The 72,089-nt window shown below is 36.3% G+C and overlaps 1 protein-coding gene and 1 pseudogene across 3 annotated transcripts; both read right to left on the bottom strand.

The window, feature by feature from the left end:
* Window positions 1-36,855: 36,855 nt before the first annotated feature.
* Window positions 36,856-38,676, bottom strand: LOC120085239 (ribosomal RNA small subunit methyltransferase-like; annotated as a pseudogene).
* Window positions 38,677-58,211: 19,535 nt separating this feature from the next.
* On the bottom strand, window positions 58,212-64,590 carry LOC120086719 (uncharacterized). 3 transcript variants are annotated; one of them, XM_039043494.2, is made up of 7 exons: window positions 64,207-64,590; window positions 63,571-63,941; window positions 63,151-63,395; window positions 62,222-62,982; window positions 62,059-62,148; window positions 59,522-60,292; window positions 58,212-58,750 (listed from the first exon to the last, which is right to left on the bottom strand). In XM_039043494.2, exons 3-7 carry the CDS (start codon window positions 63,257-63,259, stop codon window positions 58,682-58,684), a joined length of 1,800 nt encoding a protein of 599 aa, XP_038899422.1. In that variant the 5' UTR covers window positions 63,260-63,395; window positions 63,571-63,941; window positions 64,207-64,590; the 3' UTR covers window positions 58,212-58,681. The 3 variants fall into 3 exon arrangements, with proteins under 3 accessions (XP_038899422.1, XP_038899426.1, XP_038899423.1); XM_039043498.2 differs by having other exon boundaries at window positions 63,571-64,018; window positions 64,207-64,541; XM_039043495.2 differs by lacking the exon at window positions 63,571-63,941.
* Window positions 64,591-72,089: the final 7,499 nt, after the last annotated feature.

The raw sequence follows: 72,089 nt of genomic DNA, 5'->3' as shown, positions 1-72,089 counted from the left end.
TGATATCAAACTATAAGATAAAAATATAATATGATTATATTTATTAATTAATTAGTTGATTAATTATATGATAATTAATCCAAAATTCACGTTCGGACGTGGGTTAGTGGGGCAATGTCGGTTATTGTAACTGATGAGTTAAAATGAAAATTGTTTTCATTTTTGAATCATCATTCAATCACCCAAAAAGATTTTCTGAAGTGCACGTTGGTAGATTTGTAAACGATTGCTTACGTAAAACGAGAGACTATACGATAGCTCCTCTCCGCCTAGACGATCGTCTACCTCGCACCTAAACGATCGCACACTATTTCCTACACGATCGGATAGCTTCTCTAAACGATTGTATAGTGTGCCGATTTTACTAAACGATCGTATACCTTTTCCTAAACGATTGTTCAGTAAATTCTATATGATCGTGTAGCTCCTTCTAAACGATAAGTAGTCTACTATGCGATAGCATTTTTTCCCTCCCACTTGCTTATCGCCTTCACGATTCGTAATTCCTCCTTCCTCTACAAAATTCACAAAAGACCACCCATTGGGTATTCACTCCGAGAATACCCAAGGCTCTTTAGTGGTGGTGTCGTCCCTACGGTGTTCGTGAGTTCGTGAATTGTTCGTGCTGCTGTTGGGCATTGGTAGATCGCATGGAGGGTTTCGCTGCGTTGAGTTCCGAAGTGTAAAGAATGTCTTCAACTGGTATGGAACTCTTTCCCTTGTTGTTTTCTTGTTCATAGCATGCCATTAATTAAGATTTGTTTGCATAACTGTATGTTTGAATGTATATCGGTCACGGTGAGATCGGAGCGATCCGAACGCACTCATGGAACTCTTAGATATGAGATCCTTCAATTGGTATCAGAGTCAAGTTATTATACTCTGATTTCATCTGTTGCAACGAAATGAGTTTTACATTCATGGTGGGTGCATTTCTACACTAATTTAATGGTTAAATTTGTTGTGGATGTGCGGGATTAATGGATGTTTTCGAGATGATAAGCCTCAATTTGTGGTAGATAGAAAATACTTTTTCATGAATTTCTCCACTATCTGCTCCCAAGAAGTAATCTCTCCTGGTTCAAGCGAATAAGCCCATTTCCTAGCCTGATCACAGAGAGAAAATGGGAACAACATTAATCGAACTTCTTCAGCAGAGATGTTCGGGAACACAAAAGTATTGCAGATTTCAATAAAACTTCGGAGGTGGGCATGCGGATCCTCGCCACGCCTTCCTCCGAATTGACCTGCAGTCTGGATCTTCTGCAGCATCACCGGTTTCATCTCAAATCTGCTTCTGTTGAGGGCAGGCCTCATGATTCCCGGAGAGTAATCATAGAGGTTTGGCGATGCATAGTCCCTAATGAGACTATTGCGATCGTTTTCTAATAGAATCGGATTCGCCATGACATTATTATCATTTGGTGCTCCAACTCCAGGTTGCTTCGCCATCTCTTCTTTATCGGATTGGGGTTGTTGTTGGCAGTCTTGTAGTCTCCTTCGAAATGTTCTCTCAATCTCCGGATCATAGTTCGCCAGAGATTGAGAGTTCTGCAAAGAAATCACAAAATTTACCGTTAACAGCTATTTTGCCAAAGTACCCGGCAACGACGCCAAAAACTTGATGCGTTGATTTTATTAAGTGAAAATATGGATGATATGAATTGATGGATTGCGTTGTGCAATCAAGTTTCCCCACCTGAATTCAAGTGTAAATTCCTGTGAGTTTTCTGGTAAGTCTAGGGTCGAACACAGGGACTTGTGAAAATAGTTGCGTTGGTAATGTTTATGAAAAATTTGTGGTAACCGAGTAAATAAATAAAGTGTGGGTGTGTTGTTGCGTTGATGAAAAAGAAGTAAATAAAGGCAGCAGATTTGAGAAAGATAGTTGCGTTGATAGATGCAATGAGTATGCGATGAACGGGTTGAGAAGATCTTTAGCTAGCATTACTCGGGAATGCGTCAAACCTTGCGATCATGTTACAACCATGCACAGCAAGTCATTTCCCAATGTAAATGTGATGCTCCTAGGTCTAGGACGCATGTATTAAATGTAAAACGTCCATAGAGCTTATCTCTAAGTCTCTACTCTTGTCCTATATGTTGATGCAAACTGCATGAAAGCAAGGTGTCTGCATACAATCATATCTTACTGCTAAGATGCATGCGATGCGTTAATAACAAATAGTGCTCATTCCTAAGCGCCTATCTTCCGTTTAGGCGTTCTAATCTGGTTCTTCCAAACCTAGTTTCTGAACTGACCTTCCCAAGTCTAGATCCTGTCTTTAGACTACCCTCCCGAGTATCTCTAATAGACGAATGAAGCATACACAAACGAGATAACCGCAAAGATGAAGATTCCCTCGTTATGCTAGCTAACTACTTCTCAACCCATTCAACTAATTTAGCTACTCATGCATAAATAACAGAGAGTGAATAGATATAGAGAAAAACATTCCATTCTTATAACTGAGTTGAGTGCAAAATGACAATGGAAAGTAAAGGTAGAGAGCCTGGTAGCAATTCCTTGCTGACCGAGGCTTTCTACACTAAATCTCTATTCTGATCTACAAATGTTCCTACTTCTGCAGGCGTCGACCCTGGCACACCTTCTTCCTCGCGTCCGCCTTAAAATGAAAGAAAACTATGGACAGAGGCGTGAGCTTGTAAGTGATGAATTAGTCGACTGCTTAACCCCTTCTCTAAAGAATGCACTTGGTATTTATAGAGTTTCCATGATGAAAAGCGGTTTCTCTCTCCCGGTTGTACAGATGGGACAACTTTCATTCCTGACTAATGCGTCGGATAATTGTCACCAATAAAGCTAAATGTACTTTGTGACCGTTATCGGCTGTCAACTTAATTTGGATCTGACTGCCGTCAGCTTTCTGTCCCATCGATCTTAATTATCCTTTCACCCAGATGCGCCCACCATGTTGCGTCGAGCAAGTTGCGGTGATTCTTCTTGGGCGAATGTTTACGAGCACGATCAACACAAAGTCTTGGGTGAAGTTGCGCTCGACCAATGTATTCCTATGATCGCAATCTCTACATTGCGTTAACGCATATTCTACACAAAAATATAAAGATCAACTGCTCTAATGTGTTGGATGCATGAAACCGCAATATTATAGAATTTATGCTTAATGGACGTAATTTAACATATTTCATCAACGCAATCCAACATTGTTTAAGAACTTAGTACTATGATAACGTGCATTTCTGCCCGTTATCACACCCTCAAATTTAAACAATGCTTGTCCTCAAGCATAAGCTAAAGATTCCTTTAGCAAGTTAACCGCAAAGTTCTTTCCCTAGATTTCTCAAGGATACTTCGTTCAAATCCTATATGCCAGAATTTCCTTAAGTCTTATTCAAGTCTCTTCCTAAAATATTTCTAAGACTTAGAGATTGAAAGCTTAACTTTAAATTCCGAAACATCGCATGATTTATTTCAAAAAGAAAATTTTTCACCGGGCTGTCAAATGATTTATCCTTGCACAAAAATTTTCTTCATTACTATTTTTTTCTGACCTTACGCTAATCCGAGTGCCTTGCCTTCGTTTTGGCTTGCCTCCACGTGTGTCATGCGGACATCCAACTACGAGCAATGCACTCTTTCTCAGACTAAACTCATACCGATTTGGTAGTAGAGTTGCGGTCATTGACTTATGCGTTGATCCTGGTGACTTACTTTCGTTTTGGCTTGGCCCCACGTGTGTCATGCAGACATCCAATTACGGGTTTAAAATAACTCTTATCAACATGGGTTTCCCATTGCATTGACAGTGGAGTTGTTATTCTAAAAAATATATATATATATAGCAAGGTCGAAAATAAATACCTTACCCCCAAATTTAAAATACAGCAATCTTCTCATTGCCAAAAGAAATTAAAATAAGTCATATGATGGTCATAGAATGTGTTGTAAAGGAAGTTTGAAAGAAAGCTAGCAAACCCCTAACTTCTAGAAATATTTCATGAGCTGACTATCTTAAGATTTAAGTTGACTCTAGTATATACGAAAGAGATAGAAGCATATTTTTCATCATTGAAATCATACTTGGCAAAGAAACAACGTGCGGTAAACTACTAAAGTTATCTACTTGTGATATGATTGCGGTAATCAAGGAGGATGCAGTGATAAAACTTTGAAAAGTAATATGCAATGTGATAGCGCAAAATGTGAAATAAAGATAAGGAAGAGTACACCCCCAAATTTAGTGTTGTCACCTGCATTATGCATTAATGTATCCATCCTTGCGGTGATCTTTGCTCCTGTGGATTGCGGTGATGGAATGAGATCATTTGCTTCTTCGCAAATCTGTGCCTTAATCCTTGTAAACAGACAAATGATTTTAAAACAAAAAAATTTATTATTTATTTTTTTTTTAGAGAAATAAGTGAAATACTGATAATAGTAAAATGAGGAAGAGTTAAATGTTCAAGAGTTGAGTAAGGGATAGTCCGGGTTTTCCAACTTTGCGAAGACTGTTTCTGGTTGGAAATCTCCTCCGCAATATGCCTTATTCGTTGTCCATTAACTTTAAATGTTCGACTGCCATCCTCAGTGATCAGTTCCACTGCACCATGTGGAAATATTGCTTTGATGATGAAGGGACCGGACCAGCGCGATTTTAGTTTTCTTGGGAAGAGCCGCAATCTCGAATTGAAGAGTAAGACCTTTTGCCCGATTTTGAGGTTTCTAGCACATATGTGTTTATCATGCCAGTGCTTGGTGCGCTCTTTGTAAATCTTCACATTCTCATATGCGTTGACCCACCATTCTTCTAGCTCGACCAGCTGCAGTTTTCGCGTTTCCCCTGCTTTCTTCAAATCAAAATTCAGTTTCTTTACCGCCCACAATACTTTATACTCCAGCTCCAAAGGCAAATGACACGCCTTGCTGAATACCAACGCATAGGGGGACATACCTATAGGTGTTTTAAATGTGGTCTAGTATGCCCACAACGCATCATCAAGCTTCATTGCCCAATCCTTCTGCGAAGGTTTTACTACCTTCTCAAGTATCAATTTAATTTCACGATTGGACACTTCCGCCTGGCCATTTGTTTGCGATGGCCACCTTGTGGAGGATATTGTACTTGCGCAACAGCTTCTTTATATTGTGGTTGACAAAGTGTGATCCTTCATCACTTATGATGGCACGGGGAGTGCCAAAACGAGTGAAAATATTTTTCTTGAGGAACTGGGAGACTACCGCCGCATCACTTACAGTGCATGTAATTGCCTATACCCACTTGGAAACGTAATCAACGGCCAATAAGATATAATGCTTACCATGCGAAGGAGGGAATGGTCCCATGAAATCAATCCCCCAAACGTCAAATAATTTCAGCTTCAAGATAGTATTCATTGGCATTGTGTTCTTCCATGAAATGTTACCGGTGCGTTGACACCAATCACATTTCATTGCGTAGTCAACAACATCCTTAAATAATGAAGGCCAAAAGAATCCACTTTGCAAAACTTTGGCTGCAGTACGTTGTCCTCCAAAGTGCCCTCTATATCGTGGCACTGTGACAATATGCATTGTTGAGTAACATTTGGTATGCATAATCGAATGATTTGGTCTGCACCTCTTTTATACAAATTCGGCTCATCCCAATAATAATGCTTGCATTCATGCTTGAGCTTCTTCTGTTGATGGTATGTGTAATCTTCAGGAAATTATTCATAAACCAAATAATTAACGATGTCCGCATACCAGGGCAATTCTTCTATGTGGTACAGTTGCTCGTCCAGGAACACGACACTCACTTTAGATTCATTGGAATCAACCTCGGGATTTTCCAGTCTGGACAAGTGATCTGCAACTTGATTCTCTATCCCCTTCCAATCAATTATCTCGATATCAAATTCTTGAAGGAGGAGAACCCATTTAATCAACCTCGGTTTTGTGTCCTTCTTTGTCATCAAATATTTGATTGTCGAGTGATCAGTGTGAATGAGTACCTTGGTTCCCAATAGATATGCCCGGAATTTTTTCAACGCAAAAATCACAGCCAGGAGTTCTTTTTCAGTGGTGATATAATTGATTTGAGCAGGGTTCACTCGCATATGCGATGGGGTGAAAAATAGTTTTCTTCTTTTGCGCTAATGCGGCTACCATTACATACCTGCTTGCGTCGCACATGATTTCGAACGGCAGTGTCCAATCTGGCATAATCAAGACGAGCGTGGTAATCGGCACATCTTTTAAAACTCAGAATGCGTTGAGGCAATTGTTGTCAAATTCAAACTTTATGTCCGCCTCTAACAACGTACTTAGTGGTCGTGCAATCTTAGAAAAGTCTTTAACAAATCGTCTATAGAATCCAGCATGCCCCAAGAAGCTTTGCACAACCTTTACGCTGGTTGGAGGTGGAAGCTTTTCAATTGCGTCGATCTTTGCTTTGTCCACCTCCAACCTTTCTCAGGAGACCTTGTGTCCTAACACTATAACCTCTTTCAACATGAAGTGACATTTTTCCCAGTTGAGCACCAGGTTTGTCTCTTCACATCTTTTCAGAATTATCTCCAAATTGGCCAGGCAAACTTCATAAGTGTTCCCATAAATGGAGAAGTCATCCATAAATATTTCCACTGAGTCTTCGAGAAAATCTGAAAAGATCGCCATCATGCACCTCTAGCACGTGCTCGACGGATTGTGGCCTTGTCTTGGTCTTCAGGAGCTATCATGATTTGATTGTACCTGACATATCCATCCAAGAAGCAGTAAAAATCATTCCCTGCTAGCCTGTCTAACATTTGATCAATGAATGGCAGAGGGAAGTGATCTTTCTTTGTGGCCGCATTCAATTTGCGGTAGTCCATACATATACGCCATCCAGTGATGGTTCTTTGCGGCATTAATTCATTGTTCTCATTGGGGACTACCATCATTCCGCCCTTGTTCGGCACACATTGCACAAGGCTGACCCACATGCTATCTGAAATGGGATAGATAATGCCCGCATCCAGCCAATTGATAATCTCCTTTCTGACAACATTCTTCATCGCAGGGTTAAGTCTGCGTTGATTTTCAATAGTTGCATTGTGGTCGTCCTCAAGACGAATGTGGTGCATGCAGTACGCGGGGCTAATTCCTCTTATGTCAGCGAGCGTCCAACCAATTGCCCGCTCATGTTTCTTGAGAATGCTCATCAACGCATTCTCTTGATCTGCGTTGAGCACAGAGGAAATTATCATTGGCAGCTTCTCATTCTGCCCCAGAAATGCGTACTTCAAATGTGTTAGTAAGGTTTTTAGTTCAAGTATTGGTGGTTCTACGAGGGAAGGTTGCGTTGTTTTTTTTCTTCTTTTGGTTCTTCTTCTTGCGTTGCGATCATTCCTCCTTCTTTGTTTATTTTTGCTACGATCGCATTGCAGGCAGCTACGGATGCATTGGTATCTTCTTTTTCACACTCTTCATTAGAATTTTCTTCTTCAATCAAATTCAGGTCATCGTCAGAATCTTGTAGATCTTCCTCATCCGGGAATTTCATGGCATCAATTGTGCACATCAATTTGAGCACGATCCGTTGATAGGAAAGGTCGCCCCAAAATGATGAGCACATCTTTGTCGGCCTCATCATCTAGGATGATAAAGTCAGTTGGCAAAATAAATTTATCAATCGTGATCAGCACATCCTTCACCTTACCTTCTGGATGCACCAGAGATCTGTCAGCCAATTGGAGAGTCACGAAGGTGGACACAAGTTGCCCCACATTTAATTGTCGAAAGATTGACAGCAGCATCAAATTTATGTTGGCCCCCAAGTCACACAGGGCTTGCCCAATATAGAGTCCTCCTATGGAGCAAGGAATCGTGAAGCTCTCAGGATCACTCATCTTCGGTGGGATTATGGATTTGGAACCTTACCTTAATGCCACCGTGGAAAATTTTCCAGTACCTCTTTCTTAGTTACCATGTCCTTTAGAAACTTGGCATAGGCAAGCATTTCGTCAATCGCTTCACTAAAAGGAATGTTAACATGTAATCGCTTTAACATAGATAAGAAGCATTGGTACTGTACCTCTTTGTTTTTCTTCTTTCTTAGCCTCTGAGGGAAAGGTGGTAACTGAACTTTCACGGTTCCCGTTTCATTTGACTTTGAGGTCGATGCAACCGCAGGTTCCATTGCTTCATTCTCTTTTTCTTCTTCTTGCGTTACCGCAATCTCGGGCTCAGTTGCGATGGAAGTTGTTCTACTCTGATCCTTCTTTTCTCCCTCCATAGTCTTTCCACTGCGCAATGTCACAACCTGACATTGCTTCTTACCTGATCCCCCTGGGTTGCATGGAATCTCGGTATAACTTGGCAACGCCCCTTGTGGTCAACTCTTCAACTCCTTCGCAATCTGGCCCATTTGCAATTCAAGGTTGCGGATGGACGTAGCCTGCCTTTGAAGCACTGTCTCGTTTTTCTCTATATATTGCTTCAATAGGCTCTCTAGAGAAGAAGTTTGTGTTGGTTTTTGTGAGCTACTTGTTTGGTTGCTCTGTTGACTTTTGTTGTGTTGGAGGAATCCTGGTGGCCCTTCTTTTTGCGTCACAGATTGAAAATTTTGTTGTTGATTCTTCTAAGTAAAATTGGGGTGGTTTCTCCACCCCGGGTTGTAAGTGTTCTAAAAGGGATTATTCTTTACAAAATATACAGACTATGGATTTTGCGGGCAATCTTCCATCGCATGCCCATCACCACAAGTCGCACATCTTGCGGTGTTTTGACTTATTGCGTTAATTTGCCCACCTTACAGTGTTGGGCTGTTGATCGCCATTCTTTGAATCAAATTCATCATTGCGGTCATTTGGTTTTGTAACGAAACAATGGCACCGTTATTTGTGTCGAAATCTTTGAGTCTCAATCTCTGGTCACTTTCCCTTCAGTCTTCATGGTTCTTGGAGATGCGGTCCAGAATATTCTTTGCCTCCTCGTAAGTTTTTTCAAGCAGACCACCGATGGCTACTGCATTAGCAGCAGTCTGCGAAGCAGGATTCAAACCGTGATAGAAAATTTTCATTTGAAGGCAGTCTGGTAGCCCATATGTGGACAATCTTGGACTAACCTTTTAAACCTCGCCCAAGCATCGCTGAGCGATTCGTCCATATCTTGTTCAAAATTAGTAATAAGCTTTCTTTGTCTTGTGTTCTCGGTAGGTGGAAAATACTTTTTCATGAATTTATCCACTACCTACTCCCAAGAAGTAATCTCTCCTGGTTCGAGCAAATAAGCTCATTTCCTAGCCTGATCACAGAGAGAAAATGGGAACAACATTAGTCGAACTTCTTCAGTAGAGATGTTCAGGAACACAAAAGTATTGCAGATATCAATAAAACTTCGGAGGTGGGCGTGTGGATCCTCGCCACGCCTTCCTCTGAATTGACCTGCAGTCTGGATCATCTGCAGCATCACCGGTTTCATCTCAAATCTGCTTCTGTTGAAGGCAGGCCTCATGATTCCCGGAGAGAAATCATAGAGGTTTGGCGATGCATAGTCCCTAATGAGACTATTGCGATCGTTTTCTAATAGAATCGGATTCGCCATGACATTATTATCATTTGGTGCTCCAACTCCAGGTTGCTTCGCCATCTCTTCTTTATCGGATTGGGGTTGTTGTTGGCAGTCTTGTAGTCTCCTTCGAAATGTTCTCTCAATCTCCGGATCATAGTTCGCCAGAGATTGAGAGTTCTGCAAAGAAATCACAAAGTTTACCGTTAACAGCTATTTTGCCAAAGTACCCGGCAACGACGCCAAAAACTTGATGCGTTGATTTTATTAAGTGAAAATATGGATGATATGAATTGATGGATTGCGTTGTGCAATCAAGTTTCCCCACCTGAATTCAAGTGTAAATTCCTGTGAGTTTTCTGGTAAGTCCAGGGTCGAACACAGGGACTTGTGAAAATAGTTGCGTTGGTAATGTTTATGAAAACTTTGTGGTAACCGAGTAAATAAATAAAGTGTAGGTGTGTTGTTGTGTTGATGAAAAAAAAGTAAATAAAGGCGGCGGATTTGAGAAAGATAGTTGCGTTGATAGATGCAATGAGTATGTGATGAACGGGTTGAGAAGATCTTTAGCTAACGTTACTCGAGAATGCGTCAAACCTTGCGATCATGTTATAACCATGCACAACAAGTCATTTCCCAATGTAAATGTGATGCTCTTAGGTCTAGGACGTATGTATTAAATGTAAAACGTCCATAGAGCTTATCCCTAAGTCTCTACTCTTGTCCTATATGTTGATGCAAACTGCATGAAAGCAAGGTGTCTGCATACAATCATATCTTACTGCTAAGATGCATGCGATGCGTTAATAACAAATAGTGCTCATTCCTAAGTGCCTATCTTCCGTTTATGCGTTCTAATCTGGTTCTTCCAAACCTAGTTTCTGAACTGACCTTCCCAAGTCTAGATCCTGTCTTTAGACTACCCTCTCGAGTATCTCTAATAGACGAATGAAGCATACACAAACGAGATAACCGCAAAGATGAAGATTCCCTCTTTATGCTAGCTAACTACTTCTCAACCCATTCAACTAATTTAGCTACTCATGCATAAATAATAGAGTGAACAGATATAGAGAAAAACATTCCATTCTTTATAACTTAGTTGAGTACAAAATGACAATGGAAAGTAAAGGTAGAGAGCCTGGTAGTAATTCCTTGCTGACCGAGGCTTTTTACACTGAATCTCTATTCTGATCTACAAATGTTCCTGCTTTCGCAGGCGTCGGCTATCTCTCTGTCTTGGAGCTTCTGATGATTTCCCAAGCTTACCGGAATGATCCACTAGCACCCCTTCTTCCTCGCGTCCGCCTTAAAATAAAAGAAAACTATGGACAGAGGCTTGAGCTTGTAAGTGATGAATTAGTCGACTGCTTAACCCCTTCTCTGAAGAATGCACTTGGTATTTATAGAGTTTCCATGGTGAAAGGCGGCTTCTCTCTCCCGGTTGTATAGATGGGACAGCTTTCATTCCTGACTGATGCGTCGGATAATTGTCACCGATAAAGCTGAATGTACTTTGTGACCGTTATCGACTGTCAACTTAATTTGGATCCGACTACTGTCAGCTTTCTATCCCATCGATCTTAATTATCCTTTCACCCAGATGTGCCCACCATGTTGTGCCGACCAAGTTGCTGTGATTCTTCTTGGGTAAAGTTGCGCTCGACCAATGTATTCCTATGATCGCAATCTCTGCATTGCATTAACGCATATTCTGCACAAAAATATAAAGATCAACTGCTCTAATGCGTTGGACGCATGCGACTGCAATATTAAAGAATTTATGCTTAATGGACACAATTTAACATATTTCATCAACGCAATCCAACATTATTTAAGAACTTAGTACTATGATAACGTGCATTTCTGTCCGTTATCAATCAGCAAGCTTCATCGCTTAGCAACTGACTAAACAATCGCTTAGTAACGCAAGGTAAATCGTTTATCTGTCGTCACGCTACACCATCGCATAGACGATCAGGCTTCGCAACTTCGTCGTTGTCTATACGATCGTTTACTTATGCTCCTATCGTATAGTGCGCGCTGAATGATCGTCTACCTACTGACGTTTGCTACACGATGAAGACCTCCTGGAAGTTTAAGACCCGTTTCGCCTGTGAATCGGTTTTCTTGATGAAAAATGTAATAGATAGGGTTGTTTCATTCAAATTTTTGTAAAGGCTCATCCCGGTCCATTAATCCTTTATTTATTACATGTGATGTATGTTTATTATATGTCATATGGTATGCACATATATTAAATCCCACCTTAGGTTATGCAATTGTCATGCATCATCTCTTTATTGTAATTGTTATAATTTAGAGAAGTATGATTTAATTATGTAAGAGCATGCTCATGCATCATATAATATAAGAGTTATATTTATGCATGCATAAAAAGTATTGTCATGCATCATCTTTATATTATAATTGTTATAGTATAAGGGTGAATGATAGCATGTTTGCTTGGTTGTTACGCGTTATATAAAAGTTATATATATAGTAATGACCAGACATTACATGAAGCATGACACATAGGTTGTTTTATAAATGTTATAAACACATAGTTGTGCGCAATGGTTTTAGTTATTTCTTTTTAAAAGTTAAAGAGAAATTAGAACTAAAAGAAACAAGAAAGACATGCATGCTCACTTAGGTTTAATTCAATGTTTTAAAGTGTTTAAAACTTGGATCACATAGATCTAAGGTCATGGTTCTAATACGATTAGCAACCCTTAGGCTTTAATCTTTTAATCAGTTTAATAGGATTAAATTGGCTAATAAAAGGTTAAAGTATAGCAAATCTATCTATAAGGGACCTTTTGTCTAAGGCGGGTTTTGTCTAGGCTGGGGTATTTAAGTTGACGGAAACGTAACACCCCTACTTGGAAACTTACCTGGAAAGGTGAATTAGATAGATTTGATGCATGCATGCAAGTTAAGGACAGTCCATTAAAGTGTTTAAATGTGACTACTTGAACTTGTTCATATTTCATAGACAAACGTTGTTTATGAGCAGAGATTAAAAAGACGACTTAGACTAAAATCAGTAGTCGGATTGTCTAGGTTAATGAATCCCTAGGTAGAACATTCAGTGGGAGGTACTTGGGGTATAAGATGCTTCACTTAAACCTATCACATTTCTCCTAAATAGTCCACACCATAAAATCTACCCTCGGCCTTACAGCACCTTTGGCGTGTTCCCCCAACAGATGGTGTTTGGGTAGGTCAATATGAAGGTGAATGGAGAGAGTGTTCATAGTAAGTGGGAGCGGGAAGTGCAACAGCATATCCCTCGGTCTCCCTCGTTAGGTTGAATAAAGTTACTACCCATCGCCTCGAGGCACCTTGGGAGTGTCCCCCTAAAGGATGGCAGTTTTGCGCATTTCTTTATTTGATCTCTTGTAAGAGGATAAGGTAACTTAGTCTCTTATCCTAATCTACTTCTTCCCTACGGTGGGCTCATTAGGGCGGGACTTTAGCATCGAAAGCGAGGGGTTACACTTAAGTGGAATAGTTAAAGGTTAACGATTCTGGATCGAAAAATGGTGGCTATTAGGTTTAGTTCCAAGAGTTGGTCTGCCTAATGGTTGAGAATGTCTCATCCCAGCGAAGGGGCAACTGATCACTCCACTGGTGGCGTTTGTCCTGCCTCACTGGGGCATCATTGCAAAATAGAAGTCTATAACTTAGGGTACTTGAAACGGTTTTGCAAAACTGATTGGTTTAAAAGTGGTTTAGCAAAATCTAATAAAGTTTTGTTCATATTTTCAGCAACATTTTCAAATGGCAACGGCCACATTAGCATTGCAAGCACCGAAAAACTTTCTGGCGATAATTTCACAACATGAAAACACATGATCACGACGATCCTGATCATCGAGGATCTCATGTTCGCTCTCACGGAGGCTTGTCCTCCTATTCCAGCTCCGAATGCCGCTTGAAATGTTCAAGAGGCATACGAGCGATGGACAAGGGCAAATGAGAAGGCCTGAGTCTACATCTTGGTAAGTCTTTTTGAAGTCTTGGCCAAGAAACATGAGCCTATGGTCTCAGCGTGTGAGATCATGAAGTCCCCGTAGGGGGATGTTTGGACAACCGTCTGAACAGCTTATGCATGAGGCTCTTAAATACATATTCAACTCCAAAATGGAAGAAGGAACCTCTGTTCGTGAACATGTGCTAAACATGATGGTCCACTTTAATGTGGCGAAGTTGAATGGGTCTACCATCGATGAGGGCAACCAAGTTAGCATAATCATGCATTCTTTGCTGAAGAGCTTCCTGCACTTTATTAGCAATGTGATTCTTAACAAAGTGAAATACAACTTTACAACTCTCCTCAACGAGTTGCAGACATACCAATCTTTACTGAAAAGTAAGGAGAGGCAGAAGGGTGAGTCAAATGTTGCTTCATCCTCCAAGACATTCCATAAAGGTTCGACCTCAGGAACGAAGTCTGCACCTTCTACTTCTGACTCTGCAAAGGGGAAGAAGAAGAAGGGTGGTAAGGGAAAAAGGAAGGCACCTGCTAACCCACCGCCTATCGCCCCAAGAAGGCGTCAACAAGTTCCTAAAGGAAAGTATTTCCATTAGAAAGTGTTTCCATTGCAACCAAGATGGACACTGGAAGAGGAACTGTCCTCGGTATCTAAATGAGAAGAAAGCAGCCAAGGCTAAGGCCAAGGCCGATAAAGGTAAATGTGATTTACTTGTGGTTAAAACTTGTTTAGTGGATAATGATGATTCTGCCTAGATAATTGATTCGGACACAACTAACCATGTTTGTTCTTCTTTTTAGGGGATTAGATCGTGGCAATAGCTAAAGGCTAGTGAGATGACGATGTGAGTAGGCACCGGGCACGTCGTTTCAGCCGTGGTAGTGGGAGGACACCAGTTAGCTTTACAGAATAGGTTTCTTGTTTTACATGATGTAAATATTGTTCCTGAACTAAAAAGGAACCTTATTTCTGTAAAGTATTTATTGCAATGTAAATATACTATCTCGTTTAATGTGGATAGAGCGTCTATTCATAAAGATGGTGTTTTTATTTACACAGCAAATCTGGAATAGAATTTATATGTGCTAAAGCCGTTAGCCATTAATTCCCTCTATAATACTGAATTGTTTAGAACTGTCGTAACTCAATCAAAACGTCGACGTATTTCTCCAAATGAAAATGCCCAACTTTGACATCTTCATTTAGGGCACAACAATCTCAATAAGATTGAGAGATTGATGAAGAATGGACTTTTAAGTGAGTTAGATGAAAATTCTTTACCAGTGTGTGAATCTTGCCTTGAAGGTAAGATGACTAAACGACCTTTTACTAGAAAAGGCTATAGAGCCAAGGAGCCTATTGAGTTAGTAAATTCTGACCTTTGTGGTCTTATGAATGTGCGAGCCCGAGGTGGCTATGAGTATTTTATCAGTTTTACTAATGATTACTCCAGGTACGGGTATGTTTATCTTATGCAACGGAAGTCTGAATCCTTTCAAAAGTTCAAAGAGTTCAAGGCTGAAGTTGAAAACGCATTAGATAGACGGATTAAAACACTTCGATCGGATGGAGGTGGAGAGTTTTTGGACTCGATATTCCAGGACTATTTGATAGAACATGGAATCATTTCCCAACTCTCAGCACCAGGTACACCTCAGTATAATGGTGTAGCGGAAAGGAGAAATAGAACCTTGTTAGACATGGTTCGCTCGATGATGTGTTACGCTTCCTTATCGGACTCGTTTTGGGGTTTCGCAGTGGAGACTGCGGTAAACATACTCAACTGTACTCCCTTCATGAGTGTTGCAAGAACACCTCTAGAGTTGTGGAACGGGTGTAAAACTAGTTTACGTCATTTCTGCATTTAGGGTTGCCCTACACATGTGCTTGAGGCTAATCCCAAGAAGTTGGAACCACGATCGAGGTTATGTCTCTTTGTAGGCTACCCCAAAGGTACATGAGGGGGTTATTTTTATGATTCGATGGAAAATAGGGTGTTTGTTTCAACAAACGCTACTTTCCTGGAGGAGGATCATATAAGAGAGCACAGTCCACGAAGCAAAGTCGTGTTGTGTGAGCTTTCCAATGAAACTACTAAAACTTCAACAAGAGTTGTTTGTTGAAGAGCTTACTACATCAGCAAGGGTTGTTGATAGAAGTTCACCAAGTAGGTCAGTTCTACCTCAAGAGTTGAGGGAACCTTGCTATGGTAGCAGATGGCAACGTTGAGGATCCGTTGTCTTATAAGAAGGCAATGGAGGACGTTGACCTGGATGGCGACGTTGATGAACCTTGTGTTTACAAGAAGATCATCAACGCTTCAGTAGTCTTCTTACTGTTGTACGTAGATGATATCCTACTCATTGGGAATGATGTAGGCCTACTGACTACAGTTAAGAACTGGCTAGTGACCCAATTCCAAATGAAGGATTTGGGAGAGGCTCAGTTTGTTCTAGGTATACAGATCTTTCAGGATCATAAGAACAAAGTGCTAGCACTGTCTCAGGCATCGTACATTGACAAGATGTTGCTCAAGTACTCGATGTAGGATTCTAGGAGGGGCCTACTGCCGTTTAGGCATGGAGTCACTTTATCTAAGGAAATGCATCCTAAGACGCCTCAAGAGTTAAAAAGATGAGACAGATCAGTCTAACCCAGGCCATTTTAATGTTGCTGACCCGTTTATGAAGGCTCTCATGACTATAGTGTTTGAGGGTCACCTACGGAGAATGGGTCTACAGGATCGCCCGCAGTTGGACTAGAGCAAGTGGGAGATTGTAAACCCCGTACTTCATTTTTCCTACATAAGTGAGTAACAAGTGTGTGAAGTAAAATTATGAAAGGAGGTAAAGGAAGTAGGCAGATGGAGGATGAAAATTCTAAGTGTTAGAAATACTTAGTCAAGGGTGAGTTTTAGATAATATAACAAGTAAAAATTTGGCTAAGTGTAAGGTCAAAAAGGACCCATGCGTTAAGTGTTAGGAGACATTAATGCATAAGATGAGAAGGCAACCATGCATTTGTGAGGTTGGACGCATGATTGGTTGAAGTATTGGCAAGAGGCGTTGCCAAGAGTTGCTCAGTGTTGGGTATGTATGAGCGAGAGCGGAGAAAGCTAGATGTTGAGTGCAAGGCGATGGGGCAGACGATCGTATAGTAAGTGTGCGATGCTACACGATGAGATAGGTGATCGTGTAGGCGGGCGTTGGACGATCGTATAGCAGAGTGGGGAGCTACACGATGAGATAGGAAATCGTGTAGGCGGGCGCTAGACGATCGTGTAGCAAAGCGGGGAGCTACACGATGAGGTAGGTGATCGTATAGGTAGGCGTTGGGTGATGCGCAAACGATTAGAGGATGCGTTGGACATTAAGGCATCAGCGCTAAACGATGGAGGTAAACGATGCTCGCAGTAGCTAAGCGATAGGCTATGTGCGAGATCATTGAGAGCGAGATCAGCGAGATCGCTGAGAGCGAGATCAGCGAGATCGTTTGCTAAAAGATTAAGCTAGACGATGGGCGTTGGCTGCTAGACGATAGACATTGGGCGCTAGACAATAGATGTTGAGCGCTAGACGATAGACATTGGGCGCTAGATGGTAGACGCTGGGCGCTAGATGATAGGCGTTGGGCGCTAGATGATAGGCACTGCGCGTTAGACGGTGGAGTATACGATGCACGCTAAATTTATATTATGAGGCGAAGGCCTAACGTGGGTTATGAAGGAAGGGAAGGAAAAAATAAATTAATTGAAGAAACTCACTAATGGGAATTGGCTGGAAGCACTAAGTGCTGGATGAGGTGGCAGTTTAACCCTTGAAAAGAGGAGGCGGAAGGAAGTATAAAAGGGAGAGGAACTTCAGAAGCTTGGTTTTGGAAAATGACTTGAGAAAATTAAGTGAGATCGGTGCCATTCGAAAGCTGGGAGAATCTAGTTTTTTAGGTTGTTTTTCCGGAGAAATATCTCACACGGAGAATAGCAAAAAGTGAAGAATTTATAGAAGGGGCAGATTCTCGGATTAATCAGAGCTCGGAGTGAATATTGGAAGCTTCAAGACAAACTACAAGGAATTTTCCTTATATTTTAAAGTTAGAAAGTTAAGTTTGTAGAAGGAAGTTTCTTAAAAATAGTCCCGGATTTTGAGTTATGAATTTTTTAAGTTGGAATAGGGAATCGGTGCGTATGCAGGCAGCTTTATTGACAGTTACATTTATGTTGGTTATTTTACAAGAAGTTCCAAGCTGCGCATTTCTCTAAGGTTTATAAACGCATGCTAGTTACAAAGTTTATGAAATATGCTTTGGTACAATGGTTGAACCATGTAGTTTTCAAAAGGAGATTCTGTGACATGTTTATGTTACAAGTATTTGTATTATATTTTAAAGCATATGTGCTCTTAATATTGTTGAGCATGCATTAGGGTTAAAGCTAAGGTTGAATGAAGCTTGAAGTACTATGTTCTAAATACCTAAGGTTATCAAAGTATATGTGTTGGTATTCCTAAACATAATGAAAAGGATACTGAAGGTAGGGAAGGTATCCTAAAGAGATTTCTATGTTATATTTGAAAACTATTCTTTTTAATGCTCTTCAAAAACTTGATAGCTTAAGTGAGCCAGATACTGAAGGTAAGGAAGGTATCTGAGTAAATGTACCTAAGGTGTTAACGGTACTTAGAAAACTCCACGTGCACGTAGGTAGTTCAATAAAGAGATCGACGTAGGGGTCTCTCTGAGCCATAGTTCAGAATGAGAGGCCGAAGTATGGGTCTCTTGGTCGGTAATAGACGTTGGGAATAAGAGCGATGGATGTTCATTCTCAACTAAGATTCAGTTTTCAGATACAATGGTTTTAAAAGTTTTATGTACACGTTTGCTTGGCATATTTTAGTTCCAGTATTATGTTTTCGAGCTTTCAGTTTAAGCTTGAGATATATGTTTTTATTAAGTCACTCACTGGGCGAGTAGCTCATTCTTTCAAATGTTTTTTTTCCCAGATAGTGGTCATCTCCCCAGAGGTTAGCTGTCATCCTGCTTTACCACTCAAAGACTCTAGTTAAAAGTCCAAAGTCTAGAGAGAAGATTTAGGTTCTGTAAATGTCTATACATATGTGTTGCTCATATTAGGGACTAGTAAAGTATATTGGGACCGCTAAACTCTGTATGTGTTAATATGATGTAATTATGTTGTTGTTGATCCCTGGTGTTCTGAGGTTATTTTTAAAGTTTCATTAGTTTGGTGAATGTTATATATGTATTCCAAGGATCTAAGTAAGTTAAGGATGTTAGTTAGGCAGTAAGTGCCACAAAAGGGTTAGTAACTACTGTTGTCGCACTCACTTCTGGATTAAGAAAGGTAATCTGGGAGGGGGTGTGACAAGTTGGTATCAGAGCATAAGATTTTGGGAAAAGAGAAAGAGTTCATGCATGAGTCTAGGTCCCTTAACTAGTAACGTTGCAGATGCAGCTAGCTTTGTGGAATGGTCACAAGTGTTGTGACTTATCACAGATGGTCTGATCCTGATCATTCGTGTTGAGGACATGCGAGCGGGGGCGTCCTATACAAAGAGTTTGTATAAAACCTGACCACGAAGTGTCAACATCTCGTTATATAACACCGTTCATGAAAGCGACTTCACTTCACTAGGATGACCATAGGTAACATGACTTCAATCCTAAGTGAGTTGGGAACTCCTTCCATTGAGGGCGGTCCTTTGATTTGTATGGGTGCAAATGGCCAGGTCGTCGATTCAAACCTACCATTTTGGGGATTCGTCTGATTTGGGAGCTGGGAACTAACCTACACAAGATAGAATTCACTTCTTCCCTGAGGCAGGGGTAAGTAGATAGATAGCTCCCTTAAGGGCTGATTCCAAGACTTGAACGATATGGCGCCACACACCTTCTCTTGGCTCGAGAGGTGTTCACACATAGTTGGACTATGTTGTATTGTCATTAAAGGAATCAGTGGTACTTAAGGAGTGAGGTGTAACTACATGGGCATAATGGTAATTTGGCCCAGCTGTACTTACGAGCATCTATGAAGGGTCATCGTACTCATGATTGGTTATATCCGATGGACACAGAAATATATCTGTGGTAAGAAAAGTTCAGATGTTGGTTATTAGTGGAATGACTGACAGTTACCGGATGGTGGATCTCGTGGCTAAAGAGCTTAGTCAGCTATTCACGGACCATTGGAGCTTCGAGCCACAGGTCCATTAGGTCCCCTGGGTAGCTTGGATAAAGTCGAGAACTAGTGTTTGGGTTAATTTGAAATGTTCAAATTGACAAGAGGAAGTTCAATTATATATGATATAATTGGACTAGTTAATTATATATGATATAATTGGCTAAATGTATGAGATACATTATTTTGGAAGAAATTAGATATAAATATGATTTATATCAAGTAGAGGAGAAAATACTATAGTAGATATGTGATATCAAACTACAAGATAAAAATATAATATGATTATATTTATTAATTAATTAGTTGATTAATTATATGATAATTATCCAAAATTCACGTTTGGACGTGGTTTAGGGGGGCAATGTCGGTTATTGTAACTGTTGAGTTAAAATGAAAATTGTTTTAATTTTTGAATCGTCGTTCAATCGTCTAATTTTACTAAACGATCGTATGCCTTTTCGTAAACGATCGTTCAGTAAATCCTACACGATCGTGTAACTCCTCCTAAACGATAAGCAATCTACTATACGATAGCATCTTTTTCCCTCCCACTTTCTTATCGCCTACACGATTCGTGTTTCCTCTTTCCTCTACCGAAATCACCAAAGACCACCCTTTGGGTTTTCACTCCAAGAATACCCGAGGCTCTTTAGTGATGGTGTCGTCCCCACGATGTTCGTGAGTTTGTGTTGTTGTTGTTGACGCTGCTGCTGGGCGTTGGTAGATCGCGTGGAGGGTTCCACTGTGTTGAGTTTCGAAGTGTGAAGAACGTCTTCAACTGGTATAGAACTCTTTCCCTTGTTGTTTTCTTGTTCATAGCATGCCTTTAATTAAGATTTGTTTACATAACTGTATGTTTGAATGTATATTGTGTATTTCGGTCACGGTGAGATCAGAGCGATCCGAACACACTCATGGAACTCTTAGGTATGAGATCCTTCAAGTCCTTAGTGGAATGCCTAGCAGTTAATGGATGGTGGATCTTGTAGCTAAAGAGTTTAGTCAGCTATTCACGTACCATTGAAGCTTCGAGCCATAGGTCTATAAGGTCCCCATGGTAGCTTAATGGATTCAAGTTGAGAATCATTTTTTGGGTCAGTTTGAAATGTTCAAATTGACAAGAGGGAGTTCGATTATATATGATATGATTGAACTGGTTAATTATATATAATATGATTAACTTTATGTATGAGATACATTAATTGGAGGAAAATGGATATAAATATGATTTATATCTAGTGGAAGAGAAAACACTATGGTTTGTATATGATATTAAACTATAGGTTAATGAATATAATATGATTATATTTATTATCTTTTAATTGGACAATTACAGGATAATTGGCCCTGTTTTCTCCGTAATTGTACGTTAGTGGGAAGTTTCATTCGATTTTTGTAACTGAAGAATAAAATGAAAATTGTTTTCGTTTTACAAAGAACACGATTATTTGCTCAAGAGTAGTGTGCTGCCTATCGCTTAGTAAAATCAGAGACTATACGATAGCTCCCTTTTACTACATGATCTCATACACGCGCGTGCCATCTTTCTAAACGATCGTCTAGCACCGAGCATTTACTAAACGATCGTATAGACGATCGTTGCCCTTTTCCTACACGATCGTGTACTTCTGTACTTCATCTAAACGATCAAGCATTTTGTCTATATGATCAATTTAGCTTTCTCCCACTTACTTGATCGTTGTATACGATCTCTTTTCCTCCACCCCTCTACCAAATCCAAACAGAGCCCACTCTTTGGATTCTCACACCAAGAATACTAAGGGTTCTAAGTGGTGGTGTCGTCCTCATCTTCCTTTTGTTCATGTGGATGCTGTTTATGGTAGACGATCAGAGTTTTGCTGAACGATAGCTTGACGTTCCAGCAAGAGCGAGAGCATCTGTTCGTGGAGAGAGCGAGATTTGCTGCTGAAGAAAGTCTTCATCTGGTAAGTTTCCTTGTTCTCTTGGTAGTTTAATCTTTAAGCATGCCGATAATTTTATAGTGTGATGCATATTTGTTTGTTGGAATGTAAATGTGGTAATTTTGTCAAAATGTCTTTGGAAAGATCCGCTTCCGCTCAGAGGTACTCTTGTATAAGAGTTCCTTCAATTGGTATCAGAGCCAGGTTTCTGATTTTTTTTAAATTCATTGATGCAAATAATTGCATTTACATTCTCGGTGGGTATAAGCATGTCTACTTTCTGTTTAATCATTAAATTGTTTTTGGATGTGTGGATTAATGGAGTATCTGGGATGAAGCCTGTGGTTTGTTAAATTCTGTTACATTTTAAGTTAATTGAAGCCTGTCATTCGTGAAGAAGCTTCATAGCAAGGGTTGTTGTTCTTCGAGGATGAAGACGACCAAGCGTTGGTCAGGTCGCGTAGACGATGGGGTAGAAGATCATTGATTATCAGATACTCGGGAGCTGTTTTACGCACGCATACTAGACGATCGTATAGCTTAGCAAGATTCATCGCTTAGTTACTGACTATACGATCGCGGAGTAAATCGTTTACCTTTCGCGTGTTAAGCAATCATCTAAACGATCGGGCTTCGCAGATTCGTTGTTGTCTAAATGATTGTTTAGTATCCACGCGTTTTGTCTTGTGCGCTACACGATCGTTTACCTGGAGGTGTTTACTAAACGATGGGAGCTTCGCCTGGCGGTTCAAGACCCGGTTCACCTTTGAATCAGTTTGTTCGATGGAAAGATGTAATAGATAGAATTTTTCATTCCGGTTTTTTAGGTGGTTCATCCCAGTACATTAATCTATGTTAATATACATAGGATGCATGTTTTATTTATATGTCTAGGTTAATGAACTCCTAGGTAGAATATTTAGTGGGAGGTACATGGGGCATTTGATGCTTCATTTAAACCTCTCGTGTTTCTCCCTTTTATTGTCCACACGATGAGACCTATCCCCGACCTCGTGGTACCCTAGGAGTGTCCCTCTAAAGGATGGTGTTTGGGTAGGTCAATATCAAGGTGGATGGAGAGAATGTTCATAGTAAGTGGGAGCGGGATGTATGACAGCATATCCTACGGTCTCTCTCGTTAGGTTGGATAAAGTTTCTATGCATCGCCTCGAGGCACCCTAGGAGTGTCCCCCTATAGGATGGCAGTTTTGCGCATTTCTTTATTTGATCTTCTGTAAGAGGATAAGGTTACTTAGTCTCTTGTTCTAATCTACTTCTTCCCTATGGTTGGCACATTAGGGCGGGACTCTGGGGCCAAAAACGAGGGGTTATACTTATGCAGAATTGTTAAAGGTCAATAGTTCTGGACCGAACAAATGGTGGTTATTAGGTTCAGTTCCAAGAGTTGGTTCTGCCTAATGGTTGAGTATGTCTCATCCCAATAAAGGGGCTTCTGATCACCCCATCGGTGACGTTTGTTCTACCTTGCTGGGGCATCATTGCTAAAACTAATTGGTTAAAATGTGGTTTAGTAAAGTCTTTTGGCAATGATTTATAAAAGTTTGTTTCTTTTTCAACAATGATTTTAAAAATGGCTACAGCTAGAATTGCATTACCAAGCGCCGAAAAACTTACTGGCAATAACTATTTGAGTTGAAAACATATGATCATGATGATACTCATCATCGAGAATCTTATGTTTGCCTTACGGAGGTCTTTCCTCCTATTCCAGCTCCAAACACCGCTCGAAATGTTCGAGAGGCATACGAGAGATGGACACGGGCAAACGAGAAGGTCCGAGCCTATATCTTGGCCAGTCTGAGTGACATGTTGGCCAAGAAGCATGAGCCCATGGTCTCAGTGCGTGAGATCATGGAGTCCCTGCGATGGATGTTCGAATAACCATCTGGACAGCTCAAGCACGAGGCTCTTAAATACATCTTCAACTCCAAAATGGAGGAAGGCACCTCTATTTGTGAACATGTGCTTAACATGATGGTCCACTTTAACGTGGCAGAGATGAATAAGTCTAGAATCAATGAAGGCAATCAGGTTAGCATAATCTTGCATTCATTGCCGAAGAGCTTCCTCCACTTTGTTAGCAATGTGATTCTTAACAAAGTGGAATATACCCTTACAACTCTCCTCAATGAGTTGCAGACATACCAATCTTTACTGAGAAGTAAGGAGAAGAAAAGGGGTAAGGCAAATTTTGCCTCGCCTTCTGGAACGTTCCATCGAGGTTCGACCTCAGGGACGAAGTCTGCACCTTCTACCTCTAACTCTGAAAAAGGGAAGAAGAAGAAAGGTGGTAAGGGGAAAGAGTAAGCGCCTGCTAACCCGTCACTTGTCGCCTCGAAGAGGTGTCCACCGCTGGTTGAGAAAGGAAAATGTTTCCACTATAACCAAAACGGACACTAGAAGAGAAGTTGTCCTCGCTGGCTAAAGAAAAGGAAGACAACCAAGGCTAAGGCCACGACAGACAAAGGTAAATATGATTTACTTGTGCTAGAAACTTGCTTAGTGGAGAATGATGATTCAACCTGAATAATTGATTCGGGTGCGACTAATCATGTTTGTTCTTCTTTTTCAGGCGATTAGATCCTGGCGACCGCTAAAGGCTAGTGAGATAACGATGCAAGTAGGCACCGGGCACATCGTCTCAGCTGTGGTAGTGGGAGGAATCCAGTTAACTTTACATAATAGATTTCTTATTTTAAAAGATGTATTTGTAGTTCCTGATTTAAAAAGGAACTTAAGTTATGTAAAGTTTCTATTACAATATAAATATACTTTTTCATTTAATGTGGATAAAGTGTTTATTCATAAAGATGGAGTTGAGATTTGTACAGCTAAACTGTAAAATAACTTGTATATGCTAAGACCGTTAGCCTTAAGTTTCCTCCATAACATAGAGATGTTTAAATCTGTCGTAACTCAATCTAAACGTCAACGAATTTCTCCAAAAGAAAATGCCCAACTTTGGCACCTTCGATTAGGGCACATTAATCTCAATAGGATTGAGAGATTGATGAAGAATGGCCTTCTAAGTGAGTTAGAAGAAAATTCTTTACCGGTGTGTGAATCTTGCCATGAGGGTAAGATGACTAAAGGACCTTTTACTGGAAAAGGTTATCGAGCCAAAGAGCCTCTTGAGTTAGTACATTCTGACCTCTGTGGTCCTATGAATGTGCGAGCCCAAGGAGGCTATGAGTATTTTATCAATTTTACTAATGATTACTCTAGGTATGGGTTTGTTTATCTGATGAACGAAAGTCTGAATCCTTTGAAAAGTTCAAAAAGTTCAAGGTTGAAGTTGAAAATGCATTGGATAGACTGATTAAAACACTTCGATCAGATCGAGGTGGAGAGTTTTTAGATTCTAGGTTCCAGGACTATTTGATAAAATATGGAATCGTTTTCCAACTCTCAACGTTGGGTACACCTCAATAGAATGGTGTAGCGGAGAGGAGAAACAAAATCTTGTTGGACATGGTTCGCTCGATGATGAGTTACACTTCCTTACCGAACTCGTTTTGGGGTTTCACAATGAAAACTGCGGTATATATACTGAACTGTGTTCCTTCCAAGAGTGTTGCGAGAACACCTCTAGAGTTGTGGAACAGGTGTAAAGCTAGTTTACGTCACTTCCGCATATGAGTTTGCCCAGCACATGTGCTTGAGGCTAATCCTAAGAAATTGGAACCATGGTCAAGGTTGTGCCTCTTTGTAGGCTACCCCAAAGGTACACGAGGGGGTTATTTTTATGATCCATCAGAAAATAGGATATTTGTTTCCACGAATGCTACTTTCCTGGAAGAGGATCATATTAGGGAGCACAGTCCACGTAGTGAAGTCGTGTTATGTGAGCTTTCCAACGAAACTATTGAAACTTCAACAAAAGTTATTGAAGTGTCTACTTCATTAGCAATAGTTGTTAATGATAGTTCACCTGGTAGGTCGGCTCCACCTCAAGAGTTGAAGGAACCTCGACGTCATGGAAGGGTTGTGAACCCGTCCGTTCGCTATCTGGGTTTCACGAAAATTCTGGCTATGGTGGCCGATGGCGACGTTCAGGATCCATTGCCTTATTAGAAGGCAATGGAGGATGTTGACCGAGATGAATGGGTCAAAGCCATGGATCTCGAGATGAAGTCGATGTACTTCAACTCAGTATGGGATCTTGTAGATCAGTCTGATGGGGTAAGACCTATAGGTTGTAAATAAATCTACAAGAGGAAAAGGGGTTCTGATGGGAAGGTGCAAACCTTCAAGGCTCGACTTGTGGCAAAAGGTTATACCCAGGTGGAGGGAGTCGACTATGAGGAGACTTTCTCTCCTGTTGCCATATTAAAGTCGATCCGCATCCTCTTGTCCATTGCCTCTTATTATAATTATGAGATCTGGCAAATGGATGTCAAGACGGCCTCTCTGAATGGCAATCTTGAGAAGACCATTTACATGGTGCAGCCCGAGAGATCCATTGCCCAAGGTCAAGAGCAAGAAGTTTGCAATCTGAATCGGTCCATTTATGGGCTGAAACAGACGTCCCGATCTTGGAACATTCGGTTTGATACTGCGATCAAATTGTATGGCTTTGACCAAAATGTTGATAAACCTTGTGTATACAAGAAGATCGTCAACGGTTCAGTAGTTTTCTTAGTGTTGTATGTAAACGATATCCTACTCATTGTCAATGATGTAAATCTACTAACTGCAGTTAAGAACTGGCTAGCGACCCAATTCCAAATAAAAGATTTGGGAGAGAATCAGTTTGTTCTGGGAATATAGGTCTTTCAAGATCGTAAAAACAAAGTGCTAGCACTGTCTCAGGCATCGTACATTGATAAGATGTTGCTCAAGTACTCAATGCAGGACTCCAAAAGGGGCCTACTACCATTCAGGCCTAGAGTCACTTTGTCGAAGGACAAGTGTCCTAAGATGCTTCAAGAGGTTGAAGAGATGAGACGGGCCTGATATGCATCTGTCGTTGGCAGTTTGATGTATGTGGTGCTCTGTACTTATCACACCCCCACCCAGATTATCTTCTTAACCTAAAAGAGCATGTGGGTAAGGTGGTGAAAGTTGTCATAGAATGGATACCTCGACTTAATAATTGTACCTGTTATTTATTGTTCTATTAATTGTTATATTAATATTTTTACCTGCTATTTATTGATTGTTATAAAAGGTATCTTATAATTATACTAAGTAATATCTACGTGAGTATATATAGAAAAGGAATGAGGAATGTCGAATTAAATAAATGGACTTACTCATCTTTCGACATGAAAGATATGTATCAGAATAGACTTTTGCATTATTTTAGTTATTATCTTGTCTCATCATTTTTTTGAATAAAATTTTATAAAGATTTTCGTACAAATTCCCCAAAAGTTAGTTATAATTCGATCCAACAACAAGGATTCTTAGTAAAACTAGAGATCCTCTAGAGATGTAGAAAGATGCAAGACTCTATGCCACTATTTGCTATAGTTGAATTATATGTACACATGTAATATTAAGAAGGGAGCATGAAATTCATTTTATTCCCCTTGCCAAATTTTGCGGAAGAAATAATTTGCTCTTTTATTTTGTTTAATAAAGGTTTCCTAATTACCAATCAGGAATATTGGTAAAAAAAATTCTCCGCATGATTCTTTCTACAATTTAATCTTATGTTACCAAAGAAAAATCCATTCTTCGAATTTGCACTTTGATTCCTATAAACTAAATAACTACTTTTTCGTCACAAATCAAAGAATTCATTTTTGAAGTTTTGAGTTAAGTAAGGCTACTTGATTGAATTTTGATTTGAGGGAACAAAAGCGTGGAGCTGAAATAAATCACTCACAACACCTTTTAAAGGATTATGTGATACGATTAGATCAAATAAGCCCTTATGGAATAAATATTCAGCCGCCTATGAACCCTTAGGGACTGTCTTATTCAATTTTTGTTCAATTACTCTTTTACTCGCAAATGCGATGTAGGCATTGGGTTCGGCAATAATGATATCCCCCAACATACCAAAACTAATTGTCACCCCACCAGTAGTAGGAGATGTAAGGATTGCTACATAGAATAATTTTTTATTTTATTGATAATCATATAAAGCGGAAGATATTTTTGCCATTTGCATCAAGCTCAAACTTCCTTCTTGCATGCGTGCTCCTCCAGAAGCACACACTAAAATAAGAGGTAAAAATTGATTGGTAGCATACTCGGTCAAACAGGTGATTTTGTCGCCTACTACAAATCGAATTAAGTCTCAAGAGGAAATCGGTGTTTTACTACCAACCACAAATTTCATGTTGGCCCAAGTACTCATACTGGAAATTACAATCAAGGATTACTCTATCAACCATAATCTACTTCAGAGATCATCCCTCCTGAAACTTTTTTCAAATACAAAAGTGCAGTCTCTTCCTACGAATTAGTAAATTAGGCAGTATACTTTTGTACAGAATAACAAAGAACGAGTGAATCTTCATAAATTTTTCATTGTAAATGGGAAATACTTATACAAATAAAAATAAAAAAAATGGGGAAGATAAAAAAGATGCAGGGTCATTTGTCTTCTTGGCTAGTCAAACATGGACTGGTTCATAGATCTTTGGGTTTCGATTACCAAGGAATAGAGACTTTACAAATAAAGCCCGAGGAATGGCATTCCATTGCAGTCATTTTATATGTATATGGTTACAATTATCTACGTTCCCAATGTGCTTATGATGTAGCACCAAGCGGACTGTTAGCTAATGTGAATCATCTTACGAGAATCGAGTATGGTATAGATCAACCGGAAGAGGTATGCATAAAAGTATTTGTCACAAGGATAAATCCTAGAATTCCGTCTGTTTTCTAGGTTTGGAAAAGTGCGGATTTTCCCGAAAGGGAATCTTATGATATGTTGGGAATTTCTTATGATAATCATCCATGTCTAAAGCATATTTTAATGCCTGGAAGTTAGGTAGGATGGCCCTCAATACATTATCCTCAGGGTTGGGTTGCTTTAGTTTTGGTGCATTTCATGTAATCGAATTGTATGGTCCGGGAATATGGGTATCTGATCCTTATGGATTAACCGGAAGGGTACAAGTTGTAAATCCTACGTGGGGTGTCGAAGGGTTTGATCCTTTTGTTCTGGGCGGAATAACCTCGCATCATATTGCAGCAGGTACATTGGGCATATTAGCAGGCCTATTCCATCTTAGTGTTCGTCCGCCCCAACGTCTATACAAAGGATTACGTATGGGAAATATTGAAACCGTCCTTTCGAGTAGTATCGCTGCTGTATTTTTTGCAGCTTTTGTTGTTGTTGGAACTATGTGGTATGGTTCAGCAACTACCCCAATTGAATTATTTGGGCCCACTCGTTATCAATGGGATCAGGGATACTTCCAACAAGAAATATATCGAAGAGTTAGTGCCGAAAAATACAACATTTTTGTTACCCGACCAACCATCAGGAGAAGCGAATACAATGGGCACACTAATCAGTAAGATTGATGAAGTAACAATTAATGCAAAAACAGCCAATTGGAAAGCAATAGTCATGTTTCTAATCCTCCAATCTACCAACAAAATATACCATTTGATCTCTTTACCAGCCAGCCAAAATTTTGAGAAAATGTATTAGGTAGGGATTTTACCATAAATCCATCGATTCTATATTACTTCTTAACTTTTTAATACTTTAGCATGCGTGGGATTAAGGGTAGTCTTTTTTTACTTCACAAAAAAGGGTATACTAGATCATATATATCTATATACATATAGATAGACTTATAGATTCCTGCTTGATATTTGTCTATAGTATAGACAGTAATGGTAGCAACTTATATGTCAATGTTCTATTTGATGGGATGGAATATAAATTGAATACAAATTATCTTTCAGAGAGATGGCCGAGTGGTTGATAGCTTTGCTCTTGAAAACCGGTATAGTTCGAAACAAAGAACTATCGAGGGTTTGAATCCCTCTCTCTCCTTTTGCTTGGCGAATAGATTTGTTTCCTTATTTTATTGGTTTTACCCGGCTCAGTATCATAAAAAGGAATGGCTCAGCTAGGTGTGATAGCCGAGCCAAAACAGAAAAAAAAAAAAAAAAAAAAAAAAAAAAAAAAGATTAGATAGAAATGAAGAAAGGAAAAAAGGAAGACTTTTAAAATATAACCCGATCCGTCCAACTTGATATGTATGGTGGAATCAAATTGATTTTGACTTCAAGCATTAGATCGCCTATCTCAGTTAAGAGGAGTCATGAACAGAACAGGTTCAAAATCACGATCAATTCCTTTTTCAAATCCTGTGGCAGCTGCACGAGCCCTTCCTGCATGCCATAAATGACCTACGAATAGGAAGAATCCTAGAATAAAATGAGAAGTAGCTAACCAACTTCTAGGAGAGACATAATTGACTGCATTAATTTCGGTAGCTAACCAACTTCTAGGAGAGACATAATTGACTGCATTAATTTCGGTAGCTAACCAACTTCTAGGAGAGACATAATTGACAGCATTAATTTCAGTCGCTATGCCCCCCCACGGAATTTAAAGAACCTAAAGGAGCATGGGTCATATATTCCGCAGAACGTCGTTCATGCCAAGGTTGGATGTCTTTTCTCAGTCTACTCAAGTCCAAACCATTAGAACCCCTTAGTGGTTAGATTAATATGCTGAGGGTTAATGGGCAACTTTTTATTGATTCAATAAAAAAAATTTACTAAATCCATTTCCAATAATGAAGCAAATCAAGAAAAAATTGATAAAACAAATCAAAGTCTAATTCACTTTATTTCAACTATCAAAAAGTCACTTTCCAATATTAATAATAAAAATGGAAAGATCTTTTGGGACTTATCATACTTGTCGCAAGCATATTTATTTTACAACTTATCACAAACACAAATTATTAACTTATCTAAGTTAAGACCTGTCTTTCAATATCACGGAACATCTCGTTTTCTTAAGAATGAAATACAAGATTATTTTGTTGAAGTTGTTGGAGCACACGAAATATTACATTCCGACTTAAAACAAAAGAATCTTCAAAATTCTGGAATGATAAATCAATGGAAAAACTGGTTAAAGGGTCATTATCACTACGATTTAGATCCAATTAGATGGGCAAAATTACTCCCCCAAAAATGGCGAAATAGAGTCAAGAAAGATAGTAAAAATAGAGATTTTAACCAATGTTATTCTTATGAAAAAAACCGATTAATTGATTACAAAAAACAAAATTCTTTTGAAACATACTACTCATTACCAAATAAAAAGATAATATAATATATATATATATATATATGTGTGTGTGTGTGTGTGTGTGTGTGTGTGTGTGTGTGTGTGTGTGTGTGTGTGTGTGTGTGTGTGTGTGTGTGATCTTTTATCATATAAATCTATTAATTATGAAGATAATAAAGATTCATATATTTATGAATTACCAGTACAAGTAAAAAATAATCAAGAAAGTTCTTATAAGTACAACACAGATAAATGGAGAATTTTTTATATACTGACTGGTATCCATATCAATAATTATCTAGGAGAAGATGATATTATAGATCGAGAAACCAAGTTGAAAAAAGAATGGAATATTCATTGATCAAATCATTTACTCCATCATACATAGTCTGATAGATCTTTTGAAGAACTGATTAATCAGATGCGAATAAAATAAAGATAGAGTCCCATTCTACATGTCAATACCGACAAAAATGAAATTTATAGTAAGAGGAAAATGTACATGTTAGAGTCCCATTCTACGAGGGTTCTTTCCTAGCATTGGCTGAAAGGTGTCGAACAAAAGGATTCTCACCCTAGCCCAGGCTTATGTTTGAGAGATTGAGCAAAAGGGTTCTATCATAAATAAGGATATCCGATGTTGAGAGATCGAGCAAAAGGGTTCTCTCTCAATTAGGAATCAGTTCAACTATGTTTTCAGATACAATGGTTTTAAAAGTTTTATGTACATGTTTGCTTGGCATGTTTTTAGTTCCAGTATTCTGTTTTCTAGCTTTCAGTATAAGCATGAGATTTATGTTTTTATTAAGTCACTCACTGGGGTTGTAGCTCACCTTGTTTTTAAATATTTTCCCTCCTCAGATAGCAGTCAACTCCCTAAAAGCTAATTATGTTGCTGCTCTACCACTCAAAGACTCAAGGCTAAAGGAAGACTAGGTGTTTGTTCTGTAACACATGTTTTGTGCCTATAAGGACTAAACTTAGTGTCATGGGATCATTGGAGTACATAGTTGTGAATGTGAATAGTAGCTATGGAACCCTGTTGATGTAAGAATGTTAAGTTTTGATTAATCTATTCAATACGTTTAGTATGTTAAGCTCTGGGATTATGAATATTGTCGTTATCAAGTCATAAATGCATATCAGGGTTCTAGAAAAGGTTTTAAATGTAAGTTAGGCAGTAAGTGCCGATGAGCGGGTCGGTAACTGCTATCGTCACATGCCCTTTTAGGTTAAGAAGGTAATCTGGGAGGGAGTGTGACATGTTATCGTCCTCATCTTCCTTCTGTTCGTGTGGAAGTCGTTCGTGATAGACGACCGGAGTTTTATTCGACGATATCTTGATATTCTAGCGAGATTGAGAGCATCCGTTCGTGGAGAGAGCGAGATTTATTGCTGAAGAGAGTCTTCAACTGGTAAGTTTCCTTGTTCTCTTGGTAGTTTAATCTTTAAGCATGCCGGTAATTTTACAATATGATGAATATCTATTTGTTGGAATGTAAATGTGGTAATTCTGTCACAATGTATTTGGAAGGATCCGCTTCCGCTCAGAAGTACTCTTGTAAAAGAGTTCCTTCAGAAAGGACACAAGACTAGATTACATCATTTTCGTATCTGGGGTTGTTCAGCACACGTATTGGTACAAAATCCTAAGAAACTGGAAACACGTTCGAAATTATGCCTCTTTGTAAGATACCCTAAAGAAAGAAAAGGAGGATTGTTCTATGATCCTCAAGAAGATAAAGTATTTGTATCGACAAATGCTACATTCTTGGAAGAAGATCATAAAAAATCATCTATCTCACAGTAAACTAATATTACAAGAAATGACCAAAGATACTACAGAAACATCAATAAGAATTGTTGATCAAGCTGGTCCATCAACAACTGTTGTTGTCCGGTCACGTCCATCTAAAGAGTTGAGTATGCCTTGACATAGTGGGAGGGTTATTCAACAACCTGAACGCTATATGGGTTTAACAAAAACTCAAAACATCATACATGATGATGGATTAAAGGGTCCATTAACCTTTAAAAAGGCAATGGAAGATGTTCACAGGGAACAGTGGATAAAAGTTATGGACGTTGAAATGGAGTCTATATACTTCAACTCTATCTGGGAACTTGTAGATCAACCACATGGGGTTAAACCTATAGGTTGCAAATGGATCTACGAAAGAAAATGAAACCAAATTGGCAAGGTGAAAACCTATAAAGCCAGACTTGTGGCAAAAGGTTTTACCCAAAGAGAAGGGGTTGATTATGAAGAAACCTTTTCTCCTATTGCCATGATAAAATCGATTAGAATACTTCTATCCATTGCCACATATTATGACTCTAAAATATGGCAAATGGATGTCAAGACAGCTTTTCTAAATGGCCATCTTGATGAAAGTATTTTTATATCTCAACCAGAAGGGTTTATCAAATAAGGACAGGAACAGAAAGTCTGTAAGCTTAAACGATCCATTTATGGGCTAAAACAAGCTTCAAGATCCTACAATATAAGATTTGATACTCGATCAAATCTTATGGCTTTGAACAAAATGTTGACGAACCTTGTGTATACAAGAAAATAGTCAACAAGACTGTAGCATTCTTAGGTCTTTATGTTTATGATATTTTGCTCATTAGGAATGAGGCAAGCTTCTTTGCTGGCGTAAAGAGATAGTTAGCAACACAATTCCAAAGGAAAGATTCGGGTGATGCTCAATACATTCTAGGAATATTGATCTTTCGGAATCAAAAGAATAGAACCCTAACACTATCTCAAGCATCTTATATTGATAAGATGTTGTCAAGATATAATATGCAAATTCTAAGAAAGGTATGTTGCCTTTTAAACATGGAATTCATTTGTCAAAGGAACAATATCCTAAGATACTTCAAGATATTGAGGAAATGACAAGAATTTTATATGCATCTGCAGATGGGAGTTTGATGTACGCAATGTTATATTCACGTCCTTACATATGCTTTGCGGTTGGAACCGTCAGCAGGTTCCAATCCAATCCAAGACATAGTCATTAGACTGCTGTCAAAAACATCCTTAAGTATCTAAGAAGAATGAGGGACTATATGCTTATGCATGGACCTAAGGATTTGATCCTTATCAGATACACTGATTCTGATTTCCAGACTGGCGTGGATTCAAGGAAATCTACTTTAGGTTCAGTTTTCACTCTCAATGGAGGAGCTATAGTTTGTAGAAGCATTAAGCAAAGTTGTATCGCTGACTTCACAATGGAAACAGAATACGTAGCCGCATGTGAAGCTGCTAAAGAAGCAGTATGGCTACGCAAATTCTTGGTTGACTTGGAAGTAGTTCCAGATATGCACCTACCTATCACACTGTATTGTGACAATAGTGGTGATGTTGCCAACTCGAAAGAATCAAGGAGTCACAAATGTGGAAAATATATTGAGAGAAAGTATCATCTCATCAGAGAGATAGTACACCGAGGAGACGTGATTGTCACAAAGATAGCCTTTGAAGACAACCTTGCTGATCCATGTACGAAGGCCCTCTCGGTTAAAGTGTTCGAGGGCCACCTGGTTGGACTGAGACTCCGAGCAACGAAATCTAGGGCAAGTGGGAGAATATCTATGGTAATATAGATGCCCTAGTTTATTGTATTTTTCCTTTATATTTCTCAACATTATATTGTATATAGTTATTCTCACTAGAGTTTTAGTCCAAGTGGGAGATTGTTGGGAATGTCCTAGAACTTGCAATTCGTAAATTTTATGTTAAACATTCTATTTATCAATAAGATATTGTTGAATATCTTATTCAATAAAGTTGATTTTGCATTCTATCATGAAAATCCAATAAACCTATTGATGACTATAGTATGAATACTTTAACTTTATGTGGTGACATAAACGAGATCAAGTTAATAGTATGTAGCCTAAATGGCCTATAAATATATGGATGAACTTGGGTATCTCATCCTAGTAACACTATTGGATGCGGCCCATTCTGTATAGGTAATACAAATGATGTGATCCACAGATCATTCATGTAGAGACATATGAGTGGGGGCACCTATGCAATGAGTTTACATATAGAGTGGACCATGAAATAGTCACTTTTCTTTATAACGACCTTTTATTGTTAAAACTGACTATTTCATACTTAAGTAACCTAGGATAACTCGATTTTAATCCTGAGCTAGCTATGAACTCCTGTTTATTCGGGATTATCCTTTGATCTGCATTGGTGAGAGTAGTCCAACAGCACTTCTCAATAAGTCTTCCATTTTGGGGATAAGGCCGAATGGATAGCTGGGGACATAACCCTGCAAGATGGAATTCACTCCTACCCATTTTAGAGTTAGCAAATAGGTTGTTCTCTTAAGTGTTGATTCCAAGTCTTGAACAATCAGGGCCCCGCCTTCTCATGATAGAGAAGGACATGATTCATGAGTAATATTATAGATCAAATTGTTCATTAAAGGGTCAGTGGAAACTTAAGGAATAAGATGTATTTACAAGGGTAAAACAGTAATTTTGATCCAGCTATAATTACGATCAACCTGTGAAGGATCGACTTACTGATTATGGTTTATATGGATAGAAATATATCTATAGTGATAGAATGCAACTATCGAGCTATAGTAGTGTGTCTTGATAGTTAACGAATAGTAATTAATTCGATTAAGGAGTTTTAACGAATTAATTAAGATCATTGGAGCTCATCATCTGTATGTCCATTAGGTCCCTCTACTAGTTCATTAAATTGAAATAACAAATTGAGTATTGATGTACAAAATTAGGGTTAAGAATTTGAAATGTTCAAAATTTAGGGTTTTTTATTGATTATATATGATACAATTAAAAACGTTTAGTTTAATTGAAATTAAACGAAATTGGAAAATCAATTAATATTTAAATTATGATTTAAATATAAAATTGATTTATTGGTGAATTTGATACTTTATTAATTTAATATTTAGATATTAAATTAATATTATTTTAATTAAAATTAGTTTTATTTAAATTAATTATTTTTGAATTAATTTTATAAAAAAAATTAAATAATTAAATAAAAAGATTTTTGAAATCATATAAAGTTAATGGGTTCTTCCAGTTTTTGGGGAAAATCCACTAACTACATTTGATGGAATATCACCAAAATCCAATTGAATTTGTGATAAATCTTCAAGGAGGAGCTGCCTTCCATGCAACCATGTATATTTGCATGAGTTCTACCTATATATAGAAGCTCCATGTATATATAAAAGCTCCATGCATGAAGAACAAAAAACATTCTGAGTTTTACTTGTTGAAGTAAAAACCTAAAAACCCTACACACCCCTCATTTATTCTTCATCAATTCAACTTGATTTAAGTGTCTCCACCACACGTTCCAGCTTGAGCATAGTAGAGAAGATCTCGGTGGTAGTCCTATTGAAGTTTCAAGCTCTATCTTAGTAGATTTCAACTGAATTTGTGAAGGAAATCTTCAAAGGTAATATGTGTTTCAAACCCTCTCCGGAATATCATATGAACAGCATGCTTAAAACTCAAATTAAATGTAGTTTAAGCACTTATTGATTCTAAAGTCTTTCGTTGCATGTTTTATCAATCCTATAGATCAAATGCTGGTGGCAGAGAAGACGCAAGTCAGGGGAAAATATTCCTGAAGGAGTTGCCGAATTTTTTTTTATTTTATTTTTAAAAAAATTTGTAGAAGAGGTTTGGCGGAGAAGAAGACTATGGAGCGTGAAGGAGTTGAATTTTACCAAATCCCACGTGAAATATCAGGAGGTGGGACCGGTTTGCATGTTATTTCATATTGAATTGTTAATTAACTTCTTGTATTTTCCATTAGATTTGAGTTTTTTTCTGCTTATGTTGTATAATCTTAATAATTTGGTATAACTTTACTACTTTAGGGGGAAAGAAAGGACAGTCCTAATACACATAATGGAAGAAAGTCAACATTAGTTAATGGGGGTAAATACAGAACATAATCAAGAAAAATGTATGCCAGCTTTGTTGAACAAAGAGAGTAGGTATAAGAACTCTTATAAGGTGAGTTTAGAAGACCTCTTTTCTTCAAAATCTCCCTCCTTTAGAACACCCATAACCCTACCATTAAATTCAGAAGCCTCCCCCTTCCTCCATATCCATCTCGTCGTCATCTCCATCGTCGTCGATTTCCAAGGTTTGATCCTCCTTATTGCCAAATCTCGAATAATCAAAAGCACCATCATCATTATCTGCAAAACCTTGTAGAAGGATATTAAGAAAGAACACTCTTTTGTCAAAAAATTGAACCAATAATTTCGTTCTTTCTATTGAAATATATTCTCAGAAAGCCATCCCACGCCTTCTGCTTCACCTCAATACGCGGTTTCCTTGGCTCAATTCGAACTACAGACGAGTCCACCTTAGGTGGAGGACGAAAGTTGTTCTCCCCAGCTTTGAGGAGGTGAGACAGTCGAGTTAGGAGTTGGGCATTTTCCGTCAAACGACAGTAAAGTTTGTCCCCAGGTTGAGCAACTAACCTCATTGCAAATTCCCTCTGAAACATTATGATGGCACATCGAAAAGAAGTTTGATGCTTTAGCAATTTGAATGTGAGAGGAGATGATATTTGATAAGGAATATTTGCCATACATATATCAAAATAACGAAGCTCAGTCTTGAGTACATCTCCTTGAATAACCTGAGCACATCAAGTTGAAGAACTAGTTAAATTATTATTCAAGTTCAACAAACTCAAATTAAAAATCACAAGCACACTTTTAAATCACCGATTAACTCAAAAGCTTAAATTGATAGCTTTCTTCATTTGTGAGATTGAAATATGTAGAATATCTAACAAATGGAAATCAATATTAATTAGAGAAGAAATAGCATCGCTGTGGTTTGAACATAGGTCCTCCTTAAACCACATGTCCTGATACCATTTTAAATCATCGATTGACCCAAAAGCTTAAGTTGATGGGTGAAGGTAGATTTAATATCATATCATCCAACACACATTTTGTCAATACAGAACACTTGGTTGGTTCATTCAAAGAGTTGTTAAGAAATTCCGATAGGAAATAATCTAAGAAGCACATATATGGATACGAGATGTAGATACGACAAAAAGATGACGACACGTCATTTATAAAAAATCTAGGACACGACACAACAGGACAAGTTTATTAAACTATACATTTTTTGAATTATATATCATTTTTATACCAAAAAAAATCAAAATAAATGGGTTGACACATCTTAAAATACTTAGTTTGATCATGATGTATTTCATACTCAAAGTTTATTATTATTGTTGTATATGTGTCTTTTTAGTCTATTTTACAAGTGTTCTATGCATATCTAACACATTTGTTACACTATCAAGTATCTGATACGTATCCAACAAGTGTCGGAATGTCCAAGTGTTCGACACGTGTCAAGCATGAATATACTAGCTAAACTAAAGTATTTGTACTCCTTAGAAAATAACGAAATAATGAGCTTACCTTCAAGCGAGAAGAGTAGACAATGTCTTGAAACCGTCTCTACAATTCGAGAACCATACGAGGATCAATTTCGACAGCAATAACCATCTTGCCACATTCTAGAAGGTTCTTGGTGAGATTACCAGTACCGGGACCGATCTCGAGGATCACATCAGTGCTCCTAATTCCAGACTTTTGAACTATATAGTCAACCAGCAAGAGATTCTTAAGAATATGCTGACCCTTGGATTTGTGGAATGAAATCCCTTCCTGATACGGTGTTGCAGTCTTTGCCGCTGCTTTTGGCTTCTCCTTTTTCATCTTCTCTCTCGCCATTGTTGCTCAAACTTAGTATGATAGAGACACTAACCTGTCATTATAGGTTAAACTTAGTCAGGAACAAATATTTAATCAATGACAAGTCTAGGGATTCTTCAACTAATATTCGACCCTTTTTATGTATGAAAAACTATATGAAAGAATATGTAACACGATGGAGAAATTCTCGTTTTATCTGGCATATTGCATATAAAAATATGCTATTTTAATAAATAAGTTAGAGTTGTCATTCATTGATTAGATATATATACTAATTAATAAAATTATGGCATTTATACACTGAAATTTTTAGTTAAAAAGTAATCTTTCGATTTCAATTACAACTCCATCAGAAAATAGGTTAAGAACTAGCTGTTAGTGAAAATTTTAAATGTTAAATGAAAAAAAAAAAAAAAAAAAAAAAAAAAAAAAAAAAAAAAAAAAGACATTTTGAGAATCTCACATTACTTAGTTTGGAGAGTAGAATCTCCTTCTTATAATCACACTTTGATTTGTGAATTTGGGTCCCAAGGAGTAAGGAGATAGGAAAATGTGAGTACGGTGGACATCTCACATGCACTTATCGGGTGAGGCAAGTGTGATTATTTTTTTATTAAAATAATAATTTTTATTTTATTTTTTATTTTTTATTTTTTATTTTTTATACAATAAATAAAAGAAAAAGGTTTCAGTTGTTTCAATCTTTCGCCCACGTCACCGTTCCAATCTTCCACCTACGTCTTACGCGCACATTCTACGACTGGGCGCACTTCCCTCCTCGGCGTTTTGTGCCACAATTTGCCTTCGAGACCTATAAAAGGCACAAGCCTTTCATCAATCTCACAATCTCTCTCGGTTCCTTCTGAATTCTTCACTTTCCATTTTGGTTTTTTGAGTATCTCGATCCTGAAGGGTTTGAGTTTTTCGGTCAGATCCAGTGCAGCTCAGATCAAGACAGTTTTATATATTATGGGTTATTTTATTCTGGGTCAAGTACAGTGTAGCTCCGATTTTTACAATTTTATATATTATGGGTTATTTTATCATGGGGACGATGTGGCAATTCCGTAGAACTGCTTGCACACTTGGGTAAAGCCGGAAACGTCTTCAAGAGAACGAGCTCCACGACTCTGCCTGTAACAAGTTTCTGTTTTGCAGGTTCCATTTGTTGACTACTATTGTTTTTTATAGTTCGTTGCTGTCATTTTCAGTCTATCGGAGGGTAACGAGTTCAACAATTTAAGATGATTTTCGTCTACCATTGTTGCGATGGACCTTACAAATCAGAACGACATTATGACATCTGACCTCGACCATCCATTCCAGTTCAAAGGAGCGAACTTCAAAAGGTGGAAGTAAAAAATGTTGTTTTTCCTCACAATCAAGAAGATTACCGATATTTGTACTATGAAGAAGCCAACTGCCCTAAAAGAAGATTTGACTGAACAACAAATAAAAGACACTGCTGATTGGGAAGAAAAAGATTTTTTGTGTAAAAATTTCATATTAAATAGTTTTATTGATGATCTACATGATTACTATAGCGTAATGAAGACAACAAAGGAAGTTTGGGATGCCCTACAAAAGAAGTACGATATCGAGAAGGTCGGATCGAAAAAGTATGTCGTCAGCTGTTACCTTCAATTTCAGATGACAGATGATAAATCTGGGAAGGTCCAGTCCCATGAACTGCAGAAGATAGCCCATAAAATAATAAGTGAAGGTATGCCCCTAAACGAGAAACTCCAAGTTGTTGTTATTATTGATAAGTTGCCTCCTTTGTGGAAGGATTTCAAGAACACCTTGAGGCATGAGACCAAGAAATTTTTCTTGGAGAGTCTGATAGGATTGAGGAAAAAGTCCAGAAGCAGGACTAGATGGAGGAGGTGAACATTGTTCCTAGGAAATCTGCCTCTAGCATGGTAAAGCCTAACCAAAGTCCAAGGGAACCATAAGGAAATGTCAGAACTGTGGTTCCAGCAACCAGAACAATCAGAAGAAGCAGAAACTCTCCTGAGGAGAAACAGTGCAGTTCCTTTACTTTAGCTGTAATAAACTTGGACACATAGTTAGGAATTGTAGGAATAGACGTTGTCCTAATGGTCAGGTAAGCTTGATAAAAGAATCGTTAGTTACCATGATCACAGAAGTAAATGTGATCGATGGTTCTGAGGGGTGGTGGATAGACATTGGCGCTACGTGCCATGTCTGTCACGATTAGTCTCTTTAAAGCTTATACTGAAACTAAGGATAAGAACATTCTGTTAAGGGATCATCACTCAATGAAAGTTGTTGAAATCAGTGAAATTAAGCTGAAGCTTACAACTGGGAAGACTCTCACCTTGAAGGATGTTCTGCAAACTTCGGAGATAAGAAAGAACTTAGTCTCAAGCTATCTCCTCAACAAGGCCGGATTTGCCCTAACAATAGGGGTAGGTTTATATACCCTTACTAAGAGTAATATATTCGTAGGGAAAGGTTATGCAATTGAGGGTATGTTCAAATTAAACCTTGACATAAATAAAATGAAATCTTTTGTTTATATGTTGTGTTCTTTACATGTTTGGCATGCTAGACTTATCATGTTAATAAGAGATTAATTAGTAACATGATTAGGCTGGAAATGATACCTAAATTATCCATGAATGAATGTGATAAATACGAATATTATAGTCAGGCTAAAATAACTAAAACTCCGCATAAATCTGTACTTAGGGAATCTGAGCTTCTAGATTTAACTCATTCTAACTTATACGAATTTGATGGCATCTTGAACAGTAAAAAGATATTTTATTGCTTTTATTAATAATTTCTCTGATTTCACCTTGTATATTTGCTTAAAAAAAAAGTGATGTGTTTGATTCTTTCACATTGTTTGTAACTGAAGTAGAAAATCAGTTTAACAGAAAGGTTAAAAGACTTCTTAGTGATAGGGAAACTGAGTACGACTCAGACAGCTTTAGTGAGTTCTTTAACTCACATGGAATAATTTATGAAAAGATTACACCTTACTCTCGTGAAATGAATGGAAAAACGGAAAGGAAAAATAGAATTTTAGTTGAGCTAGTAGTTGTTATTTTACTCAGTTCAAGAGTTGCATCTTATTGGTGGGTAAAATCATCCTTACCATGTGTTGTGCCCTAAATAGGATACCAAAATCTAAAAACACAACTTCACCTTACGAAGTCCTCATGAATAAGAAACCAAACTTGTCATACTTTAGAACTTGGACCTGCCTAGCCTTTGTAAGAATTCCAAACCTTAAAACAAGAGAGCTTGCTAGTAGAGCCTATGAGTGTGTCTTTATAGGCTATGTCATAAATAGTAAAGCCTACTAGTTCTATGACCTAGTAAACCAAGTGATCATTGAGTCAAATGATGCTGACTTCTTTGAGGATAGATTTCTCTTTAAATCGAGAAATAGTGGGGGCTCAAGATCTAGTAGTATAACCCTAGATAGAAATCCTACCTTTATAGAGGAGGCCGACCCAGAACTTAGAATAAGAAAAAGAACTAGAACCATCAAGGATTTGGGGATGACTTCCAGACCTATAACGTAGAAGAAGACCCTAAAGATCTAAAAGAAGTCTTGTCCTCTATAGATTCCAACTTATGGCAATAAGTTATAAATGATAAAATGGACTCTCTTGAGTCAAAAAAGAACTTGCTATTTGGTAGACCTACCCCTGGTTGCAAAGCAATAGGTTGCAAATGGATCATAAGGAAGAAGCTTAAATATGATGGAACGGCTGACATGTTTAAAGGTAGGTTAGTAGCAAAGGCTTTAGACAAAGAGAAAACATATAATTCTTTGACACCTTCTCCCCAGTCACTAGAATTACCTCAATCTGTGTATTGTTTTCTCTAGCTGTCCTAAGTAACCTCAGATAGATGTAAAGACCACTTCTAAATGATGAACTTGAAGAAGAGATTTATATGGAACAACATGAGGGCTTTATAGTCCATGATTAAGAGATTCAATGACCAAGCAAGTGGGAGAAGTTCGTGTCTATCGTATAGACTTGTGCTTGATCATTTAGTAAAGGTACATTATCGTTTAGGAAATCAGGTTGATCATTTGCACGATCGTTTAGAGAAGTTTGCTTAGACAGGCGATCGCTTATTAAAATACAGCACGATCGTTTAGACAAATGCACGTGTACACGATCGTTTAGACAAACACTTTGAACTGTTGTGTAGTCTCTCGTGAGCTAAACGATAAGCAGTGTACAATTCTTTTCCAAAATGAAAATATTTATCATTTTATCCTTCAGTTATGAAAACTGAATACAACCTCCCACTTTCACGTACGGGTATGGTGAAACCACCAACAATTATCTCATAATTGTTTTAATTATAAATAAATATAATAACTAACTTATCATATAATGTTTATAACCTATAGTTTTAATATCACATCATATGCAATATTTAAACCATAGTCCTTTTCTCCTTTACTTGATATAAATCATATTTATATCATTTCCTTCAATTAATGTATCTCATACATCATGTCAACTATATCATATATAATTGAACCAGTTTAATCATATCATATATAATCAAACTCCCTCTTGTCAATTTGAACACTTCAAACTGACCCAAAAACTGATTCTCAACTTGCATCCATTGAACTACCAAAGGGACCTTACGGACCTGTAGCTTGAAGCTCCAACGGTATGTGAATAGCTGACTAAACTCTTTAGCCACGAGATCCATCATTCGTTAACTGTCGAACACTCCACTAAAGACCGTCAGTTGCACTCTTCTCACCACAGATATATTTCTGTGTCCATCGGATATAACAAGTCAACAATACAATAACCCTTAACAGATGCTCGTAAGTATAGTTGGGTCAATTTACCATTTTGCCCCTGTAGTTACATCTAACTCCTTAAGTATCATTGATCCCTCTAATGAACAATATCTTATAGCCCTACTATGAGTGGACACCTCTCTAGCCATGAGAAGATGTGTGGCGCCACATCGTTCAAGCTTCAAAATCAATTCTTAAGGGAGCAATCTATCTACTTACCCCTACTTCAGGGAAAGAGTGAATTCCATCTTGTATAGCTGAGTTCCCAGCTCCCCAATCAGACGAATCCCCAAAGTGGTAGGTTTAAATCGGCAATTTGGCCACTCACACCCATGCAAATCAAAGGACCGCCCTCAAAAGCAGGAGTTCCCAACTCACTCAGGATTAAGGGCATGTTACCTATGGTCATTCTAGTGAAGTTAAGTCTCTATCATGAACAATGTTATATAACGAGACTATGCACTTCGTGGTCAAGTCTTATACAAAATCCTTTGTATAGGACACCTCCACTCATATGTCTCTACATGAATGATTAGGATCAGACCATCTATAGCACGTCACAACACTTATAACTATCTACAAAACGGGTCGCATCCATAATGTCACAAGGATAAGGTTTCCCTTCTATATCCATATACTACAAACCATTTTGGTTATCACTTAAAGCATGATCCACTTGTATGTCTCCACATACAAGCTTAAGTTACAACGATAACCATGGATCTTAGTTTATTGGTTTGTGGTAAAGCAATTAAAACATCTCATGTTTCATAGACAATAGTGAAGAAAATATCTCATATTATTACAATATAAGCATTTGTTCAATATAGGTGTTTACAAACTACAGGACCCAACGAAAGTTTAAGACATCAACCCTAACAAGACAAATCTCTTTATGGTAAAAAAAACAAGCTCCTAAGCAATGGCATGGAAAATTTGATAACCTAATCTTATATAAAGGTTTTAAGGTTAATGAAAGTGACAAATGCATCTAACAAGTTTGAAACAATCTTTGCACTATCCCTGTGTCTGTATGTAGATGACTTATTAATATTTGGGTCGAACTTGCACGTCATAAATGATGTAAAATCTATGTTGAGTGCAAACTTCGATTGAAAGACTTAGGAAAAGGGAATATAATCTTACGCATAAAAGTGACTAGGTCTGAAGAGTGAATTTCTTTAGATCAATCTCACCATGTAGAAAAGATTCTAAAGAAATATAATTACTTTGAATGTAAACCAGCGTGTACTCCTTATGACCCTAGTGCTATTCAAGAACACTAGTGACATTGTTAATCAAACTGAGTATACGAGCATCATAGGTAGTTTTAGATACGTTGCTGACTATACTAGGCCTGATATAGCTTATGTTGTAGAATTACTTTGTAGGTTTACAAACAGACCTAGTATAGAGCATTAGAATGTTATAGAAAGGGTTATGAGATACTTAAAGAAAACCCAAAACTTAGGGTTACTTTTTTCAGAAGTTTCCCACTGTCCTTGAAGGGTTCAATGATGTTGACTATGACTCCCTCTCAGATGATTCAAGGGCTACAATTGGCTATATCTTTAATATAGTAGGCAGAGCTGTCTCTTGGAAGTCCAAGAAATAGATTATTTTAGCCCAATCTAAGATGGAGTCAGAAATGATAGGACTAGCAATGGCTAGTGAAGAAGCAGGTTAACTTAGAAGTCTACTATTAGAGATTCCCTTATGGAAAAAGTCGGTGCCAACCATATTGATTCATTATGATAGTACTACAGCAATCGCAAAAATTCAGAACCGTTATTACAATGGAAAGAGATGACAAATGCGTCGTAAGCGCAATACCATCAGAGAGTTCCTCATTATTGATGCAATTAGAGTGGATCATATATGAATTGATGAAAACTTGGCTGATTCTTTGACGAAAGGACTGGCCAAAGAGAATGTTTTTAAAACCTTAGAAAGTATGGGACTCATGCCTATAGAGAGATGAATCACTATGAGGAATACCCAACCTATAGAATGGAGACCCCAAGAAACAGATTCAATGGATAATAACTAATCACAAATGTTAAAGTGAATCATGCTAAAATGAACACAGAGTTCCCTTCCCATAACCTAGAGTCTGAGCATGATATCCTGAAGTGTAAGAAAAGTTGAACTTAGTTCTTAATAAGATCTATACTTGATGTCAAGTAGGGTACCTAGCTACAAGACTACTTTTGATAGACTCACCTATGTGAATGTAGAAGTGGGGGTCACTTCATATGGAGTTTTAGACAAATTTTTTAAAGCGTTCACTAAACTGGGATATACGTGCTAGGTCTTAAAGCATGGGCTTTTGAACTATAACGTTGTGTGTGAGATGTTGTTAGAGATAGAGTTCAAAACCAAGAGTTACTCTAGTATTTTCTGGATCATCTACACTATATAAAGGTTCAAGTCGTAAGACACCTTTATTTTTGCACAGTATTTTATAGACTGATATTGCTCAATGAAAAAAAAAAAAATCTTATGTTTTAAAATTTTTAAGTGGAGAATTGTTAGTGAAAATTTCAAGTGTTAAATGGAAAAAAGGCATTTTGAGAATCTCACATTACTTAGTTTAGGAAGTGAAATCTCTTTCTTATACTCCCACCTTGAGTTGTGGGTTTGGGCTCCAAGGGGTACTATGAGTGAGTGGGAAGATTGGAAAATGTAGGCCTGATCAATATCCCAGGCCCGTAATTATTTTTTATTAAATATCATGGATAAGTTAAAAAAAAGTTAATACCAAATTCAATGAACATTCAGTATTTATTCAAGAAACGCTAAGCCTAGTTTTTCAGCCCAAATTGAAGTCGAAAGACTCGTGAATTTCCATGCTACCACTGTTTCACTTCAACGGTCGCTTCCTCCTCTTCATCGAGGTGTACGACTGAATTAATGGTTGATTTGGTATTTATTAAACTAATCTATGAGTTGTTTGATACATGTGCACTCGTATTTTTAGAGCTATCATTTTATGTGAAAGCCTCCAGTACAAGGCTAATGCTAAATCACTAATCTTTTGTAGTTTTGCTAAAGGTGGGTAAAGTTTTAACGAATAATCTTTTGCTCCATTATTGATGGCCTTGGCGGCCTGTCTCACTCATCTCTACACTATTTGTGCTTGAGTTGCAACTGCTTGGAAGCCTTTTAGATACATTGACAGCCAATAGTATGATTGTAGTCCATTATTAACAAATTTGCAAGATATAATTAACAAGTTGACGTTAGAAAATGGTTTTTGAAATTAGGTTCCATAATACATGTAATATTTGAGATGTATTTTAATATCAAAATATCTTTTATACTAAACATCAAAGAATTGGATTTATCCAAAAATTAAAATTTAAAAATATATTCGACATAGATTTAAAATTTGAGATACTAAACTCAATTTTAAGTTGAAATTTTGATATCTTACTAAATTTAAATATTCCACCATAATGTTTCTTCAATTTGAAAATTCAATAATAAATTTAATTTAAATAACTTAAAATAAAATCAATTATATTAGGGGCGATTTTGAGCCTAATGGTATGACATGAAATGTGTGAAAAAAAATAATAATAACAAATATTGAGCCAAATATAACCATTTTGGGCCTAGGGGAGAGGGTTAACTCAAGTCAGGCCCAAATCAAAATATACATAGGAAAATTTAGATGTATGGCAAAAAAGTATCCGCAATCTAAAAAATAGAAAACCATTTGATTTATGGCAAGATGATATGAGCATGAATCACATGTATTTTTTAATTTCCATCATTGCTCTTGTTGAAAATCTGGAAAGCATTTGACGTGATTAATCTTTGATATATTTAAACACTTTTCCTATACAATCTATCCAATTTTATATTTTAAATTCAATATTACAATCTATCCAATTTTATACTTTAAATTCAATATTTATCATAAATTTTTGTTTTAGAAAAATCAACATTTATCTTTCAATTTTTTTTAATATTCTCTTTACTAGATTCTGACTTATTCATCACCTCAAAAAGAATTCCTCCTAATTTCAATATGAAAATTAATTCCTCTAATTTAACTACCTTGGATGAGAATCTAAATCAAGGTTTTATTGTGTCGTCGGGTGAAAGATCAAGGTACATAATTTAACCATTTTAACTAATTTTTTGTTTCTTCTTTTAATTTTTCATTTATATGATTCATTTTTTCATGTTTCCATGAGAATAAGTAAAATGTGACAAATTGATAATAGTTTGGGCGTGAATTTACGAATTATGTTTTTTTTATAATATTAAACAAATGGGGACAAAGTATAGGTTTGTTAAAATAAGAAGGAAGAAAGCTTAGAAATTGAGAAGAGGAATTTTGTGTATTTGTATTTTTCATATTGAAGGCACATATGGCCTTAGTAATTTTATATATAGTGGACCCTAGACCAGGGACAATAAGGAAATAATAAAAAATAGTTGTATTTTACAGATGACAATCAGTGACTCGGCTAATTAAGATTTTATATAACCAACTAGCTACAAAAATTATTTGGGTGATGCACGGTTGGTCCTTTCTTTTCTCATTTTCTTTTATTGTCTTGATTTGTTGTTAGGCCTGGGTTGGTCTCCTAATATCCTCCCTCAAACGAGAGGGTTGAAGAATTGCGTGTCAGTGAGCGATTTGCAGATGGAACATACCGACAAGGACTTGATCGCATACAAAGTGTATATCAATCTCGATATGCTTGGTTCGGGCATGAAACACGAGCTAGAGCCTTGGCACTGACATTGTCACACCATAACACTAGTGGGGTAGGGTAATTGATTTATCCAAATCAATTTAGTTGAGGCATGGACAAGGGCTCTATACTTAGATTTAGTGCTTGAGCATGCTACAAAACTTTATTTTTTTATGACCAAGACACTAGATTGCCCCCAAGGAACACACAATAAGCTGCAACTGAAAGTCTATCATCAACGTTGGCAGCCCAATCGCCATTAGAGTATGTTGGGTTAAAATAAAAGCCCATGGTGCTGAGTGCCTTTGATGTACCGTAGCACTCGTTTCACTGCTTGCCAATGTGTTGTGGTTGGAGATTGACTGCAAAGGATATATCAGGTCGAGTTGTGGTTAGATACTGAAGTGCCCCGATTGTGCTTCTGTACAATAGTGGATTTTCCAAAAGAGACCCATCCAAAGCAAATATGTTTTTGCCAAGGACAGGGGGTATGGGTGTGGAACTTGCATCACTAAATTCAAGCTTGCTAAGTAGATCAGCAACATATTTTTCTTGATTTAACATAATTCCTGATTCCAAATAATGTACCTAAATGTCTATAAAGTAGTTTCGGGACCCCAAGTCTTTCAAAGAGTATTGAGAGTCAAGAAGCTGCACTATTTTGCACGCATCATTCCCAGTGATGATTACATATCGACATATACTAGTAACAAAATAATGGCTGACCTCGTTTTGTAGATGAACAAGTAAGAGTCTGATCGTGAATTGTAGAAGCTCCAATTGATTAGAATCTGTGTTAGGGTGTTATTCTATGCTTTCGGGACTTGACTTGTTTGAGACCGTAAATGGCCTTGTTGAGCTTACAAGACATAATCTGGGAAGTTTAGATTGACAAATCTGGGTGGTTGTTGCATATAAACTGTTTCATCCAATTTACCATTTAGGAATGCATTGTTGAAATCCAACTGTCTCATTATTCAACCTTGTGACACTGCAATGCTTAAAATGATACGTATAGTGGTTGGTTTAACAATTATACTATCTGCATTGCTCTTGATTCTATAGATCCACCGGTTTCCTATAACATTCATGGATGGGGATGGAGGGACTAGCTGCAAAGTTTGATTTTTCTAGCAACATATTCTTGTTCCATGGCATCCTTCCACTGTGGCGTTTTGAGAGTATCAATTACCCAAGTAGGTATGGTTGTTTCCTGGTGGAGGAGGAGGCGTGGGGATACATGTGTAGTATTGACAGGTAGACGAGCAGTCTGTTGGTGTATCGAGGTTTGGATGATGCACTAGGGATGTGAAAGAGAACTGATGTTGCTGGTTGTAGGGGCTTTGAGATGTTGGTAAGGAGAGGTTAGATCAGTGAGGAGATACGGAGGTGGGAGGGGTGGGTGAGTTGATAGAAATGGTGGGTGGAATAGTTAGTGGGCTGAGTTGTTTATGACTGAGTATAGGACTTGTAGGTGAGGATGGGTTTGATGGAGCTCTCTGAGACGGTGTTACAGCTTGTATAGGTACTTGTATAGAAGAGCATACAGAGTTAGAAGACAATGAAGTGTGAGTATTGGAAGCAGAAGAAATGCCACTGGTCTTTGTAAGAGGGAAGTCCTCTTCATTGAATATAACATGTCGTGAGATAACACTTTTCCATCAGATTCCTCATTGAATATAACATGTCGTGATAACCACTTTTCCATCATATTTGAGGCAGTTATACCCTTTGTTTGACCAACTTGGACCTAAGTAGGTACACCGATCGATAGTTGAATTTATTCTTATTGTAGGATCGAAGACAAGGATAACATGCACACCCAAATGTTTTCAAGGATGAGACATCAAAGGATTTTCTTAATAATATTTCAGTTGGAGACTTTTCTTAAAGAGTAGATGTAGGAAGACCATTTAAGCCACAGGGCAGTCTGAAAGCCATCCCACCAAAAAATAAATGGGCAATGATGCTTGAGCTAGAAAAGTTAGGCCAACTTCTACGATGTGAGGATGTTTACGTTCAGCCCGATCATTTTGTGATGAAGTATAAGGACATGTAAGCCGAGTTTCCATTCCTAGTTGATGAAGGACATGTAAGTCAAGTTTCCATTCCTAGTTGATGACATATTTTGTGTATTTTAATATATTCCCCACCATTATCAGATCGTTAGGCCTTCACATTGGTGTTAAATTGAGTTTTGAAGCATAAGAAAGTGATTGAAAGCTCCTACTATGTCACCTTTCTGTCGTAAGGGTTAGAGTTAGATATAACGACTAAGTCAAAAGAATTCTTTGCTCTTGGGAAAATGGTAGGGAAATGGGCTTTGCCTCACAAAATACAAGTAGTTCAGTTTGTATATCTAGCTAAGAGATGTCTGATTTGTAATAGTTGTTACAGGATTACACTCTTCCTCTAAGCCCAACCTGTGAGACTAGTGCCCTTGTAGTGACAGGATTTTACCAAAGTTATCAGCATGATTTTTCATAACCCTTAGGTATTCTTCCATTTTTAGGTTTCCTTGCCTCAAAAAGTCTTCCTCTGCTACATTCCCATAGGTCTTTTGAGATTTCATAGCCCATTACTTGTATAGCTATTTCAGGTATCATTGAATTATAGAGCAATCAAGAAGTAATTGATCAACCACTAACCGCTTCATATTGTGGATTAATAATGGCTCCTACTGTAATCCTGGGTGACTACTTGAGGTTTCCTCGGCCTGTTCAGCAGCTGCATTGGTGGTCGTGATAGTGAACAGATGAGTGAGCAAATGAATTTTGTGTATTTTTCATATTGAAGGCACATATGACCTTAGTAATTTTATAGACAGTAAATCTAGAGACAATAAGGGAATAATAAAAAATAGTTGTATTTTACAAATGACAATCAGTGATTGGGCTAATTAAGATTTTATACAACCAACCAACAACAGAAATTATTTGTTGTTGGCCTGGACTAATCTCCTAATATGTTACTCTGAACTCACTTTCACAAGAAAAGTATATGAAAAAACTATCATTTTACACATTTTGAATACACGGTTTTTGTTCTCCAATGCACATAATCTCACATTAGCATGTTTTTAGATTTTAAAATTTACAATACAATTTGAGATTTAAATTATTTGATTATATCTTTTTTTACCAAAGGGATTCTGATTTAACGATTTAACTTAAGATTTAAAAAAAAAAAGAATTTAATTTGAGATCTTAGTTAGACATACTTAAACATGCCCAAAAAACTCATGGGTCGGGCCTCACAGAAATCCCCAAACGGGGAATGGGGAAATATATATTAATATTAATAATGTAGACTTTGTTAGGATAATGTTAGAGATTTTAATTATTAGGATTAAAAACTTTATTACTTTAATTCCTTAGATATTGTAATATTTAAGATAAGATGTTCTAATTGTTAAATTTTAATTTATAAAAATTATGAGAATTTAGCATTTTAACTATATCTTTTTAAATTGAATGTGTATTATTGTATTTATTACCAAAATTGATAATATTTTATTTAAATGAAAGTTGTATTAGATATATTTAAGGAAGGGTTGAAAATATATATTTAATTGAAATAAAAAAAAATTGTTAAAAAAATGATAGTGGAAAAAATTTTCCTACGGAGAACCCGATCCTTGTCTGTTCCCGACAAAGAAACTCGCAAGGATGGAGAATGGAGGGTCTGTCCTTGCCCACGGACATCTCTAGACAGTGGAAAAAATTTTCCTACGGGGAACCCAATCCTTATCTGTTCCCGACAAAGAAACTCGCAAGGATGGAGAATGGAGGGTCTGTCCTTGCCCACGGACATCTCTAGACATACTTAAATCTAAGAATTTAGATTTGTGAAAGATTTCTATTATTTTTATAAAAAAAATTACTTTATTGGTCAACTTTATTAATAATAATAATAATATATAAATCTACGTAGTCATGATTTGAAATCTTTATTTACTTTAATTAATTAATACTTTTTTTCTAATAAATCCTGGTCATTTTTTTCTATTTTTCAAAATGAAACATCTACTTTGTTATTCCTCTTATTAGCTCTATATTGTTTCTACATAGATGATCCTAATATTAGGCTCGTATTACACAAATGTTTATATATCCTTTTTTTTTACATAAGTGGACTAGTTTTTTTCACAAATATTATAGGGCATTTACATAATCCACCTAAACATTAACCCAAAAAGAAAAAACTCAAAAGAAAATTCAAATTTTTTCTCATGTAGGCCCAAATTCTAATAAAAAAAGATTTTGAAAATCATCCCTCAAAAACCCTCCTAGATTTGATATTCTCCCTCAAACTCTCCATGAAAGCAGACATTTAGGCAAAGAAGAGAGTTTTTGAGCTTCTCAAATCCTATCTTCAATTGCAACACCATTGCTAAATGGTCTTGCTTGTGTAAAAATTCAGAAAGTACCATTTCTTCATTTCAAAATCTGGAAAAAGTAAGAGAAAAGAAACTCCATGTGTGTGATGAAACCACCGCTAGCCCATTTAAACCCAACACTCAAACAAATATAAGAAAAACCTCCTCAATCTACCATAAATGTTGGTTTACATATTTAATATAAATGATAATGAAACCTCTATTTTATATTAGACATGAAATTACATGGTCATATCCCTCCTTTTTATCTGATATCTTTTTGTATCAAACAATATATGCATTACATATTCACATTTTTTATATATTGGTAAACACACCAAAAAAAACAAACATGGTATATGAGATGTGTATTTACATTTTTCAATATATTAACAATATATTCAACCTAAAAATATTAATGTTAAGCTGAGAATATGAAAGAAAATAAACAAAAATCTCCCAAAAACAAAGGTTACATTCATTTGAAATATCCCGCATTAAATGAATATCAGTCAAAATTAATAAATAATAAAAACAAAGTCAAAATTCAAAAATAATATTTGTAAAGCTCTTAGGTTTGAAAAAAATCAGAATACTTTATTCCATTCACTAAAGAAATATATGTGTACAAGAGTGACCAAAGAAAGAAAGCATAGGAAAAGCCATAAATAAAAAATATAACAAAGATATTTACAATAATAAAATATCTCTAATATTAGAACTATAACACTCTATTGAGCATATATATTAATCATACCCAACTTGTTACATAGATAATATATATGTGTTCCATTGAATACTTTCGTGAATATATCTCCTCATTATTCTCTAGTCTTTAGATATCTTGAAGATACCAAACCTTTAAATTTTCTCACGTATAAAATGGGAATCAACTTCAATATATTTAGTCCTCTCATGGAACATTGATTAGACGTGATATCAAGTGTTGCTTGATTATCACACCACAATTTTGTCGATGTGGTGATTTCAAATCCCAACTCAATAAGAAGTTGATATATCCAAATCAATTCACATAGATTGTGTCTTTGCTCTATATTCTGATTTCGCACTTGAACGTGACACCACATTTTGCTTCTTACTCTTCCAAGAAATCAAATTACCACCAACAAAAACACAATATCCTAAAGTTGATCTTCTATGTTCCTTAGATCCTGCTTGATTGGCGTCTGAAAAACATTCAATATTAGTATAACCATAATCCATATATAATAAACCACGCCCGAGAGCAACCTTTAAATAACACGGAATTTGTTCAAATATCGCCCAATAATCAACTATAGAGCATGAGATACACTGACTCACAATACTTACTAAATAGGCTATGTCGAGTCAGTCAATGTAAGGTAATTAGGTTTCCCACTAACTTCCTATATCTTTCGGGATCTTTTAGCAATTCTCATCTTTTGTGAGCTATAAGTTGGGCATCATGGGGGTACTACATGACCCCCTAGCTTCCCTATTTCAATCACCAAGTCAAGTACATACTTTACCTGTGATAATAGCATTCCTTTCTTTCTTCTTATTACCTCAATTCCTAAAAAGTATTTCAACATGTCCAAATCTTTTGTATGGAATTGACTATGGAGAAAGGTCTTTAAGGACGGGATACCTAAAGCATTGTCATCAATGATCACAATATCATTAATATATACAACTAACAGAATGACACCACTCGCAGATCTCTTGATAAAGATCGAATCATCTGACATGCTCTTCTATGTCCCAAAGCTTTCGATTACTTGACTAAATTTGTCAAACCAAGCCCATGGACTTTACTTTAATCCATGCAAATATTTACGAAGGAGACACACCTTTATGTTCTCCCCTTGAGCAACAAACTTGGTGGTTGCTCCATACATACCTCTTTTGAAGAATACTATGAAGAAATGCATTTTTAATATTAAGCTGATGTAAAGACTAGTGATTGATTGAAGCTAATGAAATAAACAACCTCACAAACGTCACTTTTGCTAATGGAGAAAAAATATCAGCATAGTCAATGCCATAAGTTTGTGTGTAGCTTTTTGATGGGCTTCTTTCTTGTCGGGAGAGAAACTAAATCCCAAGTACAATTGTCATCTAAGGCGGCCGATGGGCTTTTTTCCTACCAGGGGAGAAACTAAATCCCAAGTACAATTCTCATCACACCAACCAAGATGAGACCAAGATTTATGAACAGTTTTAGGGATGGATACAGACTCTAAGGATGCAATGAATGAACATGTAGAAGATGACAAATGGTTATATGAAACAAAAGGGGAAATAGGATGAGCGTACTTACGTATACATTTACGAAGAGCAATAGGAATATTATCACTCGTTTCTGGATTCAATAACGAAGAAGACACTGGTACAAGGCATGGAATTGAAGGAGACAAAGAAACCTTTGGTACAGGACATGAAACTGAAGGAGGTTGTCATTGATTATAGACTTTAGTTATGGGTGGATGAATATCGATAGACACAGGAAGAGATGATTGGGGAAGAGAATTAGAAGGGGCAACAATTAAATAGACAAGAAAATCATCCTCTGACTTCTTAAGTTCCCCATGACTCTTATTCGAAGAAACTAAAGGTGAGGAAAAGAAAAAGGAATGTTCAAAGAACATGACATCAAGAGAGGCATGATATTTATTTGGACTAGGACAATAGCATCGATACCCTTTTTTAACACGGGAATAACCAAGAAAAATACATTTTAAGGACTTTGGATCTAACTTGATATGTTGAGGTTGAACATCTCGAACAAAGCGAGTACAACCAAATACTTTGGGTGGAATAGGAAACAAATGTTTTTTAGGGCATAAAGTACAAAATGATATCCCACCCTCAAGACTGGAAGAGGGCTTGCAATTTATTAAGAAATAGGTTGTGAAAATAACATTGGCCCCAAAGACTTTTGGAACATGCATCTAAAACATAAAGGCCCTAACTTTTTTCAAGAAAATGACGATTCTTTTGTTCTAGAACTTTATTTTGAGATGGAGTATTGACACAAGAAGACTGATGAAGAATGTCGTGGGCATCTAAATAAGACTAAAGTGCATAAGAGAAAATTTCTTTAACATTATCGCTCCATAAAATTTTAAAAGCACCACTAAACTGAGTTCAAATTTCAGCATGAAAATTACAAAAATGAGAAAGTAACTCAGAATGATTTTTCATTAAATATAACCACTTTACACGAGAATTGTCATCAACAATGTAGCAAAATACTGAAACCCCCTCCTTTGGACTCAATAGGACATGAACCCCAAACATCATAATGAACTCATTCAAATAGAGCGCTAGCTCGTTTATTGACTCGAGGATACAAACTCAAACGATAAAATTTCGCAAACTGACATAACTCACAATCTAAAGAAGACAAATAATGAAGCTGGGTACAAAGACTCTTCAACACAAATATAGATGGATGACCCAAATGACAATGTTCTTTAAAGGGAGACGACATGCTAGAGCATGCGATGGTTGTAGGTATTTGTGGTTGAAATATGCAAAGACCTCCAAATTTACGCCCTACACCAATAGTTTGCTTCATCGTAAGATCCTAAAATAAGCAATAACTAGGAGAAAAGAAAACACAACAATGAAGATCACGAGTGAGCCTATTGACCGAAATCAAATTGACAGAGAATTATGGTAAGTTTAAAACTGAGGACAAAAAAGTTGATTCAATAAGATGGATGGTTCTCAATTCTGAAACAGGAGTGAAGGTTCCATCAACTATAGTGACATTAGGTGAAGAGGTAAATGTACAAAGGTTGGAGAACAAAATGGAGTTACTTGTCATATAGTCTATACCACCGGAGTCAATGACTCATTTCGAAGTGGATGAAAGAAGGCATTTAGAGATGTTACCTATCTTTGCAATGGCAGTAATAGGAGTAGAAGATGAAGTAATCAAAGACTCTTGATATTGTTGCAATTTAGCAAACTCCTCTGTAAAAATAGTAATTGACTTGCAAGATTATCAGGAGTAGAAGCGACATGTGTAGATGGTACCCTTTGATCCTTATTCAGTAATTTTCTGCAGTCACGTTTCGTATGGCTAAGTTTACAGCAGTAATAGCAAACAACATCTCCTAAATTTGATCGTTGGTTGTTGGATAACCTTTGGAGCTATATAATCCAACCTCACATTACCTCTAAACTCATTTGCGCGCCCAATCAAAACACTACTAGAATCAATGACATAACTACTTGTGGCTTCTCTGTACAAAGTATTTAAGTATAAGCTTCTATGTTTGAGCTTGATAAAACTTGATCTTTGGCCATCTAATATTTAGGGTCAAGACCAACTCATAGATAAACAACTTCTCACATTGAGCCATTAAGACTTTTAGATCAATGCTAATTGGCATCATTCATCTCTCCTCGATCAAGTTGATATAGTCTTACAAACAAACATTCTATTAATGTTCTGTTTCCCAAAATAAAGAAAATCCAAATATTCCAATAGTTCCTCGACTGATTTGCAATGATTTACAAACTCAACTATTTTACGATCAATAGAATTCTTGATTTGTAAAAGCATTTTTGAATCGTTTCACCACCAAATCTTTTTAGTAGAATCAATAGTAGCTCTTCCATGATATGATCATCCATCTCAATGCTCCTAACAAAGTGGCGAACATTTGATCTCCATAAATAGTAATTTGATCTATTCAACTTGTGTCCTGTTACTTTTGACACCATAGGAATCATCTCAAACATGACCATTGGTTTCTTGTCAGCCATTACCTCAAAAATTGGACAGAAATATTGATTAAAGTCTAAAGGAACACTGTGTTGAAGCAAACCCTACTTTAGGAGAGATTTTTCCTTCAATGAACCACATACAGTAAGCACATAACCAAAACAAACACACCACCAAAGAGAGGAAACTACTCCGATGACACCCACAAAAGACGAATCGAAACAAGTAGCACACGTGACTACACGTGCCAGCGTGTGGTTTAGACGACAGAGAGATTGTGACGGCACGTGAGCTTCATGCATTGGTCAAATGGACACCGAACTTTGGAGTTTTGTAGATCGACGACTGGGCTCCTCGTTGGATTGGACGGTGTCAAAAAAAAATGAAAAAAGATGAACCAACTTGTACCAACAGCGGCGAAAGACGGACTGCAGTGGCTAACAACGGTGAACAATCATAAGAAACTCCAAGAGAAAAATATGACCAGCTTGAAGAGGAAGAATATTCCAAAAAAATAGAAGCACGATATTTTTGCTTTTCCGTTTTACTATTACACGCACAATAAGAACTTGAAGAAATGATCGACATGAGCATTCAAGGTCTACTGAATTTCCTTGCTGAAATTTTAATATATTCAGTTTTGAATATATTGAAATTTCCCAAGCACAATATAGTAAAAGAACACTCGGTAAATTAATGCACCCAAATTTGATTGCTTTCTTAAACAATTAACTCTCTAGTCCAATTCCTCTGTTTAAGGTCGATGGTGAGGTTTTTAATGGACAACTTCTCTGGAGAAATAGAACCAAGAAAGGAAACTAGAAAAAGGATGAAAAGCCACGTAATAGAAAGAAAAATGCTTATAAGATATAAAGTAAGTATAAATTAATTATAAAAAAAAAAAAAGGCATAGAATAAAACTAAGGGTCAAAATTAATTTTTTTTTCCTTCTTTAAACTCATGAAAAGCAAAGCAGGCCTTTTTAAGGATCAATCTTAAAGATTAACAAAAAGGGCCCAAATATTGTAAATATGCAAATTGCAGTACCATCTTCAGTTGCAATTGCAAACAAAAGTACAGCACCTATCCGACCCCTTCCTAACTGTCCTTCAGAAAAACGAAAAAGTAAGGGGGAAAAAAAATCAAGATGTAAACTTGTATGCAAGCAGAGACTTCGTTACCTATTGACTTATTGCACTTTGCCAAAACAACACTCACTCTCTAGTCTCTGCTTCCTGCCCAACATTGTCAACTTTTTTTTTTTTTTTTTTACTCTACTAAAAGAAAAATGGGAAGAAACCCTAGACAACTTACCACAAAAACAAGTTGATATTAGGCATTCGGGATCACCAAGTCTGATGAGTCTAAACTGACAAAGATCCCACAGGAAAGATGATTCAGACAGCACTGGAGGGCTCTGGTAACTTACATCTGATTGGCTTCAAAGATGGCTTCAGCTTCATGTACTGCAACAAAACAATTGAATGAATATCAAGTACCGGAAATATGTTGTATAAATACAATTGAGTTCTTACATTATCTTTACTGTAGCAATTCGCCTAATGTCAAATTTCATTGCATTACTAGATATTGTTGATTCAATCATAATTATCCTTATGAACAGATGTTGAAACGGTGGACCCTTGTACCCTCGAGAATGAAACGGGAAAAATAAATGAATGAAGTGACAATGTAAGTTTTGATTTCTCCTGTCTCATGCATAACTAGTAGGTCAAGGTTACAAACTCGTGATTTATTTTCCCTTTTGATAATCACAGCGTCCATCCAATATCCAAGCTAGCTTATAACTACCTTAACTAGTCTCTTCAAACAGCTAAATAAAAAGCATATACCATCTAGAATATTTTTAACGTTGGGAAACCAATTATACTTTATTTCTTAGGCTAGTAAACACAAGAATTGATGCCACGATTTCCAGGGACTCTGGGCTTATATCTTGTCCTGTTGACAACTGATCGGGCTTATGGTTATGCAGGCCTGTTCGAGGGACATAATTTAAGTTCAAGCTGGGACCATGCATATTATTGACCAGCAAGTTCTCAACACAATTAAGCATTAAAAAACAGGAGGTCTATAAAAGAAAGATCAGACTTATTCCTGGATACTGGCATTAACGTTTCTTTCAATAAGAAAACAGACATTGAAATCAAATAATGATAAACAAGTAATGCAGAATGCAAGAATTTTAATGAAAAGATAGGAAGCAAGCACCCAACCTGCTGATAAAAAGCATTAATCTCCTCCTCCGTTAGTCCTTCATCCTCTCCTGAATTTTCTTCCCATCCAAGAGAACGAAGAAATGCAGCCTCTTCCTCATCTGTACATAATGCTTTGTTAGGGCTCAAACTCTTATTCACAACCTCAGAAAACCTCTGAACCTCTTCAGTGGTATCGCCATTGCTAGCTACCTCATCATCAGTAACAGTAGAAGGATGCACTGCAGCACTAACTACTTCCCCGTTCACTATCCCAGATTTTTCCTTGATGGAAGATGTGCAGATACCTGAATCTTGTAGACAAGTGGAACCATTCACCAAAGTTTTTTTCTTTATGAGATTGAAGAAATCATTCCTGCTTTGCGATTGAGCAGAAGGGGGTCTCTTTTCCAAAGTGGATCCTGATTTCAGATCCAATGCAGCTACCTTCCGCTCCAGAGAGGATGAAGGATTCAAGTTGTTTTGGTTCCTTAAAGTGTTAGGTGTTGCTGAAGAGGCAACAGAAGAAGGTTGGCAATTTGCAGTTCTACTGTTAACATTACTAATTGGATTTGAGCCATCCTTTAACACGCCATTCTCCCATACTGGTTTGAGAACCAGAAATTTCCCATGAGTGGTCTTTGGAGAATCGGACTTGACTTGTCCACCTCGAAGAGGCTGACTATTATGTTGCACCAGGGAGAGCTGTTGTTGACCGCCCTTGCCAGGCACATTCATTTCAGCAGGTCTGGATGCTCCTTTGGACTTAGATTTTTCAAAAGAATTAAGAACCTGAGAAGAAAATGCGCCAACAACTTTGAGATAATGTATAGTTTCGCACTCTAACACATTCAGGTATTCATTACAATTGTCTTCTACAACATGTACAAGGTTGCAGAGAATATTATTCAGAAATATTTTCCATATGAAATTTAAAAATAAAAAAAATAATAATAAAATAAAATCACCACTAAGTTTCCAATACCTTTTCCTCTAAGATTCTATTTTGATAAGAAACGGGACTTTGTATTAATCACAAAAAACAGCCTCGGGGCAGAGGGGCAAGAAGCCCCTCCCCTTAAAAAACTAAAGCATCAAGGCAGGCCTCCCAATTTTGGAGGATCGGAGCAAGACTGTAATTACAAAAACAACACAAAACGAAAAACAAAACTGTGTCTAAGAGTCCATAAGGATGAATAATTTGATATGATGACCATGAAAGATACTTTGGAACCAAGATGTTCAGAAATCAATTGTTCCCCTTCAACTCTTAAAAAAGACTCGGAAAAGAAAAGTCCTAAATCAGAATTTAAAACGGAGTGTATCAGTCTATCGGATTATACAGAACAATGCAATCAGTATTGCTCAAAATGGAACTGAGTCAACTGACACGACAAAATAGAGTACAATGAAGGTAGGCTTTGCAATTAAAGGAGAATGAAATCAAATATCAAAAGAGCACGGGGAAACTGTCCATTTGTAGGTATGGTAATCCTCCGGACCTTAGGTCCCTAGCTACAGTACTGGCCAATGGATTGCAGTCAAACAGGAAGTCAAAGAACAAGGGAGTCTGTTTAGTGAGATTGTGGTTAAATGCCATTGATCTGTTTGACGGGAGATTTGCATTTAAGAAATAGATAAAATTTCCGAGACTCCTACAAAGAACCTCGCATCTTTGAGAAAATGTTTCTTTTGTGGCTTCATTATGGAGCTCCAATTCTGAAAACTTTACAATATCTGGTCCCATGTATATATATCTTTTTCAGTAACTTACATGTGAGTAATAACATTTTTACGTGTCTCAACTCTCAATCTTGTTCATTCAGCTTTAGCTATGAATCTACAATTTTTGTTCTGAACTTGGCATCACTTCTTATAGAACCATTGTCTTACACTTGGTTTTTCTTAAAAAAAGATGTTCACCTAAGAAGTGGTCACACAGTCACAGTTCGAGATCTTCCATATTCAGCTGTAAAATAAGACCATAAATGATAATGTTTAACAATGAGAATGAACTAGTTTCATTTCCACTTCATTACCAAATTTTTCCAACTCAAACACTAACTAGAAGAACAACATCGCACTTGCAAGTTTGCAACCAACATGTTCTCATGACCATGAAGGTTCAATTATGTAAATCCAATGGTGAACAGATAAGAAAACCTGTCTCCTATGTGACCATGCCATCAGAATATCCAAATTTGGAACTTATTTGTCTACACCATGCCATCATGTTTTAGCTATTACTTTTTTAGCTATGAGCCCACATTTTATCTATTATTATTTTACCCATATTTTGTCTCCAAACACTGAGTGGACCTAAGGTTACCATGAGAAGAAGTATAACATGCAAACAATTCGTAAAGAAAGCTTCTGTCCATAGATTAAAAACTTTAACATCACTCAAGCAAATTCTTCACTAATACAATTGGCAGAAGATATGAAACAAAATATTAGACACAAAGAAGATAAACAGAAGAATATAGAAAAATATAGATTTCCGTTCCATGGACTATTTTTTTAAAAAAAAAAAGTGTCAAACAATGGAGAAAACTTACAGAAACTTTAGGCATCGAAGGTGTTACTGGGATTAATTGCCTGGACTGCTTAATAGCCAATTCCTCAAGCCTCTGTGTCTTGACAGATAACTACAAACAAAGAATGGCATTATATCAACAGCATTAAATGTTTTCTACAGACATTTTAAAGAAAAGTTACTACCTCAGTTGACTGAGAAGCAACACGCGCTCTTGTTGGTGCCTGTGTTAAAGCTTCAGCCATCTTGCGTGGAGTTGTTGCATTTGGGGACCCCAACCCAGAAGTGGCAGCAACAGTCGGTTGAACAGATGATGGAGCAGCCAGACTGCCTGTGAGGATAGTTGGCACCTCAGCCAGAGCTGATGTCCATCCCTCCCGGCCAATAAAAGTTGAACTTCCCATAGGCAAGCTCTGAACAGATGTGGTCAAGCCAGGAGATGATACTCTTCCTACATCTGGTGCTCCTTGCCTTTCTTCTGATCCAAGTGATGGAAAATCCTTGTCAAAAACAGCCTTATCAGTGATACCGTTAATTGTACTTCCTGAGTGAAAGCCATTACTGTTAACCTTATGATTATAGCCTTCACTTTTCAAGTCGACAGCACCTCTTTGAGGAAATAAATCACCTTGCTTCCTAGATACCATTGAGTGAGAACGCCGCAAAGTTTCCTTCTCAACTCTACTGGAAAATATGTTTACCAGAGGGCTAGAAAAGTCATAGCCCCAGGGGTCCCCAAGATTTGACATTTCTTTCTCCTTGTCACGGTCTCTATCACGATGATTCCTATTGAAACTACTGTAAGCATTCTTTCCAGATCCATTACTAGAACTCCTCCTCGAGCTTGATGAAGATGACCAATCCAAGAAATCAAAATGTGGTTTATCTATATCGCTAATGCTCTTTGAAGTTCTACTCCTTGAGTAATGAGCTTGAGAAGAAATATCTAGTAAACAATGAGTAATACCAAATCACTGAATGTAATGAAATAGTGATGGGAAGTGGGCACCACAATGGAAGAAAAGAAATTCAACCATATAATCATTAAAATAAAAATAAGAGAGTATTGAAATTGAATAGGTTGGTGTCCAACATATAATAAACTATAAAATACCTGAGTGAGAAGAAGACGATGCAAATTGTTGAGCTGAAATTCCACTCCCAGAAAGACTTCCAGAACTTCTCAGCCACTCTGGAACTAATGTAGGTTCACTTCTTTCCATAATGAGTATTAAACATGATCAAACATAACAGCATAACACTTCTTGCATCCTTTACCACATTCTTTGAATAATGATTAAGACAAAACACCACCAAGGTACTAGTCCTTCCTAATGCCCGCGGAAGAGCACGAAAGTGCTATAAATGTTTATAAAGGCATCAATGAAATAAAAGAGTTAGACAAAAAAAAAAAAAAGAAAGAAAGAAAAGAAAAAACTAGTAGGACGGATGCCAATATCACAATTTTCTATGAAGGATGGAAAGGAAAGATTTGACTCGACCTAAATAAAAATTTTAATCCTCATCAACAGACCTGCAAACTCCACCCCTTGTCTTGCAGAATTATTCTCCACCGACAATAAAATCCACCCTATAAATCATAATCACTGAACATATCCATGCATGACAGTGAAATCATTACTGAGCTCTGACTCACAATAACAATATTGCTTGAAACCTCCTACACTAGAAGTGGTAATCGCAAAGTTTGAAGCCTGGCCGCAGAAGAACGCAATGGCAATGATATAAAAACTATTTGAAAGGAAATGCAACGGAAGGAAGAAGAGCAACTCTCTTTCCCTCATCCATCTTCCCCCAAATAACGAATTGGAAGCAAGTGTGAATAACTCAGAAGCCCCTCATCTCAGCGTAAAAGGGCGGTAGAGATAGGAATGAAGATCATATCTACGTAGACAGAGGAAGAAGACTCAGAATTTCGAAGCAACACTTGAAACCCCACAAACAATTCAATCAGAAGACCCCTAAAGTGGAGTAAAACATCAGAAAAAACAACAGAAGTGCAAAAAATGAAACCCTAGAGCATGATACCTAACATAAACTTCGATTCCAGAACCAATAATCATAAACAGCAATCTCAAAAACGAAATAAACCAAAGTAAATCCTAGCAAATAAGCAATAGGGAAGGAGGGATTAAGGAAGAAGACTGACCTTCAGAGTAGCGATTGGAAATGGAAGGAAGGGAAAAGAAAAGGAGTTTGGGTAAGTGATGAAGGGTAGGGTGTATGAAAGCAATGCGTGTGAGAAGAATGCAATAAGGTTGGGAGTAGGAGAAGAGAGCAGATAGAATGAGAAATCGGAGGAGAAGTTTGGGGGGAAATGGGGATTGAATTCTGGCCGGAAAATGAATGGGAATTGAGCTTCTGCTTATTGGTAAAGGTCCGCCATGCGAGAGACGACGAGAACGAAGACGGAATTGGAAGAAGCGAATAGAAGGAGATTGATACTGGAAAATGTAACATGCGACCAAGAACGGCACTCTTCACAGGAGAAAATAATATCCTTTTTCCTTTAAATATTAAAAACCAATTACTCAACCTTCCCTAAGCTACGAACTTAATTTATATACACTCAATTTTCATTATTATTCTTAATTCCAAATTAAACGAGATAATTTTTTTCTTTTTTTTGAATTTGTTTTTCCTTTTTTTTTTTGACAAAGTCATTATTATTGTTTATACAGTATCAAGTATTTTATCTTGTAATCTACTTTAAACAAATCTTTCTAAATCAAATCTTACCCAAGTTTTGAAACTCTATCTATTGATTAATTTTGAATAAAATATTATTTTTAAATTGATTCATAATAATTTAAAACAAATAACAGAAATAAGAACTAGTGTATTTCTCTTTACTTTGAGTCTTTTCTTCTCTTTGTAATTTAATTTAACAACAAAAAATATGATGTGAAAAGTGAAACGAGTATCAGACAAACTTTTCATTTCTTCATCTTTTGTACTCTGATATTATATTTATTTTTTTAATGCAATGTTATATTAAATTAAAATTATATATATAGATATTGTTGAATTAAAGATATAGCTTTCAAAACCTACCTCTCCGCAACTTTATAGAAAATCTTGTGTGTTTATTGACTTTGTGGTACTTCAAAACTTCATCAGGTAAATGCCGATATATAATCCATGCTAGCTAATCTTTTTTGGAAAAAAAAAATATTTTTAAATGAGTTTAAAACATATGTTATGTCTAATATTATTTGTTCCTAAACAAAATATTAAGTCCCATGTGGCATTTGTATATGACACGTGTTTTCTAACATATATAAATAAAAAAAATGTAGGTCACATCTGGTAAATTGGTTATTATTTTGTATTTTATTTTTTATTTTTTAAAATTAAGTCTATAGATACTAATCCTACCTACATATTTATTTATTTGTTATCTACTTTTATCTATAGTTTAGAAAACCAAACCAAATTTGTTAAATTTTGTTAAATTTTGTTTTTTTTTTTTTTTTTTTTTTTTTTTTTGAATTTGGTTAAGAATTCAACCATTGTACGAAAAGAAAATAGATTTGATTTTTAAAAACAAAATAGTTACCAAACGGGGCCGTTTTCATTTTCTGAAGGGTGTTTTGCTCGATTTTAAAATGTACTTTTTGAATACTAAGTTGGAATTTCTTCTCAAAAGAGGGGAAAAAAAAGTTAGCAATGCTTTAAAATTACACTTGGAATCTCAAGTCTTCTTTCCTAAATATAGAAGATTTAAAAAATTCACCAAAATAATTATTACAAGTCCGTCATATAATACATATTATTTTTTCACTTGCTTAATAAAAATACTACTTCAGTTATTTTACTTTCAATTTTACTTCATTTTGATAATGGCACATTCAAATTGTTTATTATATGTGGTTAAAAGCTATTTATTTTGATTGATTCTTTAAAAAAAATCAATATACGTTTATGATTTTCAGACCATTAAATTATATGTGTACAATAAATTAAAGTAACTACTATTATTATTATCATATGCTTTTGGTCACGTTATCAATTTTCAATTATAGTAAAAAATGTTGGAGTAGACTTTGTTATATATTAAGCCATGTTGAAATTAATTGATAAACAAATACTTTTTTTAATACTACGAATGCGAGGATGAGGATCGAACCTTTAAAGAAGGTCATATTGACTTTGACTAAGAAACTAATACGTAAAACTTATATTCTCATCTCAAAAAATATATATATATACTAAGAACTTTTCTAGGGGATATGAATGACATTATAACTCATGCTTTGTTTGTTCGATAGATTTAAATACTAATATCTTTTAAACAGATGTAAATACTAATTTGATTTCTAAATTAAAAGTAACCATGCCCTTTCTTTTGAGAATTTTATACGAAAAAAACCGTTCAATACAATATATTTAATAAATATTATCATTATTTCATTAAGAACTTTTAACTTTAATCTCGAATCAATGTAACCAGTATTTCAAAAAATTTGAAATATTTAATTATTCTTTTTTATTAATATCATTTTTTCAAATTTTAACTTTGTTTTTGTTATTTATTAGTTTTGGTCAATATTCTGCATGATATTTCAAAGTAATATATTATACTTTCTATGAGATTTCGTCTATTTTCTTTCATATTTATGGGGTAAATCATTTGTCTCTCTATTGAGATTCTAGGTATACGTCAAATATACTGAAAAGTGTAAATATACAAAATATATATATATATATATATATATATTGTTCGATATATAAATGATATATTATACAAATTGTTATTCATGCACTTATCAAATATGTCTTGATTTATTTGTAGAAAATTAAAATATATATCAAATATATTGTGTCGTATATGTCAAATATACGTTGTTTTTACCTTCGAAGCTTCTTGTCGATTTTTACTAATTCTTGCTGTCATTTATGGGAACAATTTTTGAAATTTTGGACAAACGTTCCTTATTTGGATAGATTTTCAAGAGGAAATTTATAGCCACTAGAAACTTTTGTTATATATATATTCTTAAAAATTTGAATGATAAAGAGGGGTGGAAAAGTAAAATAATAGCTGATTAGCTATTCATTTAAAACCATGGAAGTGTAACAATTATTTAGGTGGAGAGCCTTTTCCTTTTGTCGTGGGTAAAATATCTAAGGCCCATGGCTGAACCAACCCAAGCCCAATTTGTCTCCGCGGCCCAAAAGAGTGAAGATCTCCGTCTTGCCCAGGTTGGTTCAGCCATTGTACGGTCAATTCATCCTCCAACTACCCCGTTTGACTTCATATTAACTACAACGATTCTTATATATATATATATATATATATATACACGTTCCCATAATTTTGGGATGATTTTTGCAGTATATTTAACTTCATTTTCAAATAAAGTTATCGGTAAACAGTTATATCATCTATTTAAAATATTCTTTATATATATAATTGTTTGAAATATACAATAACTTATGAAGGTTATAAAATATAAAAAATAATAAACATATTCAAAAAAATGAAGCACCTATTTGTATTCAATATTAAAAATAAAAGTCTTGATTTAGAATCAATATCGACACACTTATATTTTTTTCCTTAAAATCTAAAAAAAGAAATTATTTAGATCATAATCTTGTTTATATTAAAGAAAAATTAAAAGTTCATAAAAGATTATCAAATGAGTTATATGTTATTTTTAATATTTAATTGCATTTTAAAATAAGTAATCAGAAAAAAAAATTATATTATATGTTCTTAAAATTAAAAGAATAATAATAAAAAAAAGAATGGTTTACCTACAAAATCTTATTTTATTTAAAAAAATATGGAACATTCATCAAATTAAATGCAAAGGAAGAACTCCAAATAGTTTTTTTAATTACATTTAAATACATTTTTAAATCGGCTATTGATAAGTGATTATATCTTCTTAGATTGTTTAGATAAATAAACTTATTTTCAAGATTTGAACATTCATAAAATGTAAAAATAATAAATATATTAAAGTAAAAATTCAATACAAAAACTAAAACCCTTAAGCAAAAATTGGAAAAAAAAAATACTACAACCAAAAACTAGTTTGTTTTCGGAATAATTTTTTCCAAGAAAACATTCTCAAAAAAGTACTAATCGATGGAATAAGATACTTTATTGTGGAAAGGGAAGAAATGGAAAACTTCTTTCGATATTTTCTTTTTTACTATCAAATCTAAAATTAAATAAATAAATAAAAGGAAGACCTAGTGCTTAAAAACAATATCAAAATAAAATGTTTTTTTATTAAAAAAAAGCAGAATTATTAAGATACTAAATCTTGATTTCAAGATTTGAATGTTCAAAAAAAGGTAAATAATAATAATAATAATCATCATATTCAACTAAATCCGTGAGAATTTGGATATAATATAAAAAATAAAACCATTTGATTGAAAATTGTTGACTCAAATCTTCAAAAATATTAAAGAAAGGCCCATATAGGGGTTCCAAAATCGAAAACAAACAAACATATATCAAAATAAAACGAATTTTTAATACACATTTGATGATGAACTTGTACTAAAAAAACACAAATAGCTTAAATGAAATACCTTATTAGATGATATGTTTGTCACTTGAAAAAAGCCCTTTGTAATTAAATAGAGACCCATGAAAATCAAATTTATTGGGTGTTTCAAGAGGACCTTTAATATTAATATTGTTGTTTTTAAAACTTATTAGAGAAATATTGCTGTTTTGAAAAATATTGTTGTTTTGGGATTTCGAGACTAGAAGTCGAGGGTTGAGGATTCGACTAATGTAGAGGTCGAACGTTGAGAACTCGACAAACAAAGAAAAACATGGAAACAATACGTAAATTAGGGTTGTCGAGAGTTGAAGTTTCGACATACATAAGTCGAAACTTCAACCATCGACAAGGAAAGGGAAATCTCGCTAATTTTGTGATGAGGATCTCGCTCTAGAAGGGAATCTCAAAGGGAATCTCGCTAATTTTGTATATTAGGTTGTCGAAGTTTGAAGTTCTGGCATACATAAGTCGAAACTTCAACCTTTGACAAGGAAGATAAGTGGGTGAAGCAGATTGTAAGAGAGAGCGAGATTGTAGGAGAGAGCGAGATTATAGGAGAGGGCGAGATTGTAGGAGAGAGCGAGATTGAAAGCGAGATTGTAGGAGAAAGCGAGATTGAGAGAGCGAGATTGTAGGAGAGAGTGAGATTGAAAGCAAGATTGTAGGAGAGAGTGAGATTGAGAGAGCGAGATTGAGTCTGCCACATGGATTAAACTGCCAACCAGTCAGCTGACGTGGTCTACCACATGAAAATCGTCTTCATTTTATTTACTTTCCATAAGTCTGAAAAAGTGCATATATATCACCAAGCTGCCCTTGCTTCGATTCCCTGCATGCATTGATGTTATCCGATTTCATGCATTCATTGACGCATTCATGCCCCTCTGCCATAGCCTTAATGCCTTTTCAACCACCCTAAACCCGTGGGTCGAGTGTTCAACACTCGACCTACATCCTTTTAAACCACCATCCTCTTCATTTTTTCTCAATCACTCCCTCGATAATTTTTTAAGACTCACTGCCCTTGATTTTGCTCACTCCTCTCCCCTTAATTTGCTCATTGCCCCTTCATAGTTCACTACCCTCTCACTGCCTTCGAAATCATCTTCCTCTCTTCCCATTTCCATTTCCATTTCTCTTCTTGTATTTCGTTTAATACAAATTATTCTCACACAACTATACTGATTCGTTACTCTACTAAATTTTTATTTTTTAAGAATAATTATAAAATTTATTTTTGTTCTTATATTATTATTTTTTTTTATAGATTCTAGTTTTTTTTTTTTTTAATTTTTTGTAATTGTTGTAAGATAACAAATAACAGGAAAAAAGGGCGAACGTTGTCACTTTGAAGGAAAAAAGAGAACTAACGTCGAATCTGTGAGTTGAACTTATGATATTTGAAAAGTTTAGTTTATTCTTATGATATTTAATTTATTTAGTATTAACTTTGATGTTTATAGTGTTAAAATGTTTAGTTTATTGTTATGTTTAAAAGTTGATATTTACAGTTTAATACAATAACAAGTTTAGTATAGTTTCAAAAGTTTAATATAGTTTGAAAATTTTAGTTTATTCATATGAAAATTATTGTTGTTATGTTTATTGTGATAAGTTGATATTTTCTAGTATTAACTTTGAAAATATAGTTTAAAATAGTTTGAAAAAGTTTAATTTAATTTAATTTTTTATTTTCTATTAAATTTGAAAAAATAGTTTTAAAAAGTTTACCTCATTTTAATTCGAAAGGTTTAATTTGTTGTTATTTTTAAAAATAGTTATAACAAGTTTAATTTATTACTATGTTTAAAAATAGTTATAAAAAGTTTAATTTATTGTTATGTTTAAAAAGTTGATGTTCATAAAACTTAAAAAGTTTATGTTTATAAACTAAAAAATTTAATATTTTTTAATATACTTCTTATAAAAAGTATAATACAAAAAATTGATGTTTGTCTTTTTTTTTTTTTAGAAAATGGCAGGCAAATGCTTGGGATTTTTGTTGTTTACAAATGGTAATATGATTGATGGTATTGATGGAGTTGAGTATGACCAACCACCAAGTGGGAGTTTTACCATAAATGTGAACAGTGGAATTGTATTTAAACAATTCATTCAAATGATTGGGATGTTACTTAGTGTAGATATGGGAGCAAATCAGATAGAAATAATATATAGACATCCCAATCTAGAACATCAGGATCAATAAGATATATGTCATTCCCTATTTCGAATGCACAAGCTATGAACTTGATGTTCTCAATGGCAATGCCAGTGCCAAATGTAGTGCATTTGTATGTAAATGTAAATATGATAGGGATGGATCCTGATACATCATTTAACCAGTTTGAAGATCCAACTCAATGTATCGATCCTGATCCGGAGTCAGTTGCATCGCCATGTGATAATGAAGATATGGCGGCTAACAACCTGTACAGAGACTTCAGAACAGAAACGGATGACGAATTTGAAAGTTGGATTTCGATGGTCGTGAACATGAGATGCTTTCAGATACATTCAATGATTTGGATATGAATGTATTGGATAGCATTCGGGAACATGACCCAATTGTAGCTCCTGTGGACGTTGACAATATGCAATTGTATAAAGGAATGATTTGTCAAGACAAGGAAATGCTACAATACGTGGTCAAATGTTTTGCTATAAAGTGTCACGCACCATACGAGGTTGTTGAATCTACACCGATGATTTGGACAATTCGGTGTAAGAAGTGGGAGGAAGGTTGCAAGTGGAGACTTCATGCAATAAAGAAAAAATCGCATGGCTTGTTCGAGATCACTAGTATGATGAGCAACATACATGTTTTTATTCAGAACTAAGTCAAAGTCACGTGCAATTGGATTCATCAATGATTGCACTGGAGTTCTGTGATACCGTAAGAGAAAAACCATCTATCAGTGTGGCACAACTACAGTCCGACATTAAATCAAAGTTTGGATATCATGTTCTTTACCATAGGGTATGGAAGGGAAAAAGAAAAGCGTTGGCTAAAGTGTTCAGTGATTGGGATGAGTCTTACAAATTGTTGCCTAGGTGGTTATATATGGTTAAGCAGACCAATCCCGGAACACGAGTAGAGTGGAGAGTTAAAGAAACACTTACTGAAGGCCATGTTATCCTAACTCGTGTATTTTGGGCATTTGGTCCTTGTATAGAAGCTTTTAATAAATATCGGCTGATCATTCAGATAGATGGTACACACTTGTACGACAAATATAGAGGAAAACTGTTGATTGCTACATCAGTTGACTTGAACGGCCATCTACTTCCACTTGTGTTTGTCGTTGCTGATGAAGAGTCCGCATACTCATGGGGATGGTTCCTGAAACACTGAGAGAAATTGTAACACACGAAGAGGTGTGTTTAATTTCAAATCGACATGCTGGTATAATTATAGCATGAACAACCCAGCAAATGGTTGGACGGGACCGAAATGTCACCATCGTTTCTGCTTACGACATATCGTCAGCAACTTCAA

This window comes from Benincasa hispida, chromosome 9, assembly GCF_027475165.1.
Source record: "Benincasa hispida cultivar pf3 chromosome 9, pf3_genome.v1.1, whole genome shotgun sequence".
Taxonomy (NCBI): Eukaryota; Viridiplantae; Streptophyta; class Magnoliopsida; order Cucurbitales; family Cucurbitaceae; genus Benincasa; species Benincasa hispida.
This window is presented reverse-complemented; position numbering and strand designations above follow the sequence as displayed.

Bases quoted from the DNA above. Each gene is read 5' to 3' on its own strand.
- LOC120086719 (XM_039043494.2), bottom strand. From the start codon at position 63,259: ATGGAAAGAAGTGAACCTACATTAGTTCCAGAGTGGCTGAGAAGTTCT. The intron at 62,983-63,150 runs GTATTTTATAGT...ATTGTTTACTAG, and splicing joins ATCGTCTTCTTCTCACTCAG to ATATTTCTTCTCAAGCTCAT. The intron at 60,293-62,058 runs GTAAGTTTTCTC...TTTTCTTCTCAG, and splicing joins CTTCGATGCCTAAAGTTTCT to GTTCTTAATTCTTTTGAAAA.